We start from the raw sequence: 60948 nt of genomic DNA, 5'->3' as shown, positions 1-60948 counted from the left end.
GTGGCCATCAGATACATGATAGATAAGAGTTCAGTGAGCCCTCAACCGGTCCTCATTTCCTTAAGCAGGAGCCTCTGTCTGGGAGGGCCACAGGGTACAAGCAGCCTCCAGTGGGACCACTGTAGGCGGGATCACAGGACTAGTGTCTTCCCTGTTCAGACTCTATTTATACATTCCTGTCAAGCACCAGGGAGGGCTGTGAGCCTGTGAGAAGCCATCCCAGGAAGCCGCAGAGACCCTGTGCGGACCCGACACAGGCATTCTGGCACTGAGCAGAAGGACCTGCCAAGTGTGTGCATGTGGGCAAAGATGTCCCAAACCGTGACTATGGTCAAAAGGAAATTAGCATCAAGTCCCTACAGACTCAGTGACTCACTCGAGGATAAGTGAAGTGTCTATGCCATTTCTAAATTAAATTAAATCTAAAAACATACAGTTTTTCATATAAGATGATCTAGAACCTATAGATAATACCATTATATTATAAAGCATTGTTCTGTCTCCCTTTTCTGAATGTATTCTTATATTCTGTATATTAAGCCTTTTTTTTTTTTTTTTGATACAGAGTCTCAGTCTGTTGCCCAGGCTAGAGTGAGTGCTGTAGCATCAGCCTAGCTCACAGCAACCTCAAACTCCTGGGCTCAAGCGATCCTCCTGCCTCGGCCTCCCGAGTAGCTGGGACTACAGGCATGCGCCACCATGCCTGGCTAATTTTTTCTATATATTTTTAGTTGGTTGATTAATTTTCTTTCTGTTTTTAGTAGAGACGAGTCTCGATCTTGCTCAGGGTGGTTTTGAACTCCTGACCTTGAATGATCTGCCTGCCTTAGTCTCTCAGAGTGCTAGGATTATAGGAGTGAGCCACCGCACCCGGCCAAGCCTCTTTGATTTTCATCGAAAGTAAGTGATGTGCCAGTTTTAAAATATATTCATTCACAAATTGGTATTTTCTTCTTTGCTTTGACCACTGGCAGGCTCCATGCTAAATTTTTAATCTTCTAGCAACTGGAGAGGCACTTGTACATTCTTATGTAGTAATCTTATCCCTAGCTTTATTTTGGTCTATTCTTTTTATGTCCTCCCATATGCCAAGATTTCCTCAACTTTTAATTTTATAATTATGTGTTTTTATCACCCCCAAGCCTCTCTGGAACAAAACAGGGAATAGATTTTATTTTATTTTAGCTTTTTTGAGATAGAGTCTCTCTCTGTGGCCAGGGCTAAAGTGCCGTGGGGTCAGCCTAGCTCACAGCGAACTCAAACTCCTGGGCTTAAGCGATCCTTCTGCCTTAGCCTCCCGAGTAGCTGGGACTACAGGCATGCGCCACCACCTCCGGCTCATTTATTCTATACATATTCACTTTGTTGCCCAGGCTAGAGTGAGTGCCCTGGCGTCGGCCTCGCTCACAGCGAACTCAAACTCCTGGGCTCAAGCAATCCTCCTGCCTCAGCCTCCCAAGTAGCTGGGATTGCAGATGTGTGTTAGTAGAGAATGGGGGTCTTGGTGTTCCTCAGGCTGGTCTGGAACTCCTGACCTCAAGAGATCCTCCTGCCTCAGCCTCCCAGAGTGCTAGGATAATAGGCATGAGCTACCACACCTGGCCTGGGAATAGATTTTAGAATACTATTATAAAAAGACAAGCTATTCAGTGATGATGACTGAAAGATTTTCATCAAAAGTAAGCGAAGTACAGTTTTTCAATGTCTTTATTCATAAATCAACTGAGTGTTACCTGTATGATAAAACAGATTATGAAAAGTATCAGATTTACAATGAGAGCATCGTTTTATATAACTGTGTTACTGAATATGCAACTCCTGTAATAATAACTTAATGGATCCCGCTCTACCGTCTGAATGGGCCAATTTTATGATTCTGTTAAAAAGTATTGACTTGGGTATAGTTTCTTGGTGCCTCTTTCCATGATCCAAGGCGTAAGAAAAAAAAAATCCCTGGAGACCAGCAGTTGGAATCAGACCTCACCAGGATGGAGGAGAGGCAGGAGTGGAAAAAAGGACACTAGAGAAGACACGCAGCAGTCTCAACCACTGTGCCACGTGCTCGACTTCAGAGCACCAGGCAGTCAAGGTCCAGTGTGGAGCCACGTCCATCCATATCCTGTCACATCTTAAATGCCCACGACTGCTATACTTAGCAGAATATGGGGGTGAGGGGGCACATGGTGGAGGAGGAAAAGATCAGTCCCAACAATTTCATTATACGAACATCTCTAAGTTTTCAATACCAAGGATTAATTTCTAAAATGCGAGTTTATAGACGGAAGGTACACAGCCACTAACTGAGACGTGTGTGCAATAGAGTCAAGGAACTGCTATGCTTACGAAATTACACGCGTCTTATTTATCTCTGATTTTAAAATAATTCATTTTCTTGTTGGGTATACAAGTGAGGAGTGGAGAAAGTGGTGCATCTGCAATACCTGAAATTAAAAGAAAAAAGGACATTAAAATAATCACAAGGGCATGGATTTGAGTCAGTTTAAAAATGGCCAAGATTAGATTGTGGATCATGGGCCCCCCTCACTCCCTCTGTCCCCCATTAAGTACAGAAGCAGCATATGCCAGACAGGACAGGAGGGGCACAGACTGGAGCCTCGGGGAGCTCTGAGGTAAACAGTCAGCAGAGGATCGAATGGAGGTATGCTGTTAATTTTTCTAGCTTGTAAATAAGTTGACCACATACCTGCTGGTGCTAAGGATTTCAGTGCTTCCAAAAGATGTGGGCTAGAGAACTTTATTAGGCACCGGAGGGGTTCTTCCCTCTCAGCCAAGATGCTTCCATTTTTGAACTTCGTTTCAAGCTGTTAACAAATATATACACATTTTTTTTGAGGGAGGGAGAGAGGGAAGGAATGAAGAAGAGAGGGAAACAAATATATTTTTATAAGTGACTATTAAATATATTAGTTAGAATGGTAAAATATAAAATCAGATCACATTAATTTCATTGATTCTTTTATTTCTGTTAATCTCATTTTAATTCTTGTCATCAAGAAATACAGGGATTAACGGGGCAGAGACCATTTAATCTGTTAACTGCAAACCTAGAGGGCAAGCAGTTTATTAAACAACATCCCACACCAAGTGCCAGCGTGCACGGTGCCTGACACACAAAAGGTGTTGAACGTCAGTACAACAAAGAGCACCTCTGATGCTCTTTACAGTTAATGGGCAACTAGTGCTAGCTTTTGTAATCTATCATATCAATGTAAAAATACCCATCTTTTGAGAGTTATTATTGCTAAGATTTCTTTTTAACTTATCATGGAAGATTTTAAATATACACAGAAATGAGGAGCACAGTACGAGTCACATCACCCAGCTGCAATAATTATCAGCTCGTGGTGGCCAGTCTTGTTTCACCTGGTACCCTGCCTCCCATTCCCTACCGCCCACCCCCACTGGAATATTCTGAAGGAAATCCAAGATACCAATACATTCTCCCTGTAAATGTTTCAGTATGTATCAAAGAGACGTGAATGGACTCTTTAAAAACTGGACCCCAGTACCATTACCATACCTAAAACAATTCCTTAATATCTATTACCAAGTAGCCAAGTGCTAGTCCTTTAATAGGTACTTGGCTATTAGATTCTAAGTTTTAATTTTTTTTTTTAACTTACAGTGATCCCTCAAATTTAGAGGCAGTAGGCTGAAATATTTGGTGGATGAGTAATGTCTGCAACTAACTCAAATGGTTCAGAATAAAGAGAGAGAAAGCAAATGTGGCAAAATGTTAACAATTGTTGAATTGAAGCGAAGAGAAATGGATGTTCATTGTACTATTCTTGCTGAAGGTTTGATTGACATTTTTCTTTTCTTTCTTTTTTATTTTTTTATTTTTTTGAGACAGGGTCTCACACTGTCCCCCAGGCTGCTGCAATGCAGTGGTATCATCGTAGCTCACTGCAGTGTCAAACTCCTAGGCTTAAGCGATCCTCCCACCTCAGCCTACTGAGTAGCTGGGACTACAGGCATGCACCACTATGCCTAGCTAATTTTTTTATTTTTTTGTAATGACAGGGTCTCACTATGTTGCCCTGGCTGGTCCTAAACTCCTGGCCTCAGGCAATCCTCCTGCCTTGGCCTCCCTTGACAGTTTTCAAAATAAAAAAGGTAGAGGAAAAATTGGTTGCAGGGATAAATAAATGTACACTTTGACTTACAGAATAAAGACATTCTAAGATGTGTGTAAAGAGAAGTTTTGAAAATCAAACTTCTGTATCCTGGACCAGTGGCTCCCGGTGTTAGTGTACAGAATCGGCTTGAGGGCCTATGAGAATAGACTGCTGGGCACCATGTCCCCTGATCCAGTACGACTAGGGAGGGGTCAAGAACCTGCATTTCTCACCCATTCCCAAAAGACACTGATACTGCTACCACTGTCTTAGAGTCAGAGCTATTTAAAAATTGGGGTTAATATCTGCCATTAAGGGAACCCAACTTGAAAGGTGGCAGTCAATTTCTCCCACTAAAAACAAATCAAACAGGCTTTGGGCCAAAGGGAGCAGGCAGATTTAAAGTGTCACTTGTAGCTGTAGGAAGGCTAAACAGAAAGAATTTTATTGGAGGGTTTGAGAGGAGGAGGGTGTTATGAGTATGAGCATGGACTCAGATTAGGGCGATGATGATATGATTCTCAAGTTTTTCTAATGGTGGCAATGGACTTGCATTAAGCACCTGTAGCACCTACCTGGCCTTCCCAGTAGGCAGTGGCATACTTCTGGAAAGAGCTATGTTTGTAGTACTGTGTAGGTTACTGGTTTTTCTCCATGTGATGCCAACTGGGCTATGCAAGACTTATTTATTCATTCTTTTATTCAACAAGTTTATATGAACACCTACTATGTGCCAAGTACTGTTCTAGGTGTGGATCGGCTAGAAAGGCATCCCCTACAATTTTTTCCCCTTCAAATATACAGATCACAGCCAGTTATATATTACTAAAGTAACATATAAGATGAAATGAAAAGGCAAATCCACAATTTCAAAGATCTCCTTTGTTAACAGGGGAACCTATAATACAAGAGGTCTACTTAACTCAAAAATTTATTATATAAAAATGAAGTGATAAATGAAAATGAAAAAGCAACAGTTTTTTAGTCTTGTTTTCCACTTAAGGCTTTTTTTTTTTTTTTAGTGTAGGTAACTTGTAGTTAATGTGTATTACAATGTCCTACCTTATATTGTGCAAATTCTATCTGTGGTTGAGGATAGTCTCCAAACGTTTCCTGAGTTATTCTCTGGACTCTTTCTTTTTCCATTGCATTTTCATGAATGATCCTTGAATCCACTATAGGGGGAAGATTTCAAATAAAACAGATGTTAGGAATATATTTTATCCTTAAAATTATCCTCCTTTCAAACTGTTTGTATAATTTAAAAATAATGTTACTGTTTCTTCTCTGGATTGTAGTAATTTCTTATTGTAGAAAAGTTGGGAAGTACATGCTTATAAAAGGGAAAATAAAATCACCAATTATTCTAACACCCAGAGATAAGCACTATTAACATTTTAGTATATTTCTCTCTAGTTCTTTTTACAATGAGCAAAACTAAGGATCCATATATATATATATTATTTTGCCAAAACTGGACTTGAACCTCCTGGGCTCAAGCAATCCTCCTGCCTCAACCTATTAGCATGTGCCACTATGCCCACCTAATTTTTCTTATTTTTTGTAGAGATGGGATCTCACTATATTATTTAGGCTAGCTGTATTTTTAAAAACTGGGATCATAAAATACATATAATTTTGTATCCTACTTTCTAACTCTTTCTTTCTTTTTTTTTTTTTTTGAGGCAGGGTCTTGCTCTGTCATCCAGGCTGCAGTGGCATGATCATAGCTGTCACTATAGCATCAAATTCCTGGGCTCAAGTGATTGTCCTGTCTTAACTTCCTCAGTTGCTGGGACAGGTGCACGTCCCTGCGCTTGGCTAATTTTTAGAAAAATTTTAAAGTTTTTTCTAGAGACTGGGCTATGTTGCCCAGGCTGGTCTTGAACCCCTAGCATCAAGTGATCCTCCTACCTCAGCCTCCCAAAGCCCAAAGTGCTGGGAATACTGGCATGAGCCATTATGCCTGGCCCTGCTTTCTTTAACACTAAATCAAGAGCATAAATCATAAAAATGTTTAGTTTATAACAGCTGTACCATTTCATTTTATTGGCAAATCACTACTAGAAGATAGGAAACTTTTCATTTTTTATAAGTTTATATTGCACCCCACCACTTTTATGAACTTTCTGATTCACTTTAGTAGTTCTATACTCTTTTCTCTTGGATTTTCTAGGAGTGACTCATGTCATCTGTGAGTAGCAGTACAGTCACAATCTTGCTTATTCAAGAAGTTTATCCAGCCCATTAAGAGCATGTTAATCTGGATCATGGGAACCAGATTCAGACACCCACATTTCGCTTCTGGCGATGCCATGCCTAGTTGTGTCACTTTGCCTTCAGAGTTACCAATCCTCCCTAATGAATAGCGCTTATTCATGGCACTACTGTGAAGATTAAGGAAATAATTATATAAACATCTTAGCATAGTGACTGGCACAAAAGAACTGCTCAACAACTATTATCTAATTTTTGTTGTTATTGTTTTGTTGTTTATTGTTATTCTAATAAATTCTACAGGAGACCCATGGTAGCTTACCTTTTCTCCTTCAACAGATATTTAATTTTCAATTTTTCTTAAAGCAGTAAATAGTTTTGAATTAGGATCCTAGTACGTATTATGTTTCACTGAGTGACAGCAATCTATCAGGGAATAGTGTACTTCCAAAATTCAGTTTTATATTTTATATTAAAACACACATACTTAGCTGCATACTAGGTACTAGAAAAAAAAAAAAAGAAAAGAAATAAAACACACATACTGTTTACATGTAGCCCAACGCTTCTTTCCTGTAGAGGTGTTGTAGGGTTGTGAGTTTCAAAGTTCTAGGGATAAAAGAAGAAAAAAGTGAATGTTTTACTAATTTAGTAAATTAGTACTAATATGGTTTCTGTACATAAAAGTATAGAAAATATTTTTTTCCTAATAAAGAGACATTCGAGGCCACATCCTGGCTGAGCTGGGCATTTCCTCTAGAGCAGGATGTTGACAGAAGGCTACTATCCCTGTAGCACGGCTGTTTTGTTTGAGGAGCTCCGTCCTTTGTTATCATAAACATGGATTTGGAAGAAGTATAGGTGGTGAGTGCAAAAGCTAGAGGAATCAAAGGCGGTATTTGCAATGTGATCTTTCAGCTTCACAGCTATATCTTTATAACCCGAAAAAAATCACTGAGATTTTTTTTGGAACAGTAACTTTCCTACTGTAAGTCTGAATCTCTTGGATCCCTTCTCCCACCTTCCCCCACTGAAGCCACTGTTTTTATAATTAAGTGCTCAACAATGTGAGTTTTCCTAGGCATGCAACCATCACATTATAGCAGAACAGTCTGTATCAATTTGGTGGGAGGGGGCAGCTAGGGGAGCAAATCATTATCTAACTTCTTAATGTTAGAGTTTTTTCTTTAAAGAGGGACTTGCAGAGAGCCCTCACTGCTTTCTACTTAGAACGAATGAAAATACTTAAGTATAACATCTTTAAGGGCTCAAAGATATACACAGAGCATTAACAATCCACTTACAGGGGTCTGAACACACGAGCAGACATTTGCCACATAGGGGAAAAAACATCCCTGAGCCTGTAAGGACGGAGCCATTCTTATCATCAGAGAGCAACACTTTCAAATGTTTTAACAAATAAATAAATAGTGAGAGTTAATAAACCAATGCTTTCCCCTTTAATTCCAACTGCTATGTTACCTGCTTGACTGATGGGACAAAAAAATGAATTATACTTCCCTCTGGCAAAATAGAACAATATTTTTCGCTTCAAGAGATAGAGTCAAGTTATTCTAAAGAGAAAATAAATACTAATTGGAATAGCTGATTTGGAAACTGGGATCTATAATATAGACTCCAATGAGGAATGAGTGGTATAAAACACAATATAATTAAAAAAAGATGATATTGAGAAATTATTGTGTTTCTTTTCATGTTAATTAAATGAGAGCTTTCTCCACACAATAATATCTAAAGTGATCTCTTGTTGGAAGTGGACGTTCTTACCTCTCAGTGGCTTCCAACTCCTGTGTAAAGGGAAAATGAAGATTTAACTTTAAAGATAGAGTCACTGATTGGCTCACCTGATTATACTGCTTAAAAACAATAGCTTTAAGAGAGTCCAGATACCGACTTCTCAGGTCCATTTTCACAATCTCCTGGTGTTTGCTAGCAATTTTCAGTGCCTTGAAATGACAATTAGCAAGACTATTATTAGGATTTTTGTCTCTGTGTTTATAATATTTGTCAAAGTAAAATGTAGGAGCTGTAATCAGTGAATAGTTTCTACTTAAGAGTGAAAAGAAATCCAAAAATTTAATTTTGCTGCCTTTTACTCAGCTTCAAAAACAAAAAAGTGGTTAATGGCATTAAGTCTCATAACATGCAGTCTTTTGTACCTTTAAACAGAAAAGTGATTCTGTTTAAAGTTAGCAGTTAGAATAAATCACACTGAGACTTAGGAATAAACAATGAATACTCAAAACGTTACTATTTTAGAATTACCAATCATGTAATACTATATAATGATACTGCCACACAAAAATGCAAATATGTATGCTTTAGGGCAAATATTGAAGAAAAAAGTATGTATTAAATGTAATTTATAAAAGCTTCCTGTCATTTTGGAAACAAATTAGAAGACTGAAAGAGAATTACTAGAATAAGATATTAACTGGATCGTGAGAATGGAGATAAGTTTGTCTTAAGATACACACTAGAAATGAACATTAGCCTCTGGGGTAATGTTTAAACTACCTGTGGCAGGGCGTACTCATCTGGCTGTAAGTGGATTTCATCCATGGACCACCACGTGTCATGGAGGAAGAGACCCCAAATGTAAAGAAGTAGCGATAAGTGTTCAAGGGAAAGAGAAGTGAGCAACAGTCTTTCTGACATTTCAGTAACCAAGGAACTTAAATGACAGGCAGATACACCCACAGGGACCCCATAGCTCAGTCCATCCCAACAATGCAGTGTCTGCTGCTCCACCCAGCTCTGTGAGACACAGGAGTGCACAGATGACAAGCCAGGATGGCCGAGGTGCCCCACAGCCAGCGGAAGTGGTAGCTCTGGAACCACTGTAAGGTGCCATTGTAGTTGTGAGTGCTAACACTGACAGCAGCAGTCACCAGGCCAATTTAAGGAAGGCTTATTTGAGGGAAGGATGCCAGGAAGCCTGTGATACCAAAGGCAGAACCAGAAAGAGAAGCGGGCTCTGGACAGATCCTTATGTTACAGCAGTCTTCTTGTGCACAGAATGTGGGGAAAATGAGTACAGATGAAAATAATGTTCATTAATAGGCAAATTATACAGTCATGAAAGAGCAATGAAGTATTTTCATAAGTAACCACACGGAAATGTTCTATTAAGTTAAAAAAGAAAATTACAAAATCGTATGTGTCACCCTGGCTTTTGTAATAAAACATCTTTTGAAAGGAAATAGCAAACTTTAGCACTAGTTATTTTGGGTGAATGGGATATTGAAAAGGAGTATGAAGTTTTGAAGATTAACTTTTTGTTTTTGAGACAGAGTCTTGCTTTGTCACCCCAGGTGTCACTGCAACCTCAAACTCTTGGGTTCAGGTGATCCTCCTCCTGCCTCAGCATCCCAGTAGCTGGGACTACAGGCATGCACTGCCACACCTGGGTAATTTTTTTTCTATTTTTGATAGAGACTCTTGCTCAGGCAGGTCTCAAACTCCTGACCTCAAGTGATCCTCCAGCCTCAGCCTCCCAGAGTGTTTGTTAAGATTACAGGCCTGAGCCACCATGCCCGGCTAATGGTTGTATTTTTTTACATTAAGCATGTATTACCTATAGATTAAAAGACAAAGAATAGTTCTAGGCCGGGCGCAGTGGCTCACGCCTGTAATCCTAGCTCGCTGGGAGGCCCAGGCGGGTGGATTGCTCGAGGTCAAGAGTTCAAAACCAGCCTGAACAAGAGCTAGACCCCGTCTCTACTATAAATAGAAAGAAATTAATTGGCCAACTAATATATATAGAAAAAATTAGCCGGGCATGGTGGCGCATGCCTGTAGTCCCAGCTACTCGGGAGGCTGAGGCAGGAGGATTGCTTGAGCCCAGGAGTTTGAGGTTGCTGTGAGCTAGGCTGACGCCACGGCACTCACTCTAGCCTAGGCAACAAAGCGAGACTCTGTCTCAAAAAAAAAAAAAAAGAATAGTTCTAAACTAATATCTTATGCCACGTTCCCAATTGTAGATAACAACATTCCCTGCTCCTATTTTAGGAGAATACGAATTAAAAATTAATGGGGGGGGAGAGGGAGAGAGGGAGAGATGGGGAGAGGGAGAGAAAGAGAGAGAGAGAGAGAAAGTAGGAGGAAAAAAAAGACCAAAAAGAAAAAATTAAAAGTGGTATTCTACATTAAAGGTTTATTGAACAGTTTAAACCTACATAGACCTTTAAGATAAGGATAATAAAATGTTATAGCTTATAATAGTTTGTTCCATACCTGACCCAGAAGGGGTATGTTGCTTTTCAGCGTGGACAAAGAAGTGAAGGCGTATGGTGTCTGGGAATAATACACCACATAAGTAGGTTTGTACTGGTTTGGCTTTGTATACTGTGTTCCCCAGGCGATTCGAATCCAGACTGCGTTTTCCTCAGTGTCTCGGAAGCTGACTGTTACCTTATTAAAAAAAGATTTCAGTTTCTTAATTAGTATCAGATTGTGGTGCCAACTGCAGGTGCTTTTTAGAAGCAAACAATGTTACTATATTCTTGCACACAGTTTGAGACCTGGCAACTGTTTCTCCTACTTTTCATGAGTGTTTTAGGAATTTGGGGGAAAATGTTTTGTGATTGTTTCATAAAGACACATTTATTCCTTGCAGAATCTTTTGGAAGAAAAAAAAATTTTTTTTTTTTTTTTTTTGAGACAGAGTCATGGTCTAGAGTGGGCTAGAGTGCAGTGATGTCATCATAGCTCACTGCAGCCTCAAACTCCTGGGCTCAAAAGATCCTCCTGCCTCAGCCTCTCAAGTAGCTGGGACTACAGGCATGTGTCACTACGCCTGGCTAATTTTTTTTATGTTTTCTGGAGACAGAGTCTTGCTATATTGCCCAGGCTGGTCTTGAACTTCTGAGCTCAAGTCATCCTCCGCCTTGGCCTCCCAAAGTGCTAGGATCACAGGCGTGAGCTACTGTGCCTGGTCAAAAAAAAATTTTTTTTAAAGCTACAGTCAGGGTATGACATCAACATTTTTCAATAATTTCTTGAGCCTGTCCTAAAAACTCTTCCTCCACTTGCAGGAGTTTATGAAGGCAGCCTTACAAATGAGATACTTATTTTATAATGAAGTCTTTTTAGCACCTAGTACAGACCCAGCGTGTACTATAAACTTTAACGGTAAGATTTCTATGTAGTAATGGGCTTAAAAATATACTAACACTAATGCTTCTGTGCATTTCGCTCAGAAGCTAAAAACTACTCTAAAGGAATGTAATGTGGTGGGAATACAGGATGTTTTATTTGGTTTCCATTTTGTGGATGAAATACAGGCCTTTCTAAACTTTTAATGATTGCACGTTGGTCTGGAATTTAATAGCCCGGTTCTGGATTATCAGCTTACCCTGATTCAGCTTCCCCTTGGAGCTCCGACCCTGGAAAGGAGAAACTTGAGACAGGTGCACTGGGCGTGCCCACGGCTCTTTATTTCCTCCCTCTCAGATCTTACTCCAGGAAAAGTGGGTTGTTATGGTGGTTGCTGTCACCACAAACTCTGTCCCCTTTTTATCTAGCTGCTTTTCCAAATTCGTCTGGTGCAGCAGACCAGGAAGACTCCCCAGGTTGGGTGTGCAGGTGCAGAGCTGTCTGACTTTCCTGAGTGACAAGCACAGAGCCCCATTAGGTGCTCAGTGGGCCTCTATGGGCTTGAATGGAAGCTCTTACTCTGCATAGCTTCTTTGTTTCACATTACAAAAGAAAATACAAGCAACATGCCTATAAAATCAAGGGTACTTCAGAGCTGCATGGGCCATTACTGACACCATTAGCCACATGTGGCTAATTAATTTAAGTTCATCAGAGTTCAACAGGATTAAAAATTCAGCTGCTCAGTCACACTGGCCACATCTCAAGTGCTCAGCAGCCACATGTGGCTACTAGTTAGTGTACTGGAGGTGCTGAAACAGAACATTTCTGGTTAGGTGCGGTGGCTCACACCTGTAATTCCAGCACTTTGGGAGGCTGAGGTGGAAGCATTACTTGAAGCCAAGAGTTTGAGACCAGCCTGGACAACACAGTGAGACCCTGTCTCTATAAAAAAATTAAAAAAAAAATTAGCTGGGCATGGTGGTGTGCACCTGTAGTTCCAGCTACTCGGGAGGCTGAGGCAGGAGGTTTGCTTGAGCCCAGGAATGTGAGGTTATAGTGAAGTATGATTGGGCCACTGCACTCTAGCCTGGGCAACAGAGAGAGACCCTGTTGCTGAGATATAAAAAAGAATATGTCCGTCAGTGCAGAGAGCTCTATTGGACATCACTGCTCTTGAGAAAGAAGCATCAGGCCGTGAATGCTGAATGGACAGGAGAGAGAAGGGGAAATTTTTATATTATTTAGAGTACCTCTGATATGGAGTAGAACAGTATAGAATATTACTAACTGAATTTCTTACAAATGAAAAAACAACAAGATAGTAGCAAATCTTATGTGAACAGATGTCATTAAATTGAATTTCATGTAAATTCAGATGAATTTTATTCTTACATTTTTTAGTGCTCTCTGAAGAACCTTCTTAAATGAACTTTTGAATTGCTTCATATCAAAAGGATCGACATCTTCACCTGTCAAAGTGGGGGGAAAAAAAAAAGAAAAATTAAGGGAGCTGCATTGTCTTTAATAAATACATTTGCAAAGAACCCTGAAGCTAAGCGTTTTATCTAGCTCCAGAGCCAAAATGATTAAGTCACACAAATGCTGCCAGGACCTCTGACACGGCGCTACCAATATATTTCTGATTTTGCTTAAATGAGTCATAAAGAATCACCTCATTTTGAAAGAAAAAAGATTTAAGAGGGACAGCCTGTTATTCATTTTTAAATTGCCAAAAGGTCAAATACAAGTATTCAAGTTAAGACAGAAAATATTACCTGGTCCTTTACTCATCTGAAAAACATCCCACATTTTCTGGTGCCGATGAACTTGAGTATCTGAGAGAGGCGAGAAGGGCTTATTACTACTTAGTATGATATCACAGAACTTTGAAGTAATGTGCTTATAAATAGATATTTTTAATAATATAAAACTGGGGAAAATAACAGTAATTCACAAATTAGGTTATACAGATTTTTATTCAAAATATAAACTTTATATGGATTACATTTACTTCATACAAATAAAACAAATCGTAACTACTCAATTCAACTGACCTAGATAATACAGTTCCGCTTTAGCATTTATTATTATGTTAGTTGGCCCATTGGTTCTATTGCCCCGTAAGTCTGCTCCATAGAATGCCATATCTACCCAGCGTGACAGGGCTCCACGTGACTGACGGTTGGGTCACCTGTTCCTTTGCCTGGAGACTTTTTTTTTTTTTTTTGAGACAGACAGGTCTAACTTTGTTGCCCAGGCTAGAGTGAGTGCCATGGCGTCAGCCTAGCTCACAGCAACCTCAAACTCCTGGGCTCAAGTGATCCTCCTGCCTCAGCCTCCCGAGTAGCTGGGACTACAGGCATGTGCCACCGTGCCTGGCTAATTCTTTCTATATATATTAGTTGGCCAATTAATTTCTTTCTATTTATAGTAGAGACAGGGTCTCACTCTTGCTCAGGCTGGTTTCGAACTCCTGACCTTGAGCAATCCGCCCGCCTCGGCCTCCCAGAGTGCTAGGATTCCAGGCGTGAGCGACCGCGCCCAGCCCTGGAGACTCTTCTAGTTCCTTCCACATCTCCTTCCTCACCTCATTCTGCTCTCCATTCAGAGGCACCCACTCAGAGTGGCCCACGCTGTTCACCCTAGCCCAGTCACCGTGCTTTGGTTCTTATCAGAGGACTCATTGCTACGTGAGGTCACATTACATACTCAGATGTTCATCTGTATATCACCTGTCTGCCCAGTTAGATTCTTGTTGAAAGGAGGGGCCTGTTCACTGTTGTTGTCCCACGTCTAAACTTCACTACCTGGCACACAGCGAGCACTCAGTGCATGTTTGGCAAATGAATGAATGAATAAATGTATGGCATAAAAGACACCCTTCAGGAGTTACAAACTGGGGAGTACCTTAGGGTAGAAATGGACCTAGGAAGTCAGCAAGTTCAACCCTACCCACCCTCCTTCTGGCTTAAACCTGTCCCTGCACACAGTAAGTACAATCACCAAAACTTACAGATGATGTCTAAAAGGGCCGCATCATTGAGGCTTGCATGCTTTTCCTGAAAGAGAGGATAAATTATTTAGTAACTGTGGTGATAGGTTTGATTCTACCCCATTGAAAACACATTTTAGGATTGGTTAGAATAGACTATTAGCACGCTCTCAGTAATTTACTGACAACCTGTCTCCGATCTATGCCCTCCCGTTAGCCAATAGGTATGCCTTCTGACTCATGCCTCAGTCCAGGCAGTCACAACCATCCTCCCACAACTTATTCATCATTTATTGCTTTTGACTTTTTGGTTTTTTAACATTAGTTTTATTGAGGTGTAGTTATACATTAAACTGCACATAAAGTGTACAGTTTGGTTAAGTTTTGACTTATGGATATAGCCATGAAACTATCACCACAATCACGACAGTGAACATAACCACCAGTCCCCCTCAATTTTCTCGTGCCTCTTTCTTATTCCCCTTTCCACCCTTTTATGCCCCACCTCTCTCCCTCCGAGCCCCTGGTCCTGAGGCAACCAGAGTTCATTCTTTTGTATTGCTGAGTAGTAGTCCATCGTATGGATAGGCCACAATTTGTTTATCCATTTACCTGCTGTTACACATTTGGGTTGTTTCCAGTTTGGGGCCATTATGAATAATGTTGCTATGACCATTAGAGTACATTTTTCATGTCTCATGGATAAATGCCTAGAAGGGGAATGGGCCGAATCATATGGTAAGCATGCATCTTAAATTTTTAAGCAACTGCCAAACTGACTTCCAAAGTGCTGTACCTTTTTACACTCCTACCAGCAGTGCACGAGAGCTCTTGTTTCTCCACATCCCAGCTGCCACTAATTATGATCAGTCTTTTAAATTTTAGCCATTCTAATAAGTGTGTTGGGATATCTTATTGTGGTTTCAACTTGCATTTTTTCTAATGACTAATGATTTTGAACATCTTTTCATGTGTTTATTTGCCATTCATAAATATTTTTTGAGGAAGTGTGTGTTCACTCAAACTTTTTACTCATTTTTTAAAACTGAGTTGTTTTCTTATTAACTACTGAGTATTTTTTATATATTCTAGATATAAGTTCTTTTTTTTAAATTTATAAATATATATTACTTTTCTTATTTTTTTACATATTTGTTTTTCTTTTCACACATGCATCAGGAATCTAGATATAAGTTCTTTATCAGTAATGATTTAGAAATAGTTTCTATTAGTCTGTGGCTTCTCTTTTCATTCTCTTAATAGAGTAGCTTTCAAAGAAAAGAAGTTATTTATTTTGATGAAGTACTGTTTATCAATTAATTTTTCTTTTATAAATTGTGTTTTTGGTGTTGTATCTAATCTAATTCAAGGTCACAAAGATTTTCTCCTGTTTTTGTCTACATGTTTTATTGTTTTAGGTATTACATTTGGGTCTTGGATGCATTTTGAATTAATTGCTTTATATGGTGTTGGGATGAATTGAAACTCATTTTTTGGAGTATGGGTATCCAATACAGCATCAGTTGAACAAGATTATCCTTTTTTTCACAGAATTGCTTTTTGTAGCTTTGTAAAAAAATCAGTTAACCATATAATATGTGGGTCTATTTCTGGACCCTATTCTGTTGCCTTGATTTATTTGTCTGTTTGCCAACACCATCCTGGTATGGTTTGAATGTGTCCCCAAAAGGAATCCCCAATGCAAGAGTGTTTAGAGGTGGGGCCTTTAAGAGGTGATTAAGTCATTAGGACTCTGCCCTCACCGGTATAGTAATGCCATTATCACGGGAGTGGGTGCCTGACAAAAGGATGAGTTTGACCACCTTCTGCCAGTTTGCACAAATGGTTGTGCTCGGTCATGCATGCGTTCTCACACTCTTTCACATGTGGATGTGCTCTCTTGCCATGTGATGCTTCTTGCCAAGTTATGAAGCAGCAAGCAGGCCCTCACCAGATTTGGGCCTCTTGACTTTGAATTTCTCAGCCTCTAAAACTGTTAAGAAATAACTTTCTTTGTTTGTAAATTTCCCAGTCTGTGGTATTCTGCTATAGCAACACAAAATGGACTAAGACACCGCCTGTCTTGATGACACTGGCTTTATAAGTCATTTTGAATTCAGGTAGTCTTAGTTCTCTAGCTTTTATCTTTTTTTTTTTTTTGAGACAGAGTCTCGCTTTGTTGCCCAGGCTAGAGTGAGTGCTGTTGCGTCAGCCTAGCTCACAGCTAGGCTCAAACTCCTGGGCTCAAGCAATCCTGCTGCCTCAGCCTCCCGAGTAGCTGGGACTACAGGCATGCGCCACCGTGCCCGGCTAATTTTTCCTATATATATTAGTTGGTCAATTAATTTCTTCTTATTTATAGTAGAGACGGGATCTCACTCTTGCTCAGGCTGGTTTCGAACTCCCGACTTTGAGTAATCCGCCCATCTCGGCCTCCCAGAGTGCTAGGATTACAGGCGTGAGCCACCGTTCCCAGCCTAGCTTATTTCTTTTTCAAACTTATTTTAACTATTATGGGCCTTTCACATTTACATATAAATTTCAGAATCAATCTGGGAAAAACTGAGATCTTAACATCAAGACTTCTGATTTATGAACAACAGTCTCTTCATTTACTTAGGTCTTCTTTAGTTTCTCTCAGCAGTGTTTTCTAGGTTTGGCATACAGGTTTTGTACATTTTTTTGTCAGCTATAGGCCTAAGTATTTCATACTTTCTGATGCTATCATAAATTATATAAATATATATATCCCTATAATCTTGCTAAACCTATTGGTTCTAGTTCCTTTTTTTCCTATAAATTCCATTAGACTTTTATGTAGATGACCATGTCACCTGTGAATAAAAAGTTTTACTTCTTCCCTTCCAATCTAGATGGCTTTTATTTCTTATTCTTACCTGACTGCACCAGCAAGAACTTCCAATACAACACTGAATAGAAGTGGCAAGAGTAGACATCCTTGCTTTCTTCCTGATCTTAAGGGGAAGGCATTCAGTTCTTCACATTAGGCAGGATGTTAGTTGTGGGATTTCTGTGTTAATAGATACCCTTTATCAGTTCTATTCCTTGTTTGCTAAGTTTTCTTAAGGAGATGTTGTATTTCATCAGATTCTTTTCCTGTGTCAATAATGATGATCATATACATTTTTCATTTACTAATACGATGAATTAGAATGATTGATTTTCAAATGCCAAACCAACCTTGCACCTAAGATGAACTCCATTTGGTCATGCTGTATTATTTTTTTAATATATTGGATTTGATTTGCTAAAATTTTGTTGGGAACAATTATATCAATGTTCATAAGAGATAATGACGTGTACTTTTATTTTCTTGTAATGCATTTTTCTGGTTTTGGTGTGAGGAGAATGCTGGCCCTTTGCTTTTCTGGAAGAGTATATAGAATTCAAAGTAGATTTCCACTTTCTCTGTTCCACTAATTCAGTTACCACTTATTCTGTTTGCTAGCATCCTAAATTTTGTTGACATCTGTTATCTGCTATAGTTTCCTTTTTCCTTTGGCCTTGGGGATTTATGCTTTAAAAATAATCCTTTATTGCTATTTTATCAGGTTTTTGCAGAGTATAGCAAAAATTCCTGTTTAATTTGCCATATTTTACAGGAAAATGTTGAACTATGATTATAAATATAAGGCTGGGCATGGTGGTTCTATAATCCTAACACTCTGGGAGGTCAAGGTAGGAGGATTGCTTGAAGCCAGGAGTTTGAGAGTAGCCTGAGAAAGAGTGAGACCCTGTCTCTACAAAAAAATAGAAAAATTAGCCAGGTGTGGTGGCATGTGTTTATAGTCCCAGCTAATCGGGAGGCTGAGGCAGGAGGATTGCTCGAGCCCAGTTGTTTGAGGCTGCAGTGAGCTATGATTGGGCCACTGTACTCTCGTCCAGGCAGCAGAGATTGTCTCATTAGAAAAAAAAAGTTCATGAAAAAAAGTTCATAAAAAGACATCACTGAGAGTGAAAAGGCAAACACAGATTGGGAGAAAATATTCACAATACATTTATCTGACAAAAGACTTAAGACTATATGAAGAATTGTAACTCAGTAAGAAAGAAAATCCAGTAGAAAAATGGGCATATAATTAAACAGATAACACAAATGAGAATATTCAAATAACTAATAAACACATGAAATAGTTCTTCATCATCTGTCATCAGGGAAATGCAAATTAAACTACAGTGAAAAATCTCTACCTACCTACCAGAGGGCTAAAATGAGAAGGATGGGAAAAATATCAACTATGACAAAGATATGGAGCTGAACTTTCATACACTGCTGTTGGGAGTGCAATGTGCAACTCCTTGTGAGAATGGCTTGGTGTTACCTACCAAAGCACAGTAGGCTTGTTCTCACTGACTCAAAGATTGCACTCCATGCTGCTGCTGAATATGAACTGCAGAAACCCCTCTGGAAAACTCTGGTGTTATCTACTAAAGGTGAATATATGCACATCCTAGAAAACAGCACTTCCACTCTCACGTGCTTGCCAAACAGAAATGAATACATACATTCATCAAAAGATTAAGTACATAGTGTTCATAGCAGTACTAGCTAACAGCCAAACACTTAAAATTACCAAAATGCTCATCAACAGTAGAGCGGATAAATGATTCATGTATTTACATACTGGAATTCAACGATGACAATGAACAATCTGCTACGTGCAACAATGTGGCCACGATGAACAATGTGCTACGTGCAACAATGTGGCCGAATATCACAACCTTAAGGTTGGGTGGAAGAAGCCAGTACACAAAACTGTAAGGTATGATTTCACTTATGCAGAGCACAAAAGCAGGCAGAACTCATCTATGTTGTTAGAAGTCAGTGTAGTTGGTACCCTTGGGGCTGGGGAACAATAGCAACAGTAATGTTTCCAGATCTGGGTATTGGTTTTATGGGTGTGTTCAGTTTGTGAAAATACATATATTTAGACAAGAACTTTTCTGCAAGAATTTTATCTTTAAATAAAAAGTTATGTTTTTTTATATTTAGTATGTACAGCAGTATGCATAGTAAAAAGTGAAATCCTTCTCTTCCTTACCACCACCCTCTCTAGGCCAACCATATTTAACAGTCCGCTACGCATCCTAGACTTCAATGCCAGGGTTTCTCAGCCTTGGCACCTTTGACATTTTGGGTTAGATAATCCGTGTTGTGGAGGGCTGTCTTAGGATGTTAAGGAGTAACCATGGCCCTCTCTACCCAGTAGAAGCCAGTAGCAACCCACCCCCACAGTACTGACAACCAAAAATGTCTCTAGACATTGTCAAATGTCCTACATGGGACAAAACTGCTTCAGCTTCAGAATTGTAAACTGCAAATTGCAATTGCAAATTGCTTCAGAATACAGAGCTCCAGCTCTACATAGAAACATTTATATGTATGTATATAGCTTCTTTTAATGCTGTATACAAAGATCTATATTATTTTGTTATTGCATATATCATTATCCAGTCTCCTACATATAGTTGTTCCAATTTTTTGTTTTAAAAACAATGCTATACTTAACATCTTTATTGAAATATAAATATGTATCTAAAAACCAAATAAATATTAATATTTATATATTAAATGTAAGTACATGTGAAAATTTTATAAATATATAAATATTTGTAAGTTATAGCATTATTTATATATACCTCCTTATTTTTTTTTATTATTTTCTCAGTATAAACTTCCAGAAGTGGAATGCTAGGTCAAAATGTGTATTTATTTAAAAGTGAATGAGGGAAGGGTACACTGGAATATAGCAATTCTTTGTACTATACTTTTTACTTTTCTGAGAATCTGAAAACATTTTACAACAAAAAGCAAATAAGTAAATAAATACATTCAAAAGAGAGAATATCTCTTTTCTCACAACTTTGCCAACATGTTTGGGTGTTATCTTTTCATCTTTGATAATTGGCTAGGTTAAAAATATAAGGAAAAAAATACTGCTCATTATTTTAATTTGTATTGATTTTTTTTTCCTCTCATGGTATTCACTTTTTCCTTATTGATTTGTAAGCATTCTTTACAAGCTGAGAAAGCCAATTAGACATTAGCTACACTATAGTAATACACAGTCCTCATCACTTCACAGTTTAGCAGTTTAAATCTAAGACTAAGAAGAAAGAAAAACCCAAAGGGTTAGCAGGCTGTTCAAGACTAATTACTTGTAACATTGTTACCTCACACAGCTCAACTAAGTGCTGAACCACAGATTCCTTTCTCTGTCGGAAATTTACAGTCTGCAGTTGATTTTCAGACAAAAATTCCCAGGCTTTTAGGATTGTTGTCATTTGACTCATGGGGATTTTCAAGATGGTCCTCTTGATAAACTCGGCCACAGTCTCATCCATCTCTTTGGCACTTTAATAAAACAAACACAGCACAACAAAGCATTAACCAAATACAACATTTTCCAGCATATTTTTAAGCTGGGATTTTGATTTGTAGGTGAAACACCCAAATGCTTACCTTTTTCAGCCACTTTGCAAACAGTTTCAGCATGAAGATTTTAATTATTTTGTCCTTAAGCTGTATATAAATATTTAAATATATTTTGGAGCAGAGGTCCCCAACATTTTTGGCACCAGGGACCTGATTCACGGAAGACCCTTTTTTCACAGGGGAGGGGGAGGCGAAGCTGGCAGGGAGGGAGGCAGAGCTCAGGCGGTGTTGCAAGCCATGTGGCTGTAAATACAGATGAAGCTTCCCTTGGTTGCCTGGAGCTCCCCTCCTGCTGTGCAGCCCAGCTCCTAAGTTTCATGAAAGATAATTTTTTAAGTTTCATGGAAGATAATTTTTCCAAAGGCGGGCTGGGGAGGGGCGGAGCTCAGGCAGGGATGCCACACCCGGTTCCTAACAGGCCACAGACCGGTCTGCACCCCGGGGATTGGGGACCATAAGAACTTGATAAATGCTTGTGGAATGAGTGACTATATACTCTAAGCAGCATGCTCGCGGAGATCACCTGGGCAGGATTAAGTCAGTGAAACATCAACACTTTTTTTTTTGAGACCGAGTCTCACTCTGTTGCCCCAGGTAGAGTGCAGTGGCATCCCCGTAGCTCACAGCAACCTCAAACTCCTGGGCTCAAGCGATCCTCCTGCCTCAGCCTCCCGAGCAGCTGGGACTACAGGCACGCGCCACCATGCCCGGCTAATTTTTTCTATATATTTTAGTCATCCGGCTAATTTCTATTTTTAGTAGAGACAGGGTCTCGTTCTTGCTCAGGCTGGTCTCAGACTCCTGACCTTGAGCAATCCTCCCTCCAGGGCCTCCCAGAGTGCTAGGATGACAGGCGTGAACCACCACGCCGCGCCAAACCAACACTTTTAAGGACACTTGGGGTTGGGGTAGCTGTTAAAATGAAGATCCCACGGCCCTATCAAGTTAAACTGAAGGGAGAGCGCGCATACAGGGCTTGAGATTCAGCATTCTGGGTAGAGTTTGCAGAACCCCCATTCTAAAGAAATCTGGTAGTGTGTGCTCAAGTCTCACCAATAAAGTCGGGAAACCCTTTAATAAGCGTTTCCCCTGTGACTATTTTTAAACCTTATTTGTACTTCCCAGCGCCAGGGTAAAGGGACCAGAAAGGAAGGAAGCCGAGAGGAGCTCAGGACCAAAACAGAACCCCAGCTGAGGCCAAAGTGGCAACCCTAAGCTCTGACAGCGGAGCAGCCAGTTGCCTGCAAAGCCGGCACGCGCTTGCGCAGACGCGCGTCTACGTAAGCTCGGCCCCGCCCCGCCCCAACAGGGCGGAAGTGACGTCACGACTGGCCCAGCATCCCCCGCCCGCTCTCACCTCACCGTCTACCGTAGTTCGCCCCCCACCCTGAGCGCTAGCGCCAGTCCTCCGGTCGAGGACGCGCGCCGGTCCCGAAAACAGAGCCTCAGAGGCCTCGGATCTGGCTCCCACATGGTTCCCGCCAGCCGCCGGGGCCCAGTCCCGTACGGCCGAGGATTCTCTTACCGGCCCACATCTCCAGCCGCCTCGCTCCTCAGCAGCTGTTCCCGCCCGCCGCGCCTTCAAAGCCACCAATCGCAGTGTCCGCCGCCTCCAGGCTCCGCCCACCGGAGCCCAAACCTTGGATTGTGCCTCGCGCACAGGGGACCGCCTGGAGGGGGCGGCAGGAGTGAAACTCGCCGAGGCCCCGCGCCAGTCCTCTTAGTAGAGGAGGTTGTTTCAGTCAAGCCTAGTGTCAGTCACGAAACTTGGCTTGTTGGTTCGACTCGCCGTTTAGGCCCGCGGTGCCTCAGCGCCTCGCTCTTTTTCCCCCCGTAGTGCCCGGATGTGGGCACGTCCGGGCCGGGTGGCGCATGCGCCTCAGCTGTGGGCGGCGGGGCGGGCCGCGCCGTGTCCGCTGTGGAGGCCGCCGGGGCGTCCGCCGCCTGCGCAGCCACGGGGCTCCGGGCTCGCAACCAGCCGGCTCTCAGCGCAGGAGTGTCCGTCGCTGGACCGCTTCAGCCCTCCCGGTGTGGCCGCGAGTCGGGTGAGTCTCGGGAGTCAGGGCTGTTCTGAGGAGCGATCCCTTGTCCCTGGTTCGGTCCCCTGAGGGCGCGCGTGCTGCCGGGGCTGCCCGCCGGCCCTCGGAGGTCGCGGCCCGGCGTCCTCGCTCCCGCTGGTCCCAGCCGGGCCGCTGCGCCGGGGGATTTGCAGGTGCGGCTGCAGGTGCGTCCCGAGGTCTTTCCTCTGGCGTTTGGTTGGGGCACGCAGGTGGTTAAGAGCAGGCTGTGGGCGTCGCTCGCTGTTGGAATCCGCCCGCCACTCTCCAGCCTGGCGACCTTGGGCGGCTCCTCGGTTCTCCGAGCCTTGGCTTCCTAGCTTGTAAAATGGGTATAACCTACCTTCACGCCGTGTTTGAGTTGCCGAGCGCTCCGTAAAGTGCGTTGTCGTTATTGTTTACCTGGGAGTTGAGAACTTGCGTGCAGAAAGTGGGGGTCTGTTGCCGCGCGTCCCAGCTGCAGTGAAAGTTGTCTCATCCCTCTTGGGATGTGAGAGCCCTCTAAGATCTCCATCAGTGCGTTTTTCAAGGAAAGTGGACATTCGGATCTCTTTTCTTTGGTTTAAAGACGATGGCGCTTGTGTTTTCACAGCAGGCGTTTTGTGTGGAGTCGTAAATAAGTCAAAGTTTTGGAAACCTTCGTTTAAAACTTTAAATGCATAGAAGCTTGCAATGGCAAAGGAATCGTGTGTGATGCCTTTTGTATCTCTCATACGTGCAAGCTTTTACACTTGTTTAGTTGATTTAAAATGAGCCTCTTTCCATCCTTTTTTTTTTTTTACTGTGTCGAGATCTGAACTAAATTCTCATGAATAATCGTGAATTCAGCATTCAGCAAGCGTTTATTGGGCATTTACTATGTGCATTTACAAGAATACTCACTTATTCGGTAGCCTGTGCATTCTTTGAGGTTTATGGACTGATTTTTTATTTATGTTTTTGAAATTCACATGACTTGTCAGAGTGCTAAGAAGTATCATGAATGTTCAAGGAAAGCAACAACGTGAGCCGGTTCCTCGAGAACACTTAATCAGTAGCAGCTGTTTAGATTTGGTCACTTTGTGGTGGGATAAGTAGAAGTGGGTAGGGTAGGCAGTCTCCTGTGTCTACTACCTCCGCTATGACATGGTTCATAGTTTGAAAAAGTTGGAAAATACTAATTTAAATAATACCAGGGCTTTCTGAAACGTAGTCTTTTAAAAATGTGTGTTAGAAAGCATAAAGTATTAATTTACAGGATTCCCCCCCCTGGAGAACGGCTTCTTCAGACTGAACAACAGACTCTTCTGGCTTTATTTTTGTATATTTTAAGACAACATTAGAAATTATAACTGTAGTGTAAATTTCTTCCTGTGCATGCACACAATAGCAAAATCTTTCTAAAGAAAAACCAAGTGGCATTAAAATATAAGGTTCTTCCCCGTGATTATAGATTTGCTGGAGTGTGTTATTAGAATGCTTATCCCTTTTCTTTTGGCTAGGGTTAATATTGCTTGATTTTGATTTATTTATTTTCTAAAATTGTGCCACCTGGTGGTTGAAATCTGCTGTCTGTCATAGAATATTCATTAGGGAAATTTTACCTCTGAGTAGTAGACTAAGGTGAAGGAATGAATGAAACAAGACTATAATTTTTCTATTTTCAGTGAGAGTACCCTGCTGCTTTTACCCTCCCAGCCAAGTCCCAAGGAAAAGTTAAAATTGCTTTGTTAGGGGCCCGTTAACCAGATATCAAAACATCACATTTTCACAGTTGAACATTTTAAGGAGTTTCAGTGGATTGTTTTGCTATTGTGTACATACTTAAGGAAGTGGGTGCGGCTGGCATGGGGATGGAGGTGGTGTACTTGTGACAAGTATACCTTTTCGGTGTTGTCTAAATGCCGGTGTAAAGGTGGGACTGAAGTTTTGTGTTTAAATAATAGCAGTTTGATGGAATTTATGCCTCCTCTTCTTGCTCCCAATGGAAGCACCGAGGCAAGAGGTCTATGTTCCTTTCACTTTATTTCAGTGGTGCTGCTCATGTTCATAATTACCTTGGCACTACCCTTTTGAAATTATTTTCTGTATTCTTAGTACCAGTGAGTGTTTATCCTTTGCATGTGCATTTTATTTCAGGGGATAGCTTAAAATAAATTATGAACTAGATTTGAGAAGTTAAGAACGCAATGTAAGAATATACTCTATGACATCTTTAATTGATGTAGCCAATCTCTTTTGGACAAGTTACAACTGCAGATAACTCAGATCTTCACACTACAGCCTGTTACATTGTTGGACATCCAAGATGATAACATCTGTCTTTGCAGTTCCACCCTTTGATTTGCAGTCCTGTCCTCAGACACATCACAGAGTAAATCAGTTCAGCCTTTCCTAGCATATGACTGAGAATTTCAGATCTACAAATAGTACTTTACATATGTCACACTCACTGTTTACTTTTTCAGATACTCCTACATATGTCATTTTAAACCTATGACAACACCAAGATATAGGTTCAAGAGCTAATTCCACTTTATAGAAGAAGAGACTTAGGTCTCAGTAACTGAAGTGACATAACTTGTGAATAGCTGACCAGTGACATGTTCAATGCTGTTCTTTTAATCTAGATAGATCTTGTATTTCCAATAATACAAGATAATACTATATTTATTTATTTGTTTGTTTATTTTTTTGAGACAGTTTCGCTTTGTTGCCCAAGCTAGAGTGAGTGCCATGGCGTCAGCCTAGCTCACAGCAACCTCAAACTCCTGGGCTCAAGCAATCCTGCTGCCTCAGCCTCTCGAGGAGCTGGGACTGCAGGCATGCTCCACCATGCCTGGCTAATTTTTTCTATATATATTAGTTGGCCAATTAATTTTTTTCTGTTTATAGTAGAGATGGGGTCTCACTATTGCTCAGGCTGGTTTTGAGCTCATGACCTCGAGCAATCCTCCCGCCTTGGCCTCCCAGAGTGCTAGGATTACAGGCGTGAGCCACTGTGCCCGGCCTTGGCTGCATTTTCATTTTCCATTTCAAGTAACTACTTAGCTGGGTGCAACAGCCTGATTTGTGATCTTGAGCTGTGGTATGTTTTTTTGTGTGTGTTTTTAGTAGTTAATGAATGGAACAGTGATCTACTGGCATTTTTACAAGTTGCAATCTGAAATAATAGCTATACTCTAATCCTCAGGAATTATAATATTTGTTCAGACTTTTAAATTTTTATTTTTTAACAGCTTTATTGAGGTATAATTTACATACTATAAAATTCACTTATTGTAAGTAAATTGAATAATTTAGTAAATGTATAGAGTTGTGCAGCCATTACCACAATTCAGTTTTAGAACATTTTTGTCACCCCAAAAAGTTATTTTTTGTCCATTTGCAAATTAATCACTGTCCTCACCTTTCAGTCCTAGGCAACCAATGATCTTTTTGTTTCTATAAATTTGCCTTTTCTAGACATTGTGTATAATATGTAGTCTTTTGCATCAGGCTTTTTTCATTTAGTGTAGGGTTTTTGAGGTTTATCCGTGTGGGAGAGTGCATCAGTAGTTCATTCCTTTTAATTGCTAAATGGTATTCCATTGTATATATGCACCCATTTTGTGTATCCATTTATCTCTCATCTGCCATTTGGGTGATTTCCAGTATTGGCTATTGTGAATAGTGCTCATATGACCATTCATATACATGTCTTTGTGTAGATAATGCGTTTTCATTTCTCTTGGAGTGCAACTAGGTCGTGTTGAGTTTGTTTTCAGCTTATTAAGAAACTGCTAAATTGTTTCCTAAGGTGTCAGTACACTTACATTCCCGATAGCAATGCATGAGGTCTAGTTTCTCCACATCCTAACTAATGTCTTCGTATTGTCTGACTTTTTGATCATAGCTGTTCTGGTGGGTGTCGTGGTATCTCAAGGTTTTAATTTATTTTCCTAAAGACTAATGATGAGGAGCATCTTTTCATATGCATAATTAACCCATTCCTATATATTTTTTGGTAAAATAGTGATTCAAACTTTTCCCTGTATTTTTTTTATTTTTTATTTTAGTGTATTAATGGGGTACAAGTGTTAAGGTTACATATATTGCCCATGCCCCCCTCCCCCCTGGAGTAAGATCTTCAAGCATGTCCATCCCCCAAATGTTGCATATCTTACTCGTTGTGGTTGTATATACCCATCCATTCCTCCCCCCTCCCACCCTCCCGACACCGGATAAATGTTGCTCCTATATGTCCACTTTAGTTTTGATTTGCATTTTCCTGATGATTAGAGATGTTTAACATATTTTTATATGTTTGTTGGCCATTATTCTGTCTTCTTTGAGAAGTTTCTGTTCATGTCCTTTGCCCATTTTTTGATAGGGTTATTTGATTTTTTCTTGCTGATTTTCCTGAGTTCTAAATAGGTTCTAGTTATCAGCCCTTTATCAGATGTGTAGCTTGCAAAAATTTTCTCCTATTCTGTGGGTTGTCTGTTTGCTCTCTTCACGGTTTCTTTGGCTGTGCAGAAGCTTTTTAATTTGATCAGGTCCCATTTGTTTATTTTTGTTGCTGTTGTGATTGCCTTTGGGGTCTTCTTCATAAATTCTTTGCTTAGGCCAATGTCTAGAAGAGTATTTCCAACATTTTCCTCTAGAATTCTAATAGTTTCACACCTAAGGTTCAAGTCTGTTACCCAGCGTGAGTTGATTTTTGTGAGAGGTGAAAGGTGTGGGTCTTGTTTCAGTCTTCTACATATGGCTATCCAGTTTTCCCAGCACCATTTCTTGAATAAGGATTCTTTTCCCCGGTATATGTTTTTATCTGCTTTGTCGAAGATTAGTTGGCTATATGAGGATGGTTTTATGTCTGGGTTCTCTGTTCTGTTCCACTGGTCAGTGTCCCTGTTCTTGTGCCAGTCCCAAGCTGTTATAATGACTATAGCCTTGTTGTATAGTTTGAAGTCTGGTAAATTGATACCTCCTATTTTGTTTTTATTGATTAGGATTGATTTTGCTATATGGGGTCTTCTCTGGTTCCATACAAAGTATAAAATTATTTTTCTATTTCTGTGAAAAATGATGATGGTATTTTGATAGGGATTGCGTTGACTTTGTAGGTCACTTTAGGTAGTATAGACATTTTAACAATGTTGATTTTGCCGACCCATGCGCATAGTATATTCTTCCATCTGTTTACGTCCTCTGCTATTTCCTTCTTCAGTGTTTCATAGTTCTCCATGTAGAGGTCTTTTACCTCCTTAAATAATTCCAAGGTACTTTATTTTCTTTGTTGCTATTTTGAAGAGAATTGAGTCTTTGATTTGGTTATCACTTGTACTGTTATTGGCGTATATGAATGCCTCTGATTTCTGTGTATAGTTTTTGTATCCTGAGACTTTACCAAATTCATTTATCAGATCAGGGAGTCTCTTGGTTGAATCCTTGGGGTTTTCTAGGTATAATATCATGTCATCAGCGAAGAGTGAGAGTTTGATCTCTTCTGCTCCCATTTGGATGCCCTTAATTCCTCTCTCTTGTCTGATTGCTGTAGCGAGGACTTGAGTCTGTTTTAAAATTCTTTGAAAAGAAAATAAAAAATCCCAAAAAGCAAATAAAATTGATTGATTGTCTCCTCTCCCCCGCCACCCTACAGAGTCTCGCCCTGTCATCCAGGCTGCAGTATGGTGGCCTGATCATAGCTCACTATAACCTTGAACTCCTGGGCTCAAGAGATCCTCCTACCTCAGCCTCCTTAGAAGCTGTAACTACAGGCACATGGCACTTCAAGTGGCTAATTTAAAAACATTTCTTTTAGAGACAGGGTCTCACTATGTTGTCCAGGCTGGTCTTAAACTCCTGGCCTCAAGTAATCCTCCCACCTCGGCCTCCTAAACTGCTAGGATTACAGGCATGAGCCACAGCACGACAAATGAATGAATGAGTGAGTGAGTGAATGAATATTATGTTGTGCAAACATCACCACCATCCACCTCCATAACACTTTTCCCTATTCTAACCCTTCCTCAAGGCAAATATTATACCATTCCATTAATACTTTCTGTCTCTGTAATTTTGACTCTTCTAAGTACCTCATATAAGTGGAATTGTACAGTAATTAGTCTTTTTGTGACTTATTTCACTCAGCATGCCCTCATAGTTCATCCATGTTGTAGCATATGTTAGAATTTCCTGCCTTTTTAAGGCTGAATAATATTTCATTGTATGTGTATACCACATTGTGCCTATCCATCCATCTAAGGTTCAAGTCTGTTACCCAGCGTGAGTTGATTTTTGTGAGAGGTGAAAGGTGTGGTTCTTGTTTCAGTCTTCTACATATGGCTATCCAGTTTTCCCAGCACCATTTCTCGAATAAGGATTCTTTTCCCCGGTGTATGTTTTTATCTGCTTTGTCGAAGATTAGTTGGCTATATGAGGATGGTTTTATTTATTTATTTTTTTTTTGAGACAGAGTCTCGCTTTGTTGCCCAGGCTAGAGTGAGTGCCGTGGCGTCAGCCTGGCTCATAGCAACCTCAATCTCCTGGGCTCAGCGATCCTACTGCCTCAGCCTCCCGAGTAGCTGGGACTACAGGCATGTGCCACCATGCCCGGCTAATTTTTTTTTGTATATATATTTTTAGTTGGTCAATTAATTTCTTTCTGTTTTTTGGTAGAGACGGGGTCTCGCTCAGGCTGGTTTTGAACTCCTGACCTTGAGCTATCCGCCCGCCTCGGCCTCCCAAAGTGCTAGGATTACAGGCGTGAGCCACCGCGCCCGGCGAGGATGGTTTTATGTCTGGGTTCTCTGTTCTGTTCCACTGGTCAGTGTCCCTGTTCTTGTGCCAGTACCAAGCTGTTTTAATGTTGGACATGTGGGTTGTTACCATGTTTTAGCTGTTGTAAATAATATGTTATGCACGTGGGTGTACAAATACCTCTTCAAGACTCTGCTTTCAGTTCTTTTGGATACATAACCAGAAGTGGAATTGCTGTGTCATATGGTAATTGTATTTTTAATTTTTTGAAGAAACGCTATACCATTTTCCATAGCGGCTGTCTCGATTTACTTTCCTCCAACAGTGCACAAGGGCTCCAATTTCTCCTATATGCTCTCTTCAACACTTGTTTTCTGTTTTTTGTTTGTTTGTTTGTTTTTGTTTTTTTAACTATACAGTAGGAACATTTATTTTAACACTTCTAAAAGATATTTCTCCATGCCTGATGATTTGATATAAAAATCAAACCCATCATACATTCCCGTTTTTTTTGTTTGTTTGTTTTGTTTTGTTTTTATAGTAGCCGTCCTAATGGGTGTGAGGTGGTTCCTGTATTTTCATTTTTGGAACTTTTAAAAGATTAAAGCAATTAATTGATTCTTTTGGTAATCATTTCTGAGTTAGAATTGGTTTTTTTAAAAAAAAGGATAGATGAATAGCACTAAATAACTATAGCAAACACCTCAAAATAATGTTTTTCCTTTGACCTTGGCTGCTAATTTCCTACTTTGTGAATGAACCAATTTAACTTAATTTCAGGGATTCTAGCTTCATGTTTTCATTGTAATAATTAGTTTTATGGATGTATAAAAATAAATGTATAAAAAATAATTAGTTTTATGGATGTATTAGTTTTATGGATGCTAAATTTGAAATTTTTTTTCCACAGTCTGCTTCTTGTTTCACGTCATTGTTCAGTTAGGTTTTTCCAGCCAGATGTTATGAAGAGAGCAATCTATATTAATTCACACTAATGTGGGACTGACTAATGGCCCTTTAACTGTCTCAGAGGTACATACATTTTAAAAGGACTAATAAACCAAGTCTCTTAATTGGTAGAATTTCATCTGACCGAAATGAGTTGTAATCAATTTTTGGATTGTGGGGAAAATATGTGAAGTCAGGCTTATTAATATATAGGCAAGCTGTTTCTGCTTGAGCACTTATTTGGGTCTCTTGAGGATTCCTGCTTTTGTCCCTCTGAACTTGGAGGTTCTCTAGGCACTACTGAAAGCTTGCTGTGTATGTTAAACCATTGGATAAGGAAGCTGAGGCTCAAGTTTAGTACTTGGCCTAAGGTCACACAACTGGTTAATGGTTAACATTATTTTCTGATAAAGGTCACTTAGGGTTCTTACCGAAAATGCTTTTAGATGGTCTTAACACATATAGTCATGTATATTCAAGACACTCTTGTATCCACAGGTTGCACTGCTGTGATCCATCACCTTCCAAAGATGCATCCTGATTTATCTCCACACTTGCACACTGAAGAATGCAACATCTTGATTAACTTGCTTAAGGAATGTCACAAAAATGTAAGAGTTCAGAAAAATGACTACTAAAGCCAAAATGAAACTTAGGTATAACACCCTGATGTAAAATGTTACTATATCTCCATTAGTGGAAGGGAATGATGCTGTTTTAGTAATGGGTCTAAGCTTAGTAAAGATTAGCAATTGATGTGGGTGATATTTCAGAAACATCTGCTTTTATGATTAGTAAAAATCAAGCGTGGTAGTTTGTTAGGGAATTTCTGAAATGGTATGCGATAGTTGGAATCCATGTTTTTAAACTAGAACAATTATATTCAGCTCTGACTCTTCTGATCATAGTGAAATTATTCTGTGATCATCTGCTTTTTGATGGCTACCATTCTGTGTTTAATGGTAATAGAAACATTTTATGTAGTTAGATGTTAACTAGATTTGATTTATGATTGGCCTAATCTGATATATTTACTTAAGTTTTAGTGGAATGGAAGTAACATTCCATGGTTGAAACCCAAATAGAAAAAGAGCCCATATTTGGAATGCGTTAAATCAAGCTGATATTTTTATAACTGTTGAATATTTAGCTTTTTAAAATATATTTGATGCATGACATTTGTTATGAGAAGCATTTGTGGTTTTTTGATAATTTTTCATGATGCATTAGTTATTTTTCTCGAGATATTCATTAACTGTAGATATATCAAATTAAAATAATAGTATCACTTAAGTGAGTAAAATTTAAAGACCAAAAGTAAGGTGGTAAGTAATACTAGTAATGTGTGCAGTCAGATATTTTTACCAGTTCAAAGAATGTTGTCAATGACAGTATACTTTAGGCTGTGTATTTTCACCATATATTAGATCAAGAATTGGGAGTTTTCATACACCCACTTACTGACTCAACTGAAAAATGAGCCAGGCTAGTAAAATGTAACTTTTAGATTTTTTGAAAGTAAAAATGTAAATGTTTACTTTTTAAGGAACAGGAACTGATTTGTATTGACTTAATGCACATATTTTAATTCTGTATATTGTCAGTTATAGGCAGAAACAGTAAAGGAGAGGATCTGCCAACAGAGGCACAGTGGAAAGAAAGGGACTTGTGGAACAACATGTCAATCTGTTATTGAGCATTTTGCCAGTACAGCCCTTAGAAGTGTGTTGTGTTTTCATAATGCTAGACATAAATAAGGGTATTATCTCTTCATATTTATTTCCTAAGTTAGGTTAAGGGCCAGAGTTTTTCAATCCTTGATTTTAACTAAACTTCGTTACTTGTTATTTTTGCATATTGTCTTTTGGTCCATGACTACTTTAAATTGGAATAAAATTAAGCATTATTTTTTTTCCCTTTGAAAAGGATTTCTTATAATAAAAGTGGCATCTCAAAACACTGGAGCAAAAGATGGACTTTTCAAAAAATTAACCTTTTTGAAGTAAATTTATGTGTAATAAAATACATCTATTTTAAGTGTACAGTTTGATGAGTTTTGACAAATATAAACACCCATATAACCATCATCACATTGAAGATCTAAAACATTTCTCTCAAAAAGGTCCATGTGCTCCTTTGTATTGAGCCTCAACCCTCACCTCTGGCCCAGGTAACCACTGAAGTACTTTTCGTTGCTATAGATTAGTTTTGCTATTCTAGAATTTGTTATAAATGTACTCTACGTTGAATATTCTTGTATTTTGCTCCACATAGGTTTTTGAGCTTCATACATGCTGTTGCATGTGTCCTTAGTTCATTCATTTTTACTTCTGAGTGGTATGTCATTATATGGACCTGCCACAGTTTATCTGCCTATTGATGGACATTTAGTTTGTTTGCAGTTGTGCTATTTTGGATAAAGCTGCTAGAAACGTTCATGTACAAATCTTTGTTTGGACATCTTTTTTTTTTTTTTTTTTTTGAGACAGCGTCTTACTTTGTTGCCTAGGCTAGAGTGAGTGCCGTGGTGTCAGCCTAGCTCACAGCAACCTCAAACTCCTGGGCTCAAGCAATCCTCCTGCCTCAGCCTCCCGAGTAGCTGGGACTACAGGCATGCGCCACCATGCCTGGCTAATTTTTTCTATATATATTTTTAGTTGGTCAATTAATTTCTTTCTATTTTTGGTAGAGATGGGGTCTTGCTCAGGCTGGTTTACTCCTGACCTTGAGCAATCCTTCCGCCTCGGCCTCCCAGAGTGCTCGGATTACAGGTGTGAGCCACCGTGCCCGGCCTGTTTGGACATCTTTTTATTTCTCTTGGGTAAATACCTACGAATAGAATGACTAGGTCATGTGTTCAGAATATGTTTAACTTTATAAGAAGCTGCCAAACTGTTTTCCATTCTGTATTATTCCAGCTCCCTATCCTCACCAGCTCCCTCTCCTCACCAGCTCTTGATATTGTTGATCTTTATAACTTCAGCTGTTTTATGGGTATGTAGCAGTATCTCATTTTGGTTTTTAATTGTGTTTCCCTGGTGGCTAATGATTTTCAGCATGTTTTCATGTGCTTATTAGCCATTCATATAAAATCGTTTGCCCCTATTTAAAAATGGGTTGTTTGTCTTGTGGTTGAGTCATAAGCATTCTGTTTATCATTTGGCATACAAATTTTTTGTCTGATATATTACGGTATATTATGAATTTTTTTTTTTTTTTTGAGACAGAGTCTCGCTTTGTTGCCCAGGCTAGAGTAAGTGTCATGTCATCAGCCTGGCTCACAGCAACCTCAAACTCCTGGGCTCAAGCAATCCTTCTGCCTCAGGCTTCCGTGTAGCCGGGACTACAGGCATGCGCCACCATGCCCTGCTAATTTTTTCTATATATATTAGTTGGCCAATTAATTTCTTTCTATTTATAGTAGAGACGGGGTCTCGCTCTTGCTCAGGCTGGTTTCGAACTCCTGACTTCGAGCTATCTGCCCGCCTGGGCCTCCCAGAGTGCTAGGATTACAGGCGTGAGCTACCGTGCCCGGCCATGAATTTTTTTTTTTTTTTTGGTCTGTGGCATTCCTTTTTATTTTCTTAAGGATGTGTTTCAAAGAGCAGCTTGTATATTTGATCAAGTCTTATTTATCTTTTTTTTCCCCACCTGAGACAGTCTCTTTCTGTCACCCTGGGTAGAGTACATTGGTGTCATTATAGCTCATTGCAACCTCAAACTCCTGGGCTCAGGCAATCTTCTTGCTTCAGTCTCCTGAGTAGCCAGGACTATAGGCTCATGCCACACCACAATGCCTGGCTAATTCATTTTTTTCTTTTATAATCATTTTTTTCCTGTGTCCTAAGGGTCACTGTATATTCTTTTGTTTTTCCTTCTAGAGTTTTCTAGTTTAAGCATTTACATTTACGTCTATGATTTATTTCAAGTTAATTTTTGTGTATGGTATGAGGTATAGTTGAACTTCATTTTCTTTGCCTGTGGATATCCAGTTGTTTCAACACCATTTGTTGAAGAAACTATTCTTTTCCCACTCATTTACATGATCCCTTTGTCAAAAATCAATTGACCATATATCAGTGGGTCTATTTCTGGGCTCTCTAATCTGTTCCACTGATTTATATTTCTATTCTTAGCACTAGTACCACACTGTCTTGATTACTGTTGCCTTGCAGTAAGTCTCGAAATCAAATCATGTAAATCCTCCAACTCTGTCCTTTTTCAAAGTTGCTTTGGCTATTTTGGGTTCTTTCCATTTCCATATTAATTTTAGAATCAGCTTGTCAATTTCTACAAAAATATGTTTACTAGTTTTCATATGAGGCTGAATATTATTGACCACTTGGATTTTCTCTTTTCGGTTGGCAGGAAATGTTTGATCCTTTTCTTTAGGCATGTTTTTAAGTACTTTTGGGGCATGTCTGGAGTAGCATTTACTCTGGGGTTAGTTTAGCCCAGCTACTCAAGCATGATTTTTCTTGATTCTCTCTACTGATGGACTTGAGTGTTCATTGAGCTCTCTACTTTTGCCTGTGAGAACTTCATTGACTGCCATCCCTGTCTAGCTCTCTGCATTTTTCAGCTTACAGCTGCTGTAGTTCTTTGTAGTTACTGTGGCCTTGTGAAGTTTCATCCAACACATGTACAGATGAATGCTCAGTGACTCAAGGGAACCCCATGTAGATTTCTGGAGTGGTTTTTTTTTTCCTGTGTATCTCTCCCTCACAAATTCCAGCTGCCTCAACCTCCCTGAACTCTGATATCTGTTGCCTGAGCTCAGTGAGACCTTTATTCTCTTCTTGAATTCTCTTTCCCTGCTACGTGGTTTGGAAATTGCCTCTAAGGGTTCACCTTATTTTATTTCCTTCTCAGGTATCACAGTCCTGCACAGTCTGTTATCCCAATGTCTGTCCCAATGTTCCATATATTTTATCTAGTTTTCGAGTTGTTGGGAGGGCTAGTTTTTACCAGTTATTCCTTCATGGACAGAAACAGAAGTTTTTTGGTTAGATTTTTAAATAAATGGCACAGGGACAATTAATAGAGCCATTTGGAAAAAAGTAAAATACTTAACATATAAATCAACTTGTAATGGATCATATATGCCAATAATGAAGTAATACAGATACTAAGAAAACATGGGTAAATTCCTTTATAACCTGAAGGTAGGGAAAGGCAGCTTAACTAGGACTCTAAATTCCAGAGGCAATAAAATCAAAGATTGGTAAATTTGCATTATTTGCATTACAAAAAATGTAGAGTCAAAAGGCCACTTCTTAAAACCGGAGACAGTATTGATAACACGTGGCACAGGTAATGAGATAATAGCCCTGATATTATAAATGCAGGGCCCTTAAAAATTGAGAGGAAGAAGAGGCCAAAAATCAAAGCAAAAAATGAGCAAAAGCATGAACAATTTACAAAAAGAGGAAAGATGACCTTAAATATATGTAAAGATGTTCAACCTCACTCAGTAGTTAGAGAAACACAAATTAAATATGCTGAGATACCATTCCTCAGGAGGCAAATTTAAACAGTATGACATCCATCAGTCAGTCCATTGCAAAAGAAATAGGAAAAAGAAAATAAACAGTATGACAGTTTATTCTGTTGGGGAGGTAGTGGGAGAAGGATACTCTTATTTTTGGTGGGATTGCAAATTGGCACAGCTTTTATAGAGGAGTTTGACAGTGTCTAGCAAAACTGCAGTGTATTTGAGTTTTGACTCATCATTCCCATTTCTAGGAGTTTATCTTAAAAGTATAATTTCAACGGTATGAAAACATTTTATAACCATTTTTTTCCTGTGTCCTAATTTCAACGGTATGAAAACATATGTACAAAGTTACTAATTTCAGCATTGTTTGCAAGTGTAAAATGGTGGGAACAACCTTTCCCAACATAGAGTGGTTGACATCCACAGGATGGAATACTGTACATCTGTTTTTTAATTTTTATTTTTAAATAGATTTCATTTTTAAGGACAGCTTTAGATAGATTTATAGATAAATTGTGAATGTATTAATAGTACAGAGTTCCCATATACCCTATACCTAGTGTCCCCTGTTATTAACATCTTACACTGGTACAGTTGTACAATTAATAAACTAAATGTACCTTACCAGTGTAAGATGTTAATAACAATGTACAATTAATAAACCGATAAACCGATATTGATTTATATATATGATATGATATTGATATATGATATGTCCATGCTTTATTCTGATTTATTCATGTTAGGTGTTTACTTACTGTCTTTTCTCTATTACAGGGTTCTATCCAGGATACATATTACTCTTAGGTATCATGGCTATTTAGGTACCTGTTGGCTGTGATCATTTCTTTCTTTGTTATTTATTTTTATTTTTTTGAGATAGAGTCTTGCTCTCCCAGGCTGGTGTGCAGTGGCACAATTATAGCTTACTTTAACCTCAAATTCCTGGGCTTACGGGATCCTTCTGCCTCATCCTCTTGAGTAAGTAGAAAGAACTACAGGCATGTGCTAGCATACTCAGCTAATTTTTTTATTTTGATTTTTTTTGTAGAGATGGTAGTCTCACTATCTTGTCCTGGTTGGTTTCAAACTCCTGGCCTCAAGCAGTCCTGGCTTGGTCTCCCAAAGTGCTGGGATTATAAGCCTTATGCTTTGCTTTTGATGACCTTGACAGTTTTGAGGGATAATGGTCAGGTATTTTGTAGAATGCCTCTCTTTTTGAATTTATCTTATACTTTTCTCATGGTTAGATTGGTACAATGTGTTTTTGGGAGGGAGACCACAGAGGTAAAGGATCATTTTCATCACATGAAGGCTATATACTATAGCATAATTTATCACTATTGCCGGGCGCGGTGGCTCACGCCTGTCATCCTAGCTCTCTGGGAGGCCGAGGCGGGCGGATTGCTCAAGGTCAGGAGTTCAAAACCAGCCTGAGCAACAGCGAGACCCCGTCTCTACTATAAATAGAAAGAAACTAATTGGCCAACTGATTGATATATATATAAAAAATTAGCCGGGCATGGTGGTGCATGCCTGTAGTCCCAGCTACTTGGGAGGCTGAGACAGAAGGATCGCTCGAGCCCAGGAGTTTGAGGTTGCTGTGAGCTAGGCTGACACCATGGCACTCACTCTAGCCTGGGCAACAAAGCGAGACTCTGTCTCAAAAAAAAAAAAAAAAAAAAAAATTTATCACTATTGACCTTGATTACCTGGCTAAAGTAGTATTTGTCAGGTTTCTTTAAAATAATTCTTTCCCTTCCTTTTCATAACTCTTTGGAAGGAAGTCACTTAAGGACTGGGAAGTTATGCTGTTTTTCCTACACGGTGGAATATCTATGTAAATTTTTTGGACTTCTGTTCTGGAGACTTGTCTCTTCTTTCCTATTTATTTACTCATATCAGTATGGAGTCATGCATATTTATTTTATGTCATGTATATTTCATTTATAAATCATGTATACATATCATGTATAAATATCATGTATATTTATTTTATAATTTGGGTTATAATCTATTATACTTGATTTTTTGCTCAAATTGTTCTAGCTGTGGCCACTGGGGAGTCTTTCAATTGGCTTCTATGTATAGCTGTTTAAAAAAAGAAAGGAAAATTTCTATGAACTGACTTGTAATGACTTCTAGGATATATTTAGTGAAAAAAATCCAAGTGCAAGAGTGTTTTAGTACCCTAGAGTTTTTATAAAAATGGAGGAAGAGATAAGCAAAATATACTTGTATCTCATCATTTGTATTAAAAAAAATTAGATAACCTGAAACTAATGAGATTCATTACCTTCTGGGATGAGTAGGAGCAGGGTAGAAAGGATTGAAGGAATGACACTTTTTCAATTATATTTTTGTATAGTTCTTGCTTTTTGAGCAATAGAATACGATAGAAATAGAATACAAGCAAAACCAAATGAACTTAACTTTATTTCAAATGATCCATCTAATTACACTAAAGGTAAAAATGAACTAACTCTAATAATTTGAACATAGGCTAAAGACAAAAAGAGCTGTCTTTAGTAGAGTTTGGGTTTTGCAATGGCATGGATAGCAATTCTGAAACTGGCTTCTGTGTATTCCAGGGTTAAGCAAATAAGTAAAATATTTTAGATAAGAAGAGACAAGTTTCTTACTGCTACAAATGTGGAAGAGGAAAGGCTAGGATGAATTCTCTGGTGTTGGATTGAAATTGGAGATGTCAGTGTGAACTCATGTTTTTTTTATATATATTAGGTGAAGAAGATAAATATATGTCTGTGTGTGTGTATGTATGTATGTATATATTTTTTTATGGAAAAAAAGTATATCTTTCCCTGTAGCAATGAACATACCTAGTGCTCAGGTTTGTTTTCTAACTACCATTCTCCAGGAAACAAACAGGGATCCTTGGAGAAATGGCTACTTCTAGGTCTAGGGCTGGGGAAGAACAAGAACCTGAAGTGTCTCATACCAGGAAGTAAGACATTTATCAAAGAATGATGGGGACTGTCAAAAGGACAGGGCACAGCTTGAACTCCCACTGACCAAAAATGGGACAGAGTATCAAAATAATGAAAATACATAATCAGTTAAATAAGAATCTGTGAGTCCATACTCATAAATATATGGGTGAAAAGGAAAAGCTTTCCTTATAGTAGAATGCCAGCTAATAAAATATAAAGGGACTGCTAGAATTACAAAATCACTGTATGGTAACCATTGTAGTAAAAATTGATTAGTCAAGAATCGTTGATAGGTCCTAATACTAATGGGTGAAAAGTTTGAGGAATAACAGGATAGTTATATGGTCTCAAAGTATCTGCACATAATAATTATAGAGGCAAAGCTAATAACTTCACAGTGGAGAAACTTGGCAGACCACTCCTTATCTAGGTGATCAAAGTTGACATCACCAGTAATGGGACAAATTGCCATGTGTCTCTTGATGCGATACATTGAGAAATACACAGCATTACTGTGTTTAATTGATAAAATGAATGCATTAAATTACCTAAGGTGTCTTCTAGCCTTGAATTTGTGTAATTCTGTATTATAATCTTTTTGTTGTTTAGTCTATCATTCTAAGTGCCCTTTCTGTGCTGGCATGTAGCAGTACTCGTCAACTCTCTTGAAGGACAGGACTGTTTTATCTCCAAATAGCCCTAACTTGCTGTGCTTTTATCATTCTTTCCATGTTTTATAGTTCTGGGGTTTTTGCAGCCAAATGTCATTTCCATGGCCGTCAGTAGTATCTAGGGGCTGCTTCTGATCTACAGGCCTATTTTGCCTACATTTGTCAGCAAGACTCAGATATTCTTTCTGTCTACAGTTAGAATATAGAATTTAGAATAGCTGTTTTCCTCAAAGCTACTTGGAAGTCCTTATGTATTTTTTTTCCTGATTTATAAAAGTAATAGGTAAATAATCCATGTCACTGTAGATAGTGTAAAAAATCTAGGAAAGTGTAAAGCAAACACAGATTGCCTTTTATTCCTCTATCCAGAGATAAAGTCATTGACAATTGGGTTTATCCAGCATTTTTTTATCTTCATATTTTTCCTCTTTTTGTCTTCTTACTAGCATTTTAAAATGCCTACATCTTCTCCATCCTGAGCAAATGAATATATAAAATTCCTTCTTATAATCTCAGCCTTCTGGTTCCCTATATTAGCTTCCCTTTTAGAGCAAACTATTGAAAAAATATTGCTTTCTCCATTTTTCAGTTTTGTTTCTACCCTCCCCTAGGGTCCAAAAACTTGCTTCCTTCTCGACACTCTTCCATAGACTTCTACCATACTTTTCTCTTTCCTGGCTTCCCTTATGTTTCTTTGGCCACTTGATTTCTTCAGCTGACTCTCCTCTCTCTGCCTTACACCTACCTGTTTTTCAGGCTACCTCTTCCTGGAAACGTTCATTCACTCCCATGGTTTCAGTAACTCTCAAATCTCTATCTCTGGTTTCCGTTTCTTCTGAGTTGCAGGTATGTTTCTCTCAACTATGTGGTGAACTTAATGATTCCACAGATAAACTCAATAGGTCCAGACACAAATTCATCTTACCTCTTTTTTTTTTTTTTTTTTTTTTTTTTTTGAGACAGAGTCTCGCTTTGTTGCCCAGGCTAGAGTGAGTGCCATGGCGTCAGCCTGGCTCATAGCAACCTCAATCTCCTGGGCTCAGCGATCCTACTGCCTCAGCCTCCCGAGTAGCTGGGACTACAGGCATGCGCCACCATGCTCGGCTAATTTTTTGTATATATATTTTTAGTTGGTCAATTAATTTATTTCTATTTTTGGTAGAGACGGGGTCTCGCTCAGGCTGGTTTCAAACTCCTGACCTTGAGCAATCCGCCCGCCTCGGCCTCCCAAAGTGTTAGGATTACAGGCGTGAGCCACCACGCCGGGCCATCTTTCCTCTTTTTAAGACCTCTTCATTCTGTCTTGGTGAATGACATTATTTGTCCAAGCCAGAAAGCAGTGTCGTCTTTAATTCTTCTGTCTGCCTCACATGTGAACACTCACCAAGTGCTGCCCATTCTCTCTGCCAAGTATCTCTGGACTCGTTCTCATTTGCCAGTGCAGCTAACATAGTCCATGCCAGTGTTGTTGGGGCCACCTGTAAATGACTTCTGTCTGGTCTCCTGTTTTGTCCTCTTCCCTGTCCAGATCCATTTTCCATACTGCATCTAGAGTGATCTTTCAAAAACAGATTTAGTCCTTGTTCCCCATATATGGCTCCCTTTATCTATAGGATGAAATCTAAATTTCTGCCTTATATTTCAAGGCTTCATGAAACCAGTCCCTCAGTAGCTCTCAGGCTTTACCTCTCTCCCACAACTCCCTATCCCTCACTCCTGCATGCCCTTTTTTGCAGTTATACTGGAGAATGTTATTTTTCTCTTCTAAGCCTTTATATTTGATTTTTTCCTTTGCTTAACTTAAATAGAGTATTTCTCACTATCTCTACTTACTGTTTGCAAAACCAGGTTTTTACATCCTGCCGATTTTGTTCTTAATTGGTCATTTCCTCTCCCTTTTCTTATAACCTGGCCTAGATTCTCTTGGTACAGTCACTCTGTACTTCAGTAGCATCATACATAATACATTTCCTACTTCGTGACAGTTCTTGCACTTTTATGTCTGAAGATATATGAGAATATAGCTGGATTCTCACATCTGCTTTTATATTCAATCTGTCCTATAGCCCTCAGAAGATTCCATTGTGCCCTTGTAAGAGGATAAATGTGAACAAAACAAATAAGGTCTTTGTATTATTAGGGAAATAGTTTTGACCTTGTGCGTCTGTTCCTGAAAAGGTCTTGGGAACCCTTGGGTGTCCTAGGACTGCACTTTGAAAACCACTGCTTATTTGTCTCCTTCCCTCTGACTAGGTGCTTTGAGAGTAGGGCCCAGACCTACCTTGCTCACTGCTGCATTCCTAGGGACTGGAGCCTTGCTCTCCATGTAAAAGGGTCTCAGATATCTATTGATTGATTCACTTATTCAATTACTTAGTTGGTTCAGTTCCCAAGAAATAGACATCAGGCACTGGAGACTTTCGCTGTGTATGTACAAAAGAATTGCAGTATATAGGCATTTCTTGTACCCCAGTTTCACTGGGGCATTTGAGTGTAATATTTTGCACATAATGTCACAAGAGTATAATTCTCATTTGGGCTTAGTTAATGTTGAGGTGAAAAGAAACTTAAATTAGTTTTTGCAGCTGATTTTTTTTTTTTTTTTTTTTTTTTTTTTTTTGAGACAGAGTCTCGCTTTGTTGCCCAGGCTAGAGTGAGTGCCGTGGCGTCAGCCTAGCTCACAGCAACCTCAAACTCCTGGGCTCGAGTGATCCTTCTGCCTCAGCCTCCCGGGTAGCTGGGACTACAGGCATGCGCCACCATGCCCGGCTAATTTTTTATATATATATCAGTTGGCCAATTAATTTCTTTCTATTTATAGTAGAGACGGGGTCTCGCTCTTGCTCAGGCTGGTTTTGAACTCCTGACCTTGAGCAATCCGCCCGCCTCGGCCTCCCAAGAGCTAGGATTACAGGCGTGAGCCACAGCGCCCGGCCCTAATTTTTTTTTTTTTTTTTTTTAAGACTAGTCAAGTGCAGTAGTGAGGAGGGGGGAAAGTAGTAGAACAAGGAGTTCAATCTGTAACTGACTGTGAACAGTCACGTGAGATAACTCAATACCTTCGGACCAGCCTGCAGTTGATTTTTAAAATGAAGATGTATGTATATGGGATGATGTGAATAAATTTAAACTAAGCTATGAAAACACTGTCTTACGTTTGGAAAGTCTAGTCTTCTCTGTTATTTCTGCGTGACTACATAGAAGGGGTGAAAATGCCTTGTCCCTCTTTATTTGTTGTCAAGGAAGTAGGTTAGGAAAAACCCACAGGAAATATTTATTTGGAAAAGGTTGTTTAGGTAACAAATAGGAGATTCTAGTCTATCTTAAATGCTTGCCAGAAAAACTGACCACTTACTCAATTCAGTGTGGACTTGAAAAGTACATTTAAAGTGGCAGTGAAGGAGGAAAAAAAGAAACAGCATGAAACATAGCTTACTAATTATGTGTTGTCTGGTTTCCATGAAAGCCTTAATTAGAAAGAAAAGGAAAAGATGTGCTTTTTATTACAACTGTAAGTTCAGCATTTATGGCATGTCATTATAGCAGATCACCACACTATCTGACCCACCCTTGAAAATCATGAAGTGCAAATACGCTAATTATAGCCCTACTAAAATTTGGGTTCTTAACTTCAGGCTTCATCTTAACCTGCTTTAGAGCATTTATACCTTTTGCCATGATAATAGATGTGGGACTTGAAACAACTAGGATATTTTGTTTTGTTTTTCAAGCAAAACAGACTTTGAACTTCAGACATAAATTTCCTATATTGTAAATGAGTGGCTTATTTATATGGCCTATATAGGGCATCTAATACAGTGCCATGTATTTGGTGTATTTTGGTGACATTTTGAATGAAGGCAAATGAGAAAATGGCTCTGGCACCAAGTGTTTACTAAATAGCTCTTTTATGGGACAGAGTGTTTGCTAGTGAAGTAAGTTACTCGTGTCAGTATGGCCACACTGCAGCTTGACACCACTTCCTGTGTTAGAGAATGGATTGTGCTGTGATTTTAATGTGCCCTGTAAAGAAAGGGTTATTAGATGATAAAACTTTTACATTGTCTTTGTGAGGTTCTGGTGGGTTAGCAGGCTTCCCTTTTACCAAGGAAGAGGTCTTTGTTATCTTTGTTTCTATTTGTAGAACATTTATTCCTCTGTATGAAGGACCAGGATAAGCCTGTTTATTTGTATACAGTTGACCCTTGAACAACTTGGGGGTAAGGGGAACAACTAATCACCTTGTGCAGTAAAAAGTCCATGTATAAATTTATTTATTTGTTTGTTTATTTATTTATTTATAGACAGAGTCTCACTTTGTTGCCTAGGCTAGAGGGAGTGCCGTGGTGTGAGCCTAGCTCACAGCAACCTCAATCTCCTGGGCTCAAGCAATCCTACTGCCTCAGCCTCCCGAGTAGCTGGGACTACAGGCATGCGCCATCATGCCCGGCTAATTTTTTCTATATATATTAGTTGGCCAATTAATTTCTTTTTATTTATAGTAGAGACAGGGTCTCGCTCTTGCTCAGGCTGGTTTCAAACTCCTGACCTCGAGCAATCCACCCACCTTGGCCTCCCAGAGTGCTAGGATTATAGGCGTGAGCCACCACGCCTGGCCCATGTATAACTTTTGACTCCTCCAAAAGGTAACTATTAAAAGCCTACTGTTGACCGGAAGCCTTACCAATTGCATAAAGAGACTGTTGACATATTTTGTATGTATATGTATTCTTACAATATTTTGTATGTATAATATATTCTTATAATAAAGTAAGCTAGAGAAAAGAAAATCATAAGGAAGAAAAAATACATTTACAATACTGTACTGTGTTTATCAATATTGTAAGTTTATGTCATCTGTATATAAGGTGAATCATCTGTCTGAAATGACAGGCAACTGTAGCTACAGACCTCAATCTACAGTGCCTATCAAGCAATTCAACTTTTTCTTGTAATGTCATGACTGTTCTCTGCTTCTTGGGAGTACTTCCAGCATCACTAGTGGCACTTTGTGTGGGTCCCATGGTGTTACTCAAGGTTTACACGAAACATGAACTGCTCACAGGATGATTGGCGTCATGTGGCATTCTAAGTGGATACTCAGAACTCCTGAGCTCACCACAATAGCAACAGGAGGTAGCTATGAAATTATTACAGTAGTACAGTATGTACTACAGTTAATTTTATGCAATTATGATTTAATACAGCATCTTTATGTTTGTTTACATTTCTCTCGACTTCTAATGGTGCCATATGTGGTCTGTAAGTGTGTGCATTTGTTTTGATAAATTTTAACTTTTTACAATAGATTCATACATATTTTATAGTAGTAAATGATAAAATAGACTACTATCACATATTTTATGCATTCATGCCATACCTAACTTTTTTATTAATATATTTTTTAATATTTCTAGGCTATGTGATTTGTCTGCAAGTTTTTTCATATTGTTGCAAATCTTCAAAAAATGTTCCAGTATATCTGTAGGAAAAAATCCACGTGTCAGTGGACCAGGGAGTTTAAATTCATGTTGTTCAAGGGTCAACTGTATTTTATACATATGATTCAACTGTTACTTGCTTATTAACAGAGTGACAGTGTAAACTCATTTCTTTATGAGTATTTAAATTTTACATGCCAGAGACCTTGACATATTATGGGATGAAATATTTTACTCCCTTTCTTCCTTCTAGCACAGTTTTCTGAAATTTTTTGGTCATTGCAACGATCTTGATCGGAAGATGAGAAAATGCTTGAAAAAAGAGGTAAGAATATTGTTAAAGGATGGAAATGGTTGCACAATGAAACAGAACATTTTTGAATATTACATACTTCTGCCATTATTGAATTTTTCTCCAGATTTTAATATCACAGAGAAAATTCGCATGTATGATCTCCCTTCTAAAACCAAGAGGAGAAATGAAAGCCTCTTTTGGTTACAGTGTTAGAACATTTCTCTTTTTTTGCCATGCACACAGATGATGATAACAACTTCCGTATTATAGTCACCATTACTCATCTGGATGAATTTTAAGGTTTGGGAAACTGAATGTCTGGTCAGCAGAAAAACTTATGTCAATCAGATATTTGCTGATTAGCAGGTAACTAAAACTCTCTGGGCCTCAATTTCCATATATAAATTGAGGAGGCTGGACTTAGGCTCTTTCCAGCTTTAACATTTTGAATTTCTTTATAGTTATGCTTTGTACAAGCCATGGGGAGCTAATTTGACTTGTTTGGGAATATTGTCATATCCTGAACCTGGTTTTAGAACCAGTGGGACTTGGGCAAATAACCAAAGTACAAAGTGCATTGTCATTTTCCAGGTACTCCATGTTCTAGAGTAGTGTTTTTGTTTTTTTCTCCCCAATACTTTTATGAGGAAACTTAACGTATGACACAGAAAAGGAATGACTTTGAAGGGACCCGGTACTTCGTCTATAATTTGCAGTAGCTTTTTGATGAGGAAGGAAAAAAAAGTTTGAAAATTACCATTTCAGAAGTTATGTTAGAGTCCTTCAGTTAAAACCTTTAACCTAGAAAACTTCTTAAAGATTGTCTAGCCCTGACTTACATGTGAGGTTATTGGAACAGGAATAAAGTTAAGTAACTCAAAGTCACAAATCTCCACACTACTTTCTCAAGGGGTGCTAGAAGGGGTTCTAGCCATGTCCCTGGTTAGCTCTCTGTCACTAAGCATTCATTTCTGTGGCCTGTCTTTCCATGTCTATGGCTCCTAAAAGATTTTGATGTTCAACTGTTCACATATACTCAGTTTTTTCAGTTTGGATTTACTTTTACTGTTTTGCCCCTCTCTTCAGGGGAAAAATATTCATTCACCTTTAAAATATATTTGCATTGGTCTATATATTATAAACATGTGAATATATACATATAGAAACACTAATAGTTGAGTTTCTCTGCTTTAAATCTAAGGTAACCATTTGAGAAAATCTAAGTGCTTTTTACATGCCAGGCTCTATGTTTCCTGTTATTTGTAACCTGCTGGCTAGATCAGAATACTAGGCTGAAAATCTCCTGGGTGAAAACTACATGTAGATGCAACTGATTATAGAAACAGGATTTGAAAAGAATGAGCTTTGATGACTGTTTATAATGAAAAAGTCCTAGGAAGAATAGCTGACTATATGTTTCCATATGAGTTAATAGGATAATACGGTTGCTAAGAGCCAGTTACTCTTTTGATAATTTCCATAGGAATATAATGTGATGAAGTCGTAAGATCTACGCCCACTGTAGTCCATGTCTATCACTATGACTAGAACAATATATTCAATCATGGTTGTGATTTTGTTTTTAAATCAAGGCCATGAATGTTAAAATGCTTTATGAAATAAAAGTCATTTTGTAGGTAAGATATTAGAAGACAGAAGCCATGTTCTGTGGAATATAGAAACCAGCAATGTTCAGCCTGAAGAAGAGGTAATGAGTGGTTATCTGTAATTGGATGTTTGAAAATTATAGCAGGCAAGAAGAAATAGAAGGCAGTAGGAGAGTTTACAGGGAGACACTTTTTGGTCCAACATTAAAACTTTGGAACAAGTAGAACTGTCCAACAGTTAAACAGGTTACCTGCAGGTAGTGAGCCCCTTCTAACTAGAAGTGTTCAGCAGAAGGTAGAGGACTTGCTACACTATGAGCCTCTAGAGGACAGGGACAGAACTCATCCATCTTAAATACTTACTGAATTCATATTTTGGGAGGAAATTGATGCAGCAAATATTTTTGGGCCTATTAGGATGTAGGTACTATACTGTATTGAGTGAAATTGTACTAGATGTCCTCAAAGGTCACTGTTTCAGATCTCAGAGTCAGTGACATAAAAGGTAAACAAGAATTTTGTCAGTAAAAACATTTTTATTTTGCAAATATTTCTAACTATTTAACTGTAAATGGTGATGTAATCTGCTGTTTCTTCTCTCCCCCTTCTTCCTTTTATTTTCTAGTACATGGAAAAGAGGACCAAGAGCAGGGAGCTTGGGGAAGCGATGCGAAAGAGACTTGTTAATCCTCCAGAGGAATCTGAAAAATAAATTATATTTCCATTGAATACCTTGGCTGAGAGAAGACTCTTGGTTGATAGCTGAAAGAATCCTATCTTATTTGATTTCCAGAATCCTTTGAATGGAAAGTGACCCATGAGAAATTGGACCATGGAGAAATATGAAAACCCTGGATTCTGAATATCTGTTGGGAAGAGCTTTTAGTACCATCCCTCCTCTACCAGCAAACCTGACTTCTACCGTGTTTCTTCCCTTTGTTTACAACCAGTTAACATCTGAGTAACTTATCTTCCTCAATAAAATAATTTATTTAGATAATTTTTTCCACTTTCTCTTAGACTCTTTTGGAATTAGGACAAAATGGTGTCATTTGGCTTACCTTTTTGATGTGATGGTTCTAAAGCTTAAACATTGAAAACATAAGCTAGGGCAAAAAGATTTCTGGGGAAATCCCAGGAGTATTAATTAACTATATGAAATTGTTCCAATGTTACTGTTTTTAAGGAATGATTTTCTAAAAGATTAAATATTTAATACTGATAAAATTACATTTGGTTGGGATTTAGGTTGTAGCAGACTTTGCTTCCCCATTTGGTTGAATGTGCACACTCTAGGTCCCAGTTAACTCCTGGGCATTAACCTTGAGCTAGTGTCTCCCCTCTGCTGGGTACAGGACTCTTCTTCCCATGCTCAATTCTAGCAGTCATCGTGCCAGTGTTCCTTCTGCCAGGTGTTTCTGAGGCCTGTGACAATCTGCAAGTCAGCAACTTGCAGCTACAGCCACAGCAGGAGTTTGATCGTTTTGTCAGGTAGGTGTCAAGGAACAGACTGAGCTGTAGCTCCTTCCAAGTGGAATTCTGTTATATAATGTCCACCATGAGGCCTTGTTGGTGTCAGTGTTTAGTAAGTGGATTTCCCCATCTCAGGAGGTGTTCAAGAATCTGGACGTTTACACTTACTTAGCAAGGCAATTACAGAGGATAGCACATTCAATGAAGGGGTGGGGGAAGACCCAGAATTAATTCTCAGGTCCATCACAAGACAGATTGTATGAATATTTTAGTTCTCTGAGTGTCAGGCAGTACACTCAGGTACAAAAGTGAGATATTTTGCTATTAGAATCTTGTAGTAAACTGACAAGTTGCTTATTAGTCAACTCTAATCGTGAATTGCCGTGATTAGGTAGGTGACATGGAAAACATAGAAAGGGTGTCCATGCCCAGTCCTTAAGTGACCTTTGACAAACGAGTATAAATGGGATACATACTAGGGAACTTTAAGTCATTTGGCATGACTGGAGTATGGGAGCTGGTAGTGGAAGATCACAAACAGCTTTGAAATCTGTGGGAATAATATCTTCAATGCTGTGGTGGCCAGTTATAGATTTTCATACAGCCATTAGGGATTTAGGGAGAGGGGTTAGTTGGAGGGGTGCAATATTTCAATTAGTATTTTAGTAAGATTTTTCTGGTATAGTTTGGGGGATTAATTGGAAGGGAAGGAAGATTACACCCAGGGAGACCAATTAGAGTTTTGTCCTAACTTAAGTTAGAATTGAGGGCCTTAATTAAAGATGTGGCTTTGGGGATCAAGAGGAATGACTGGCTGGGTAAAGGATTTAAGGAAGTGTCTGGGATGTCTCGTGCGTTCAGTTTGTGCCTGCATTCTGATGGCACCCTTCCTTGAGGGTGAGGGAGCACTGGAGAGGGGCGGTGTTGGGGGAGGTCCAGATGGAGATGGCTCATGGGCTGCACTGGGAGTTCAGGTCTGGAGCTCGTTAGCATTGCCTAGACTAGAGCAGAAATGTGAGCTGTCAGCAGGCGGGTGGTAGCTAATGCCCTGTAGGCCAATGTTGATAGTTGACTGTGAGAGTTGTTTTATAGAGCAGAATGAAACTTTGGAGTTTACTTAATTTTTAAGAAATTGGGTAAGTGTTATGTGAGTACGTTTTTATGGGATATTCAAACAACTTTACAAGTTTTATAGAGTAAAAAGTTGGCATCGTCCTTCATACTCCAGTAACACTTGACTCCCCAGAAGTATCTACAGTTGACAGTTGCATAGGTCTTCTGTGTGTTTAAATTCAGGGACAGGAGGAGGAACCTCACATGTGGGAGAAGGAGCAGACACACAAGCAGAAGGTAGACCATAGAGGATGGTACTATATAGATTGTCAAGGCGGTTGGTTTTAGAGGAGGAAATGTCATTGGATCACAGGTGGTTCCCCTGCCATGTCTCAGGTTAGAGCCACCCCAGTGAGGGGAGAGTGGAAGCTGAAGTGGACCTAGAGGGCGTTTGCACATTTGAAAAAGCTTGTCTCTGTAGGGAAGGATGGTGTAAGCTCAAGAGGGTCTTCTTACAAAGTCAAAAGAAAAAGGTGGGTGGCACTTGGAAATGGGGGTATGTTGAAAATGCCAGAAAAGGAGGGATTAGTTTATGGAGTGATGTTGATGAGGTTTAGAGCCCATGCTAGCCACTATTTATTTTACTTAGAAAACAGATAAGAACTGGAAAACTTGAAGCATTGTGGAAAATGTAAAGTATTCCTTTTAGAGAGCAGTAATGTACAGGATGCAATGCTGTTTCTTCCATAAAGAATTAAGAGCACAGGCTCTGTTTCTGCTCTTTGATGACCAAAATCTCAGACAGACTAACATGGTCACCTGTAACCAGTGATATCTTGGTGAATGTTTCATAACTAGATTAGCTTTCAGAAAAAAAAAATACTATTTGTAGCATTTACCATTTTCCATGGTGTAAATACTGCCACCATGGCAAATTTCAAACCACCGACCTGACATTACTGAAGGTGGAGTTGGCAAGAGATGCCCATGGTGGGCTCTTCTGAGCTGGCATGAGCTGACTCCAGCCAACCACCACAGCCACTGCCCTGTGTAGGGAACCGCGGAGTGTCAAGTCAGGTGATTTCCTGCTGGCAGTCACCTTTCCCACCTCCAGCATGTTTGTCAGTCAGAAGTACCTGCACCCTGTGGTGTGCACTAGAGGGAGACTTGTGACTTCTGTGACAGCAGCCGAAGCTCCTGGAGCATATCATTTTGTAGAAGAGCAAATAACCACATACCAAGTGGATTTAGGAAAGAAATGGGACCTGCCTGTGCCATGATGGTTGGACTTGTGCCCCAGGAGCTCAGATGTCTTTTGCCTTCAACCCCATGCTTCTTAATTGCATGACCTTGATAGCCATCTCACAGACAGTTTGCATGGGCTGTCTTTCAGTTGTCACCTAGCTGTGTGACATCTGACAGGGTGCTTAGCCTCTGGATTTCAACTCTTTTATTTTTATTTATTTTTTTAGAGACAAGGTCTCACTATTTTTTCCAGGCTGGTCTTGAACTCTTGGCCTCAAGTGCTTCCACCTCCCAAAGTGCTAGGATTACAGGCATGAGATGCTGTGCCTGACTGAACTCTGATTTTTAAAATTAGATTGCTGGGCAATATAGCGAGACCCTGTCTCTACAAAAAAGAAAAAAAAAAAAAAAGGAAAAATTAAGTGTGGTGGCACATGCCTGTAGTCCCAGCTGCTCAGGTGGTTGGTTGAGGAGGATCGCTTGAACCCAGGAGTTTGAAGTTGCAGTGAGTTACGATGATGCCACTGCCCTTCAGCCTGGGTGACAGTGAGACCCAATCTCAAAAAAAAAAACAATGAAGAAATAAAATGAGGTTGCTGGACTAGTTGACTTGTTTACCACTGAATCCATAGATCCATAGCACTTTAGGCCTATGCCCTGAATAATCAGTAGGAAGTAATGTTCTTTTTCCATAAACCTATGACGTGAGAGCAATTTGGCCTGGGTGTTTTTGTTGCTTTGTGGTGTTTTCCATCCCATCTAGGCCACCGCTTCCTATCCTCACATCTCTTATGGCTGCTGGGAGCCACCTTTACTAACAGGAGTAGATCAGTATCCATTAGGAGTATTGTGGTTCAGTGGAGGGTCTCAACATCTTGTTCAGGACTATTCTTCCTTGTTTAGGTCGACCTCCATCCACGTAGACCTCTGCACTGCCAGGGAAGCCCCCTCCCACCCCAAGCCAATGCTGTTATATTCCAGCTATTCCTGCTGCTTGATCTACCTTTCTAGCTCCTCCTAGGGTGAGAGTTTGAGAAAGAAAATGTTACAGAGCTGGAGCACAGTGTGCAGGGGGGAGAGGGTGGAGGGAGCTGAGGAGAGAAGGACGTGCAGGCCTTGGAAACCACAGCAAGGAGCTTGGATGACCTGGAGGGTAGTGGGAAGCCATTAGAAGATTTTAAGTAGGGATTGGTTGTGATCTCATTTATCTCATTTGGTTGCTAGGGGAATTGTAGTTAAAGTAACTCACCCCAGTGACAGTACCAGTCATACACTGTGAAGATTCATTGAGATGTATTGCAGTAGCAAATTATCTGGCACAAAGTAAGGGCCCTCTCAATATTGTTATTCTAATAAGTACATCCAATTGGGGTACTGGTAATGCTTCCCCTGCACTTTAGTAGAATGCCCTAAATCACCTGGGCTCGTCCCATTTGGGCAGGGTCCCGGCTGATGGGGGAGAGGTCCAAGAGGTGAGGGACTTGGTATGAGGCAGGGGGAATACCATGCCCTCAGGACTCATCCCAGCCTGGCCCTATTCCCTGGCTTCCTGTACATCCCCCCTTTCTATGGAGGAAGCCAGTCCTAGGAGTGGCTGTATCTTTTCCCCTTGTCAGACCACCTCTGGTTCATTCTCATTTCCAGTCTGACCTCTCCCATCCTACAGGGGATCACAGTGAAATCTCAATACTTTCACTCTATGGGGCAGGCATACTTCTTCCTGAGGATTCCCAAATACTTAAAAAAAATTTCCCCTTGCAGTGGAGGCTAGAGAGAGATTGGGGTGGGGAGAGGCAGAGGCCCTATGTCGTCTTGCCTGTATCGAGCACCTGGTGCTGTGCTTGGATGTTGGCGATACAGTGATGAACAAGATGCCAGTGTAGGCTCATGTCAGGAAGGACCATCTTGGCTTGCTCTCTGAGGAAGTGGGGGACACTGTAAGGTCTGTGCAGGATGCAGAGTGAAGAAATGGGTTTACTGTGCCTATAGTCGACTGCCAGTGCCTTCGGGTCATAAGAGACCAACTCTTGAAGAGCTCAGGCCAAGGTTTTCCTGAGAAATCTAATTTTGCAGAACGCTGTAAGCTTTCGTGCTCTGGTCACAACAAATTTATTAATGCTTTATTGCAAGAAGCACAACACAATTTTACTTAAGAGTAAGGATAGAAAGTTGAGCTATTTCTGACCTTTAATAAATGGAGTTTAGAATCAGGTTAATCTCCATGGAGTTTTTAGCTGAAAGCACAGAGTTAGTTTTCCCAAGAAAGAGCTTGGGCCGAACCAAATAGGAAATTATGCCATTGACCTGCCTGCTGCCTGGTGGGCATGCCAGAGATCATTTTGTGCTTAGCAAAAAAAAAAAAAAAAAAAAAAGCTCCATGGTCCCAAGGGAGCTGCCCTCTTTCCACAACACCCTGAGATTGAAATTGGTTCCCTTTAAATGATATTATATCCAGGGATCCAGGTATGCCAGGCATCTGGAATCTGCCTTAATCCACAGTCATGCCTGTCTCTCCTAGAGATCACTGAAGGAGCTAAGTGCATAACAGTGGAGAGGAAAAGCAAAGAGATGCTTTCCCTGACCAGTCTCTACTGTGTCACTGGCCCCCTACCTATGGTGTTAGAGATGGAGCAGGTGGCCTGGGATGGAGTCCTGTGGGGCTGTTTCCTTCCTCTAAGCTTGACTGTGATCTCAGTGGCAGCTGGTCACATGGGCAGACAGGAGACAGAAAACTAGGCTGCTGGTAGAGGAGAGAGCAGAGAGCAAGGTGGCTGAGTTTCTCTCACTGAGAGAATAGAACCTGGCCTAGTGTGTACCACTTCTGAAACAAGGACAAGAGAGAAGAACCCACGTCATGCCAAGGACCTTTTTGTGCCAATATTGCCATTCTTTTTAAAAACAGTGTTTTAAATTTATTGAAAAGTATTTAGACTAATACATATATTCACAGATCTGCTGTCTAGCTTTATTAATGTTAATATATTGCCATACTTGTTTAAAGTTTGTTTTTTTAAAAAATAATACATAACAAAAGTGGGTGAAGGCTTTCCCCTTCTTCTTTTACCTTTGACTTTGATACATGTCATTGCCACATATGATTTCATACTTCTAATGTATAGGTTGGTACCCATGGCAATATGTTGTTTTGCATGCATGTCTAGACATTTAGAAGGCATCACAATGTGTGTAATCTTTGGTAGCTTCTTCCCCCCCCAAATATGTTGATGAATGAAGCTCTTGTGTATTCATTTTGACTGCTGTATAGTATTCTATTGTATGCCTGTATATGCCTATACCACAGTTTGTTTATGCATTTTTCTGTCGATGGTCATTTAGATATGCAGGTTTTGCGGTTAAAATGTCTTCCATGAGTGTTCTTACATGTCTTCTTGTGCAATCCGGGAGAGTGTCTCGTGGTATAAACCTAGGATTTAATTGTTGGGCTGTAAGCTTTGCATTTTCAAACTTGCTAGAAGTTGCTAAATTATACCTCAAATGGTTTTAGACTATTAATTAATACTTCTTAGTGACATCAAGTTTTTCTATTTATAAACATAGTATATCTCTCAACTTATTCAGGTCTTTTATGTTTTTTAACATTTTGTGATTTTAAAATAATGATCTTATATATCTTTTGCTAGATTTGTCCCTAAGTAGTATTTTAAAAATTACTTACTCTAATTTTTTATTGCTGATATATAGGAGTATAAATAATTCCTGTGTATTGATCTTATATCCAGGAAGCTTGCTGAACTTTCTTATTAATTCTGATGGTCTTCATGGTAGATTATCTGAGATTTTTCTATATAGATAGTCATGTCACTTTTCGTTATTAATTGTATTGAATTATTTCTTCCTTTCCAATGCTTATACTTCTTTTTAAAAATTGTACTTAGAACATTCAGTATGTTTAATAGATGCATCAGACTTATCTTGTTACTGATATTAAATCCCAACATTTCACTGATAAGTAGTAAGCTTGCAGTAGGTTTCTGAAAGATACTGTGCCCATTAAGGAAGTTCCTTTTCACAGTAAATGTTGTAGATAGACTTACTAAGACTTGATTCCATGTCCTTCGAATGTGTCTTCCTGTGCCGCTGAAGCTGGAAAGTGAAATACTGCATTTTCTCAGATTCCTTTACAGCTTGGATTCCAGATACGAATTAATATCCATTGATCAGTGAGATTTCAATTTGGAATTGACTTGTGTTGAAGGAGAGGTAGGGCAAGAAGCATCTACGTTGCTGGTGTGGATTGTAGCAGAGGTGGTGGGGTTGTAGAGGCAGCAGCTTCCTAATTGCAGCGTGGCTTTGGGAATTGTTCCTGAAGTTTCCTCATCCCTCTCTATGTTGCCCAGGCTGGTCTCAAACTCCTGGCCTTGAGCAGTCTTTTCACCTCCGCCTCCCAAAGTGTTGGGATTACAGGTGTGAGCCACTGTGCTGGCCCTAGTAGGGTTTATTTAATTGGACTTTGTGCAGCCTAATTTGAGGGTATATCTCCACTGAGAGGTCTTCTGATCTGTTCAGAGCCCAAGATTAATCACACTGGCTTTACTCTTACTCCCTAGGCTGGTAAGTGGATGTTTTCCAGTTATCTTTTGTTAGAGTGTTACCCTTTGGTGGTCCTGGCTTCATGTGGTACGTCAGTTTTTGGGTTCCTGGAACTGGTCCAGGCTACGTGCATGGCATTACCCCTCTGGGTTTTGGTTTTCTCTCTTCTCAAACCCCAAAGATTTTGTTAACTTTCTTGTGAGCTCAACGATGCCTTAAAAAATACTTTTGATATATGCTATCTAGTATTTTTAGATAGCTTCTTTGAAAGAGGATTTTCAGATAATCTAACAAGCCATATTACCAGAAACAGATGTCCTGTACAGAAAATTTTAACTTGGAAAGATACTGCCACTAGGAATGGTCATATTTTCAACAGTTGGAGGACTAACAGTTGGAGGGCAGGCAAAGAGAGGAATCGTAAGGGAGCATCCTCTTCTCAGATACCTTGATCTGCGTTTGGCCCCTTGCTTCTTAGACTGTGGTCCATGGACCAGCAGCTTCAGCATCCCCTGGGAGAGCCTGTTAGAAATGCAGAGTCTCAGACACCACCCCACACCCTACTGGCTGAGAATCTGCATTTTCATGAACTCCCCAGATGATTAGTGTGTATATAAAAATTTGAGAAGCACTGACTTAGACCATTTCTGATATAACTACCTTCCATAAGTTGACTACTTCTTTGGGGTTAATGACCTTCCTCCACTCTTGTCACCACTTAAAGCTTAGTCCTTTCTCTCCAGTTAATTTTTAAGCACTTCCCTGAAATGGCTTTTGTGTTGTTTTCGAGAGAAAGGTTCTTACTGGTGAACCTCAATATATATTATGTTGAGGAAGTGCTAAAATGACATATTGTCATAGAATACGATAGCAAAACCTTACTTAACTCTAGAGCAAAGCCATTATGAAATTCTCAGGGCATTTGCTTTCTCTCCAACTCTGGAGAGCAGAGAACTGAGAAAGTGAAGAATTCTGTAATTCTGCACAGAAAGCTTTAGACCTGGCTGTTTTTCTCTGCAGTGTTGGCTCTGCACACAAAGTGTCTCTATTTTCCTGCATCCCTTGATTGATGATCTGCTGATTGGACTTATTGGGAATATTCCAAAATATAAAAGGATGTATTTTCAAATCAGATAAAATAAGTTTAAAACAAAGGGGAAATTCCCTAGAGAATCCTATAAGTTCTGGGAGGGCTTTGCCTACTGGAATTATAGTATAGTTCAGCTAGCAGATAATTAATTTATCAGTATGTCCATGATACATGGGATTGAGGTTATTGCTAGACTGAAAGCGCTCTGTGGGCAGACACCTTATCTTTCTGGTTTATTGCTGGATCTGCAGCCCTAAGAGCAGTGGCTGGCACATAGTTGGTGCGCAATAAATATTTTTGGACTGGGTGAATTAAGTTTTAATGAGTAAATTAATAAGTGAAGTGTTGAATTATCCTGAAGGACATTAAAATGTGCATTTTGTTCTTTTTCTATAGATTTCTTGGTAGGTACGTTGTTGGACATTTGCAATTAAAATAAGTAGGGCTTTATAAGTCTACCAGTAGGCCACTAGTTGAATATACAATGTTGCATTTATACAGAGGTGCACTATTGAGCTGTACAAAGGAATGAAGATTGTGTGTGTGAGAGACTAAGTAGTGGTATGTATATCTTTGAAGAAGAAAAAGATAAATTCCCGAAACTTGAAAACAAACTGAAACCAGTAACTCAAAGTATATATCAGGTTGGTTGTGTAACCACAGAGAGGAAAGAATTATGTCAAGTGTTGGTTACGCACAGTGTTTTGACTCTACATCCCTAGAAGGAGATACATCCTGAAGATAAAAAGAACTGCAAAGAAATGTAAGACTATTTGATAGTAATAAAAATAATAATATTTTGAAATTGTTATTTAAATATATTTATAAGTCAATTTTGTTAGTGGAAACCAAGATTTTTAACAGAAGAGCAAAACAGATACAAAAATAAAATCTAAGTCAAAACACTTGTAATATTACATTTGAATTGGAAATATTACTTTGAATTCATGATTAATTTTTCTCTTTCTGAAAAAAGAGTATTTCCTGATTCTATCCACTGAAAACACCTATGAAGCAATGACAACTCAGTAGCAATTAGCACCTTTAGCACTCAGATTATGCTTTCTTTTTTTTTTTTTTTTTTTAAGACATAGTCTCACTCTGTTTCCTGGGCTAGAGTGCTGTGGCGTCAGCCTCACTCACAGCAACCTCAAACTCCTGGGCTCAAGCCATCCTCCTGCCTCAGCCTCCCGAGTAGCTGGGACTACAGGCATGCACTACCATGCCTGGCTAATTTTGTCTATGTATTTTTTTTAGTTAACCAATTAATTTCATTCTATTCTTAGTTAGAGACGGGATCTCGGTCTTGCTCAGGCTGGTCTCGAACTCCTGACCTTGAGCAATCCTCCCACCCTGGCCTCCCAGAGTGCTAGGATTACAGGGGTGAGCCACCACGCCCAGCCTTCAGATTATGCTTTCTAAATACCATTTTCCACTAAAAGAAAACCAATCCTCTTTGGAGAAATGGTTGAGTCCAACTTTTGGGCAGGAAATATCATGTTGATCCTGGAGGGGGTCTTATGCCAGAAAGCAGGGAAATTGTCAAAGACTACTGGAGTCACATCAGTAAAACACAGGAGCCAACTTGAGGGAGCGTGCACTGGCCAATGATGGGACAATGTAGGTATTAGAAAGAATAGTGAATACAATCAATTTGTATACATTGCATATATAAACATACATGATTTCGTAAAAATACTTTTAAAGGCGTTATCATCATGACAGTTGCCAGGGTATCCAACTCATTACTCTGAAAGAGACAAGTATTTACCTTGACTTTCCTGTATAAACTGTATTCAAAATAAACAAATCGTTGACTGGGGGAAAGTTCTTTGTAACATTTTTCTTGTGCTAGAATTCACATGCCATAAAACGTACCCATTTGATTTTTTATTAATAGTCACAAAATTGTGCAAATATCACTACAACCTAAGTTTATAATGTTTTCATTACTCCCCCCACCAAAGAAGCCCTGTACCCTTTAGCAGTCACCCCCCCCCCATTCTCCTCCACCTCCTCCGTCCTAGCAACCACTTATTTATTATCTATTTCTATGGATTTGCCTATTGTGGACATTTTATGTAGATGGAAATGTACGATTTGTGACCTTTTGTGATTGGCTCTTTTCACCAAGCATGTTTCCAGGGCTCATGCATATTGCAGCATGTGTCAGCACTTCATTCCTTTTTATTGCTGAGTCATAGGGAAAGTTCTTTCTTTAGGAATTCCAGCCAGTAAACAGCATAGAGTTACAAAGCACCATTCTGCAGCCCCTAATAGTGGATGAGTGATGTTTAAGATTACCAGTGGGTGTTTGAAACTAGTAGGTGAAAAAGAAAGGTTGATGAAGTATTAAGTGAGTGAGTCAGACCAATCAACACTGGACACAGTGATGAGTCTTAAAATTCTTTGATCAGGTGGCTCAGGCCTGTAATCCTAGCACTCTGGGAGGCTGAGGCGGGCAGATTGCTTGAGGTCAGGAGTTCAAAACCAGCCTGAGCAAGAGCGAGACCTGTCTCTACTATAAAATAGAAAGACATTAATTGGCCAACTAATATATGTAGAAAAAATTAGCTGGGCATGGTGGTGCATGCCTGTAGTCCCAGCTACTCGGGAGGCTGTGGCAGGAGGATCGCTTGAGCCCAGGAGTTTGAGGTTGCTGTGAGCTAGGCTGATGCCACGGCACTCACTCTAGCCTGGGCAACAAAGCGAAACTGTCTCAAAAAAAAAAAAAAAATTCTTTAATCATTAGAAGTGACACTACCTGTTTTATGCCTCCTTTTAGAAAATGTAATATGAAATGCCTATCACATTTTTCTGAACCTAATCAAGCCTCTAGATTTAACTTCCAATTACAGGAATCTGTGGGCTAGAGTAACAACTCACACAGCCACCACCGAAGTCCAAAATGTGCTACTTTCTGTAGGACAAATGACCCAGTTCCTTTAGGAAACAAATGCCAGAAAAAAGAAGAGGCAGGGGGAACTGCTTTAGATCAAGAGATTTAACCAAATGCAACATTTGAATCTTTTTGGATTCTGATGGTTAACAAACAACTGAAAAAAGACATTTTTGAGACAGTTGGAGAAATTTGAGTATGATTGGGTTTCAGAGGATGTTAAGAAATTACTGTAATTTTGTTAAGTGTGATAATAGCATTGTGGTTATGTTTCAAAGAATGTCCTTATCAGTTAAAGATGCCTTGAAGTATTTACGTGGGAAATGATAGATGTGTGATATTTACTTTAAAATGCCAGCAAACAAAGTGGGTGTAGGGAGATTAGATGAGACAAGATTGGCCATGAGTTGATAACTGTTGAAACTGCATGATAGATTCATAAGTGTGTATTATACTTCTCTTCTTTAATGATTGCTTGAAATTTTTCATAATAATTTTTTTTTTTAAAAAAGAGTCCTAGATTCTTAGAGTCAAGAAGCAATTTCATCTAGAAATGTAACTTGTCAGAATATGTACTTTTCTGAGAAAAAGATTCAGAATTGCTGGGTTTTCTTTTCTTACATGCTTAAGATTTATTTTGGTCTTTTTGATTCTGAAGACTTCTAGGTTTTTCTGCTAAACACAAAGGGCAGCCTTTAAAAAAAAAAGAAAAAAGACAAATATTGGCAATGGAAATGCCAGAAGTGAAATGGGAATATGGTGAAAATATGAAATATATATGCACACATAGGAATATACTCGTAACTATTTTGAAGGCTTTTTCTCCGTAGGGCCTCATTTTCTATGACAAATTTCAATGACTCCAAACTGTCTATTTTAGTATTTCTTGAGAGGCAGAATACTGCCATGGCTAGGAGTTTGGAGTCACACAAACGTATATTTACATCCCAACTCTGTCGCCTAAGAGCCACGGTGACGGAGGGCAAATTTACTTAAACTCTCGGAACCTCAGTTTTCTCAGCTGTGAAATGGGAATAATTATGATACTTACTTTATAGAGTTGTAGTGAGGTTACATTATCATGTGCTTGGCGTACTGTGAGAGTCTGTGGAGTCTTAGCTGGTGTACATATGAGAAAACTGGAAACTCAAGCACGTGGCCACATGAGGACAAATACCTGTGTCTGCCTTTAGAACCCTGTCTCAACGGAGGTGCATAACCTCCTGTTTCTGTACAAGGAATCGCTCTCTGAAGTGAATTTGTATAAAATTCCTTTATTTCTGGAGTTGACTATTCATTCAGGAGTGCAATTCCAAATATTTGTCTTATTGCCCTATGTGCTTGGTGGGTCTTCCCAGCCTCCCCCCCTTGAAGGGAATGAGGCATGAAAACCACACGAGGACCGGTTGGTTGAGGCTGGCACAGCTAGATGCCACCTGGATGACACAGATGAGCAAGACCCAGCTGTATCTTCAAGAAGGCCCAGGCGTATCTGTATATCTTAAGGAAAGAGGGAAAAAG

At 39.5% G+C, this 60948-nt stretch overlaps 2 protein-coding genes across 2 annotated transcripts; one reads left to right on the top strand and one right to left on the bottom strand.

Annotated features, from left to right (window-relative positions):
* Positions 1-1689: 1689 nt before the first annotated feature.
* On the bottom strand, positions 1690-22599 carry CENPN (centromere protein N). Its single transcript, XM_012746565.3, has 11 exons — positions 22452-22599; positions 20665-20845; positions 14491-14536; positions 13253-13312; positions 12870-12946; positions 10614-10790; positions 8222-8323; positions 6902-6965; positions 5202-5314; positions 2705-2822; positions 1690-2441 (listed from the first exon to the last, which is right to left on the bottom strand). The coding sequence occupies exons 2-11, from the start codon at positions 20833-20835 to the stop codon at positions 2359-2361; spliced, it is 1011 nt and encodes a 336-aa protein (XP_012602019.1). The 5' UTR covers positions 20836-20845; positions 22452-22599; the 3' UTR covers positions 1690-2358.
* Positions 22600-22813: 214 nt separating this feature from the next.
* On the top strand, positions 22814-48116 carry CMC2 (C-X9-C motif containing 2). The gene is made up of 4 exons (XM_012746568.3): positions 22814-22971; positions 31153-31265; positions 45468-45539; positions 47742-48116. The coding sequence occupies exons 2-4, from the start codon at positions 31185-31187 to the stop codon at positions 47826-47828; spliced, it is 240 nt and encodes a 79-aa protein (XP_012602022.1). The 5' UTR covers positions 22814-22971; positions 31153-31184; the 3' UTR covers positions 47829-48116.
* Positions 48117-60948: the final 12832 nt, after the last annotated feature.

Source organism: Microcebus murinus, chromosome 20 (assembly GCF_040939455.1).
Source record: "Microcebus murinus isolate Inina chromosome 20, M.murinus_Inina_mat1.0, whole genome shotgun sequence".
In the NCBI taxonomy this organism is placed as follows: Eukaryota; Metazoa; Chordata; class Mammalia; order Primates; family Cheirogaleidae; genus Microcebus; species Microcebus murinus.
Note: the sequence above shows the minus strand (reverse complement) of the source record. Positions and strands in the feature narration are given on the sequence as shown.

What these genes read in the sequence shown, in the direction of transcription:
- CENPN (XM_012746565.3), bottom strand. Translation starts at nt 20,835, where the DNA reads ATGGATGAGACTGTGGCCGAGTTTATCAAGAGGACCATCTTGAAAATC. An exon ending in GGCCCTTTTAGACATCATCT is followed by an intron (nt 13,313 to 14,490) that starts GTAAGTTTTGGT and finishes CGCCTCTCTCAG; the next exon opens with ATACTCAAGTTCATCGGCAC. An exon ending in TTTTTAAGCAGTATAATCAG is followed by an intron (nt 6,966 to 8,221) that starts GTGAGCCAATCA and finishes TTTTATCCCTAG; the next exon opens with AACTTTGAAACTCACAACCC.
- CMC2 (XM_012746568.3), top strand. Translation starts at nt 31,185, where the DNA reads ATGCATCCTGATTTATCTCCACACTTGCACACTGAAGAATGCAACATC. An exon ending in TTAAGGAATGTCACAAAAAT is followed by an intron (nt 31,266 to 45,467) that starts GTAAGAGTTCAG and finishes TCTTCCTTCTAG; the next exon opens with CACAGTTTTCTGAAATTTTT. An exon ending in GAAAATGCTTGAAAAAAGAG is followed by an intron (nt 45,540 to 47,741) that starts GTAAGAATATTG and finishes TTTATTTTCTAG; the next exon opens with TACATGGAAAAGAGGACCAA.